The 72,089-nt window shown below is 42.9% G+C and overlaps 1 protein-coding gene across 1 annotated transcript; it reads left to right on the forward strand.

The window, feature by feature from the left end:
• The first annotated feature begins 15,313 nt into the window (after positions 1–15,313).
• On the forward strand, positions 15,314–38,008 carry LOC126413064 (myrosinase 1-like). The gene is made up of 11 exons (XM_050082961.1): positions 15,314–15,500; positions 20,025–20,158; positions 24,231–24,365; positions 24,459–24,581; positions 25,559–25,742; positions 28,206–28,300; positions 31,428–31,575; positions 34,586–34,734; positions 36,918–37,052; positions 37,484–37,590; positions 37,882–38,008. Exons 1-11 carry the CDS (start codon positions 15,314–15,316, stop codon positions 38,006–38,008), a joined length of 1,524 nt encoding a protein of 507 aa, XP_049938918.1.
• The last annotated feature ends 34,081 nt before the right edge of the window (positions 38,009–72,089 follow it).

The following is a 72,089-nucleotide window of genomic DNA, read 5'->3' on the forward strand; positions in this document are numbered from 1 at the left end:
AAAAGTGTGAAGTTATTCACATGAGTACTAAAAGAAACCCGCTAAATTTCAATTACGCGATAAGTCACACACATCTGAAGGCTATAAATTCAACTAAATGCTTAGGGATTACAATTACAAATATCCTAAATTGGAACGATCACATAGATAATGTTTCGGATAGAGAAACCCAAAGACTGCGATTCATTGGCAGAACACTCAGAAGATGCAACAGGTCTACTAAAGAGATTGCTTACACCACGCTTGTCCACCCTATTCTGGAGAACTTCTGTGCAGTGTGGGATTCGCATCAGATGGGACTGATGGGTGACATCAAAGAAGGGCAGCTCGTTTTGTATTATCGCGAAGTAGGGAAGATAGTGCCACAGACATGATACGTGAATTGGAGTGGCAATCGTTAAAACAAAGGCATTTTTCGTTGCGACGAGAACATCACATGAAATTTCGATTGCGATTGCGGAAACATTCTGTTGGCACCTATCTAAATAGGGAGAAATTATCATCACGATAAAATAAGGGAAATCAGGGCTCGCACAGAAAAATTTAAGTGCTCGTTTTGCCAGCGCGCTCTTCGAGAGTGGAACTGTAGAGAGACAGCTTGAAGGTGGTTCATTAAACCCTCTGCCAGGAACTTTATTGTGAATAGCAGATTAATCACGTAGATGTAGATGTAATCGTAGAATGTGCACACCAATAGACATGCGGCACACGGCTATTCTTCGGTTTTTGTCCGAGACCCCCAACATAAGTGTCACCATAAAGGTTCACCCGCTGCTAATAAAGCTCTTGTACGAGAATGGTGACCTTCGCCTGCAGTCATGCAGAGACTTCCGACACTCAGGGGTATGAAAAATGGCACTGGTCCGGTGTCTGCTAAGGGTCATTACAAAATTCGGAAATTTTTTTCTGGTGGTGTGCAAACATACAGTGCACGCACGGAGAATTGCAGAAACGTTGGACATGCCTGCGAGAATGGTGCATAAAATCCTACGAAACATCCAGCATTGCTATCCGTACCAAATCACCGATGTTCAGGAGTTGCTTCCTGCTGACTTGCTAGCAAGAGAAACGTTCGCTCCGGAATTTCTTGCTCGCTTGGAGTTGGACAATGAATGGCCGTGGAACACTCTGTGGACAGACAAAGCCCATTTCCATCTCCATGGACACGTCAATGTGCAGAATTGCGGAATATGGATAACGGAAAGTACGAACACACATCAACCGGCATCGATTTATTCTGCAAAGCGTACTGTGTTGTGCGAGTTGATCGGATCGTTTATCGTAGTGCCGTATTTTTTCGAGGGGATGAGTCTTGCTTGTTCAAAAATGGCTCTGAGCGCTATGGGACTTAACATCTGAGATCCTCAGTCCCCTAGAAGTAAGAACTACTTAAACCTAACTAACCTAAGGACTTCACACACATCCATGCCCGAGGCAGGATTCGAACCTGCGACCGTAGTGGTCGCGCGGTTCGAGACTGAAGCGCCTAGAACCGCACGGTTACGCCGGTCGTCCTAGCGCGTCCAGTTACCTGTACCGCCACTAGTAAACGCTTTGAAAGTCTTTTGCACACCAGCGTCATTTCAACCTTTCAACAGTGTGGATGTGTGGGTAGGATTATTTTTATGCTCCTCCGCTCATTGCACGACCATTGTATGCAGAAGCATTTCGGAATTACTAGAATTATCAGCCATCATTTCTCTACAGCCTGGCCGTCCACATCACCTGATCTTAATCCGTGTGACATCTGACTGTGGGGTTATCTGAAAGATGTTGTGTTCAGTGCTCCAATTACGAACGCATACGAACTGAACTCACGCTCTCTGAACGTGACCCCCAAGACATTCTGATCTGTTGTGAAACATGCTGTTTCTCGATTTCAGCTTGTGGCAGAAAACGGTGGACATCATATCGACCAAGTCTTGCGCCAGTCTCACGACAGTTGACAATGGATGTAATTTTGCTTTTTATGCGATTTTTCACCTCCGATGTGGTACGACCTTGTTGTGGTGGGTGGGCATACCTAATTGATAGTGCTACAACTGTAGACTGCCGAACTTCTGCAAACACGCGCATTGAACGGTACGCATGGTGCATAGTGCAGCTCAAACCACAACCCACGTATTGCGATTTTTTTTGTTCTCTGACGTTACTCCCCGCTTCATATAAATGCTGTTCAATTTTGAAATCATTCTGAGCAATGGTTCTGTTCCCACAGCGTTTTGAAACTTGAACTGTGATTGTGGACACAATTTATATATAGTATATAAAAAGTTAAGGTTGTTAGCAAAAGTCTCCAAAGTTGTTGACCGATTTATTTCAGTTATACTGTAATAAACATTCAGACGTACATAGTATACTTATTATTTTCAACAGCACGTGCTGGTTTTCCGTTAACGTCAACTACAAGAAATAAAATGCTATGCAATGACGTCAAAATATGCGATTTCTTTGCGGCAGTCAGTTTTAACCACGGTAGCAAGGCATTCAAGCCAACAGCTAAATTGTTTCCCTAATGTAAATACTTTCTCCTTGTATATAATTTTAAACGACAACTGAATACGGAACAGTGTGTCTTTTGTTTTGTTCTTCGCAGTCGGTCTTAAAAGAAAACAGGAAAATTGTGTTTGTGGGCTACCGGCTTCTGATTAGAATACCACTGCGGAATCTGAATCACCCGAAACTTTGTAATTCTACCCGATCGCAGATTAAAACTATGCGAAATATCGTCATTCAAACTACTGTCCTCACTAATCCAATAGCTGGAGACCTGGAATAGACAGATAGAGAGGGAAGGCAATCCGAAAACAAAGGAAGTAGGTTACAGTACGTTTGTTCGCCCACTGCTTGAATACTGCTCAGCAGTGTGGAATCCGTACCAGATGGGGTTGATAGAAAATATAGAGAAGATCCAACGGAGAGCAGCGCGCTTCGTTACAGGATCATTTAGTAATCGCGAAAGCGTTACGGAGATGATAGATAAACTCCAGTGGAAGACTCTGCAGGAGAGATGCTCAGTATCTCGGTATGGGCTTTTGTCAAAGTTTCGAGAACATACCTTCACCGAAGAGTCAAGCAGTATATTGCTCTCTCCTACGTATATCTCGCGAAGAGACCATGAGGATAAAATCAGAGAGATTAGAGCCCACACAGAGGCATACCGACAATCCTTCTTTCCACGAACAATACGAGAATGGAATAGAAGGGAGAACCGATAGAGGTACTCAAGGTACCCTCCGCCACACACCGTCAGGTGGCTTGCAGAGTATGGATGTAGATGTAGATGTAGATGTAGAAGGTGGAGATGGACAGAGAGAGGGGGAGAGGCAAAGACGAGACAGAGGGGCGAGGAGGAGATGGACAGAGAAAAGAGGGAGGAGGAGATAGAGAGGGGAGAAGGAGGTTAGGATGTACACTCCATCCCCATACTTATTTAGCAACTGCGAACCATTGCTGGGTCTTCTAGTTTGGTCTGTTGTCGGTGGTCGGAAAGGTTACATGTTTTTTGGTAGTGTCGGCAGTTGTGTATCATGTTTAAAGATAGAAAGGACAACTTGTGTTAAATTTTGCTATAAGAGGCAAATAAAGTACAGTAAAGTTTTAGTAATGTTAAATGTTGCTACTTGTGGATATGCTAATAGTAAAAGAAGGATTTACTCGAATCTATCTAATTTTGCTTTCATAGTTATTTGTCAAGATACATGCAGGAGTAAGCCATCCTACCTGGTAAGGAGCTTAGGTTGATTAACAATACTCGAATGTCTATCAAACGAACGTATGAGAGTTGTATCCTTCAGGGATAGACTACAACTCCCATGGAGTCTTGCAATGCATCTCAGTCTGGTTTCAGCCTTTACTACGATTATTTTTGTGTAGCTGATCCGCTTTAAATCGCTCCATACGTGTACTGCTAAAATTTAATAGATGTGACTCCAGTGATTGTTCGACGATTCTGTAACTGGACAATAGCTGGTCTTGTCGCCGATTTATGTGCGACACATGCTGTTTGTTTATATTTCATGCTCACAGTTACTTCCTACTCATTTTCAATGTTTCAGTAATAGCGAGGCTTTAAAAAAAGCTCTTTTCAGGCTTCCTACCTCAACGGTAAATACATAACCCTTATAGAATCATTTTGTGGTCCGTCTGCCTCTCTGCCTGGCTGCCTATCTGTCCGATTATTCAAAGCCCTTCTTCTCGGAACGGGTAGTCGCATCAAGTCGATATTTATGTCACAGATTATGATCTGTGGCCCCTTGACAATTTAATAAACGTTAGCTTCTGAGTCAATGCAGTCAAAAGGTACGGTCATTCATGCTTTGATACTCGCATACGCACTTATCATATAATTTATTTAGCAATTACAGTAGCGGTCGCGTATAAGTTATTACATTTTATTTGTTTATAACCAGTTTCGATCTACTAAAGATATCATCATCAGGTTAGATCGTAACCGGTCATCCACAAATAAAAAATTACAACTCATCTGATGACGATCTATGTAGTGGACCGAAACCGGTCATCCACAAATAAAAGATAACAACTAATACGTGACCACGACTGTGTTTGCTAAATAAATTATAAATTTAGATCGCTATTTCCTGGATCAATGTTCCGAAAAGTGTCACTCATCATAACCTGCAGGGTACTCCGCTTTCACCCAGAATCATGGAATTTGTCAAAAAGAAAGGTTTCACACTACAATCAAAGGAAAAAATCCAAAATCGTTAATTTGTAGTTATATCACAGGAAAAAAATTTATCATTTGTCATCAGACAGTGTATCCGTCCGACTGTTAAGACACGTTTTTCTGAGGAACGGATAGACGTGACAAGTTGAAATTCATGTTACATACTAAGCTCTATGTTACTTGACGGTATAATAAACGTTAGCGTCTAAGTCAATGCAATCAAAAGTTGCGGTCATTTGTGTCAAATATTTTGATACTCGCAAACTCACTCTTTAAAACCTTCAGAATACTTCCCCTTGTTGTAAAATCATGAAACTTGTCAAGAAAAAAGCTTTGCAGTACAAATAAAGGAAAAGAAGAAGAAAATTGTTAATTTATAATTACATCAGTCGGAAAAAAATTTCTTTTGTCATTTGTTGAACGCTTTCAAAGTTGAAATTAAAACATACTCGATTGTGTTGAAATCACTGGGACCGATATCTTGCCAGTGTCATTGTCGATAAGCGGCGAAAATGTCTTGGTCTTTGATTCTTGGAGTGGATGAACTGTCTATACACATAATTAAGTTCGTACCGAAGCCTCAGTGCATGAGTCCTATTCGCACCTCGCCAGTTTTTATTTTAATATCGAAATACACACTCAAATAACTGAATAAGAGTTTGAAGACGGAAACTTCCGTAGGCAGATAAGAAATTTATGACCCGTCAACAACGAAGTAATGCCAGACATAGACCAATGTTTCAGAGTCTCATGGGTCAGTCTCTTGTTGAGACTGGTGACTGTTGACAGAAAGCAGAAATACTAAATTCCGCATTTAGAAATGTACTTATGAATAAAGATGCCGCACAGTCCAATGTATGAGAGATATACACAAAGAACTCATGGGCCAATAAGGACCGACCGACCGCCGTGTCATCCTCTGCCAACGGCATCATTGGATGCGGCCTGAAGAGGCATGGGGTCAGCACACCGCTCTCCCACCTATTGTCGCCGTTTTTGACATTGGAGACGCTGCTTATTACTCAAGTAGCACTTCAGCTGGCATCACGAGGCTGAGTGCACCACGTTCCACTCCACAAAATGAGGAAAAAACACTGTCAACACCGGGTAACGAATTTGGGTCCTTCGCATACAGGCACACACGTTGCTCACTGAGCTATGGAGGCAGACATATTGGTAAAAGAACCGCTCGATACTGAAAAACTATTCAAACTGCTTTAAGCAAGCAAGGCACGGAGTCTTGTCGGAATTCAAATTAGATTTTATTTCAGAATGCTGCGGAATTAGCTTCTTTCCTAGTACATCTTTACTGCGTATCTCATGCGGTGCTAGTAGTCATAGAGTGTACATACGCTTAAGAATGACAGCGAACTGTTAAGGAGGTGTATGTGATCATGCGTGGGCTTCTTGTTGTGATGTTACCATAACAGGACAGCAGCCACTTAAATGCATGCTCCGGACGCATGATCGCAAAAACCTACGTGTCCAGACCTTTGGTGAGAAACGTGGAGAGAGAGAGACTGCCAAGGCTAAACTGAGTGATCGACATAAATATTAAATAAGACTATATCTAATAAAAACTAAACCCGTCCAGTTACTGAGAAACCAGTAAGAAGGTTATCACGAAAAATTTAAGATTGGTGTGTGTGGGGCGGGGGCGGGGGGGGGGGGGGGGGGGGGTGTGGTATCAATGTGCCCTCGATCGAAATAGTGGTACTCATTTAATATTAAATTTTTGTGCATACCATAAGCTTCGAAAATTATTATCTCGACAATAACTTAAGCGATTTTCACTAACAAAGGTCTTCAGGTAGCACAATCAGGAGATCAAAATACATTTTTACAAATATTACCTATTTTAAATTACGGGGTTGGAATGTGTATCCAGTGTCTAAAAACATGAATTTTTACCCAAGAAAAAATAAAACAATGACAGTTGTGGCATCATTACTAAGTAAACATAGACAAGGACGTATGATTGCACTTAGTTTTAATTGTTTATATTTATTACCAACAAAACTGTGTAGAGTGATGTATACCTTGACAAAATTGTTATTCTTGAACAGAACTATTAAAGTTAGAGGGATACAAAGAACAGCAATGGAAATCTGAGGAAATTTAATTCAAAGTGATCCATGTGTCTAACGTTAACTTTATAGTTGTCAAGTATGTTACAGAAGTTGGTGGAAGTGTATGCACTTGTCTCAAGTCAAAGTCATGGCTTAAACAGGCAGGATTTTGTTCGCTATGAGTGGAGTGTTCTGTTTTGAGATCTAGGACAGTGATTATATACGAGTGGCACAAAGTCGCCTCTCGAATGTGCCTAGGGAACGATGACCTCAGCAGTTTGGTCCCTTAGGGATTCACACACATTTGAACTTTTGAATAAACGACATTTCGTTAAATCTTGAAAATTCAGTGACTAGCGAACATTATTTTTCACCACAAATTCATACATGCAAATAGTTTGATCTTTGTGACTGGATTTTTACAGTAAATGTGGTAATGCACTGGTTGGCCGTTAGACTCTGGCATAACCAACTCTTAGAAATCCAACCACACGTTTGAAAACCCTATAAACAGCGATTTTAATCTGAGTTCGATTTGTGCAAGTGCACATGGAGTCTTACGAACTATTAGTTAACAGAATTTTTTGGGGAGGGTTGGGTTAAAAAGTCGAAATCAGGATTTTTTAACGAATGACATTTCCGTAGTGCCAGATATAGAAGCTCTTCCGGGGTAGTTCACAGTGAAGTGACCCCGTAGGCAGTGAAGGATTATTTATGACTTCGACGATCTACGAGAAACATTTTGGAGTGGTCGTCAGCTACTCAGTAACAGGGAGACGTGGCATAGCGCCAGTTGGAGCTGCAGCCGCTATCGCTGCCACACTGTACCTCATCACATCACACTAATATCATTCTAGTGTCACATGATGACCATCTGACAGTAGCAGACCACAGCTGTACCTTACAAATATGGAGGCATATCACACTGCATTGGAGTAGCCTGTTACACAAGCAACAGCAGCAGCAGAGTCACAGTCACCACAGTTGAAGTTAGGTGTTGGCAGCAGGCGCATTATTTCGTAATTTCAGCTGTCCTGCTACCCACAGAGATAGAGCAGGAAAGCAAAACATCACCCAATGATTGTGTCAGTCAAGGATACTATGAATCACCCTGTGAGTTTACAGATGCAAGGAAATGCTAATGAATGTCTTTTTCATAATATTTCAAGTCATTTGAAAACAAAGTTAGCGCGATGTTTGAGAAATTTTTAGATGGTGTGGCAGACAATAAAGAAACACGGATTAAAATATGGAGAAGATATTATTTTGAAAGACAAATTCAATTGGATGTCAAATGGGGGGAGGGGGTATTTATCAGATCTAATGTAATAGAACACCAACCACCATCAAGAGTTCATGCAGTCGGGACTGACTTGAACGGGGAAACAGATTCGAATGGGCAAAAGTCTGACGTTATGGATGTTGAGATGAGGATAAGTCTGGCTGATGTAGAGGAAGATATTGTGGCTAGCAATGATGAGTCAAAATCTGTTGTGATAAGTGAAGTGACAAGTTGAGCTGCAATTTAAGGTAGTAGATTTTTTTAGTGTGAGGTTAATCATGAAGACGCAATGGTCCCTTATCAGATGTTTTTGGTGGTACCGACTAATGTGCAGAATATAGCTGCAGATAATGATGTTTTGTTGCAGGAACTGTAAATGTCACATTAAATATTAATGAAGTAAAATTTTTTACGAATAATAGCGAAGTTAGCCAGAAAAACAGTAGAATAAGTAAATTACAATTAGGGAGTGTGTCTGGAAATGAGGGGTGTCCTGTGATGCAGACACCTAGTGGTTAAATTTTCACAGGTGTAAGCAAATGTATTACAGTAAATTTACATGTTGAAGCAAGAATTATTTTGCACAAGATATGAATGATGAATCAGGAGTTATGTTTATGGAAAGATTGGGTCTTGATCAGATCTGGAAAAATGAAAGTGCAAATCAGTTTTGTTCTGATGTAGTGCCTGGCAAAATTTTTAAAAATGGGGACTGGGGGGAACCTAATCAAATTAGATCTCATAATGAAGTTGTGTGGAACCAGTGTATGGGAGAGAAACATTCACAATTAAGGGGTTTTCACAGGCAGAATCGAGAAAAATCTATACATCTAAAATAGTTCAGTAAGTCTGAAATCAATAAAGGTGAGCAGCTAGGACAGAATTTGGTAAACTAAAATTTGTTGCTACTGTAGTGATAATGCGCGATGCTACACAGCGAACCTCGTGCATGAGTTCCTGCGTACTTGGTGATGGGAAATACTGGAACACCTACCGTATTCACCCGAAATGAGTCTGTGCGATTACCACCTCTTCTCCAAAGTGAAGGAACCTCTTCGGTCACCGCAAGAGAGTACATCATCCGTGCCACAGCCCGTTCCTTGCCGACATCGACGGAAATGGACGCGATAATGGTGTACGGCGCCTTCCATCTGTGTAGGGGACGGTGATCGAGATGCGGGGTGATCATACTTAGGGCGTGTAATATGGTGAATGCCTGTTAATAAAGTCTGGTATGCATTATACTCGTAGTAGCGTCGCCACTACTTTTTATCCAACCCATGTAGTTAGTGCTAGCAACCGAAGTTCATTATATAATTTCGTAAAAAGAGTCGTAGTATTCTTTAGCTTAATACTGTAACACTCCTACAATATGGGTTATTGACTGTGGGGTGCTGGCAAGATAAAATCACAGAACTGCTGTTGGTTGCGGAATTCGTTTACTCGCGGTAATAGCAGTTTTTGGCAGGTTGCGGAGTTCGGGACTTGAGGAGGCAGAAGTTCCAGAGCATGCTGGCCGAGAAACAGAGCGATCATCTTCAAACAAGAAAAAGCCTTCCTGCGAGTCGAGAACCCAGCTATCAAACTTCCAGGCTTCGGCCTTCTCGTGACATCCGTTGCAGACTGAAGTGCACCACGTGTGGGACCGGGCAGAACAGCTGCTACTCTCCACAGTCGGAGATATTGAGACTCTCAACGCGGAGGTCGCACTGAGGTGGACCACATGACGCCACATTTTGTTCAGGACTGCCCACTACATCCTCTCGCTGAATCCCTAAAGAAACGCACCTAATTGCCACTGAAGCAGTTGGAAAACCTCGCCACTGATCTCGGAGTTTTTTTTTCCCTTTTGTTCATTTAACCGGTTGTTTATAATTTCTTCTTTTGTAATTGTTCATGTGCTTATGATTTTTCAAGAGCACGATACCTTAAATAAATAAACTACGTCAGTACTTATGAATGCTCTTATATCACAGTGATTTATAAGATGGTCAAAATAAAATGGATCCAAGTGTTTTTTTCCTGATTAACCCTGGAAAGATACATAAACTCAGAATACACGCACTTATGCATAAGAAATCACTAGACTAGGCACCTTCTCAGTCACTATGTTAGACAGCTTTTGCACAGATATAAGCCGCACGGGGTAGCCGCGGGGTCTCAGGCATCTTGTCACGGTCCGGGCGGCTCCCCCCGTCGGAGGCTCGAGGCTTCCCTCGGGCACGGGTCTGTGTGTTGTCCTTAGCGTAAGTTAGTTTAAGTTAGATTAAGTAGTACGTAAGCTTAGGGACCGGTGATCTCAGAAGTTTGGCTCATAAGACCTTACCAGAAATTTCCAAAAATTTCCATAAAGACAAGGTTGGTAGCTGGTGTATAATATCCGGTTTCGTCATAGCACAGTTCTTTGAGCGAACTTTTAAAGATTGATTGGGATGCCCAGAAACTGTTTAGTCCACTAGATAACTGGCTTATGATGTTCGACTTGAAATTTCAAAGGAAATGTATGGACTGGAGAATACCACATAATGATTAACATACTTATTTACACAAGGGACCATACACAGTAGCAAAGATTAAAGTAAAAGTATTGCAATGAAATGCCATTCAAACAAGATCAAATAGGACCGTCAGGACAGCAACTTCGAAATAATTAAGACTGCATACAGACTGGGAAATTACTTGGTAGGAGACAGCAAAGTTGCTCACTATATTCACTCCGTACGGAATAGTCTACATGCTTTACAAAGTTTAATAATAAGAAAAGGTAAAGCCTATACTGGGACTGCATTTAATAGAAGGCTGAATGGAGCTGGGGCCGTCCTGGAGGAATTACAAAGAGGAAAAGTCCCTGCATCTTCCCAGGATTGAACACGGGGCCTTCAGGGGGTGGAGTCTAGTGAGTACGATTACGACCTGTTCTCCAAAATGAAGGAACCTCTTCGTGCCAAGCGCTACAGCACAAGAGAATTCATCACCCACGCCACAGAGCGGTCCCTGCGGGACGTCTGTAATGAAACACCAACTTTCCAATCTTAGACTATTGAGAGACGCATGACGTTCGCACAGAAACGATCTCCACGCGGAAGAAACAGACAAGGAAAGGAAAAAGCGAATCCGTTCTCTTATCCCTCTTATATAGAGAATTCACATGCGCTTCTTTCCAGTCGCTTTGGAATTTACGCTGAATTAGAGACTCGCGATACATGCAAGCTAAGTAAGAGGCTACTGCCGCAGAGTACTCTGTGTGAAATGGAACAGGAATTTTATCAGTACCTGGCGATTTATTTGTTATCAACTCTTTCAGCTGCTTCTCAGCGCCAGGAATGCCTATTCCTTAGTCCTCCATACAGGAGTCTGTGCGACGGTCAAACGATGGTATATCATACGCTGCTCCAGCGTGAGTGAAGTTTTATACGCGAATACTCCTAGAGCATCATTTAAAGCCGGTTCTGGAAACTTTGGAAGTAGGCTTTCTCAAGATGGTTTGTGTCTGTCAGTTCAGTTTATTCACAATCTCTGTGTCACATTCCTACGGGTCATACAGTAGGTTATTACAGATGCCCCCTGACCGACTGCACTGTGCAACCACCCCGGCGATGCGCTGCACCAATACGACAACAAGCCTAATATTAATAAAAACAAAAATATAAGGAACAATAAGATACAGAACCAAAAGCACATGCACCAGTTCATGAGTTATCTGATGCGGAGAACAGTCAGCATCCCGAGAAAAATCTTCGGGTTGTCAACGTTGAAAATATTCACTCCTTCTTTAAAGAGCTTTTCTCTTGTTCATTTACAAAACTAACTTGTTTCGTGTAACACTTATGAAAAATCATTCTAGGCCAGTGTTATTTTGGACTCCCAATACATAATGGTTTGCCTTGGTGTATTCTTTCGGATACGTATACATGAGGCAATAAAATGAAATGATTTCTTACTCGGTAGCAACTAGACACGGAAATAATTTCAATGGTGGCAAGAAAATTTGTTCCAGAGTGGGATTCGAACCCGGATTTCCCGATTCGCGTGAATGGTCACCTTGACCGCCTCGGCGATCCCGACCCGACTACAGTCCGACCCAAATTCCCATCTCGGCGCCCACTATTGACGCTCTGGTCCCCGTCCATTATACTCAGTACTCATCGGCAATCGCTGGAGTCCAGCAAGAGTTTAGGAGAAAATGTGTATACGCACTGAAGGAATCTTGTGGCTATGAAACCTGATATAAGAGGGGGGTTCAGTAAGTAGTGCACTACATCTTTTCATTGGACAATTTTCGTTGAAAAAAAATGCGGAATTTGTTGTGGGTCATCGTGGAATACTCCCGCTTCAGCCTCTATAGCTTCATGAATATCCGATAGGTGACCGCGCTATACATAACCTTCAAAATGGCGTCTGTGAAGGAGGTGTACTCCAAGCAGAGAGCTGTCATTGCGTTTCTTTTGGTGGAAAACAAGAGCAGCGGAGATATCCATAGGCGCTTATAGAATGATTACAGAGACGTGGCAGTGAGCAAAAGCACGTTGAGTCGGTGGACGAGACCTCTGTTCAAAAATGGTTCAAATGGATCTAAGCACTTTGCGACTTAACATCTGAGATCATCAGTCCCCTAGAACTTAGAACTACTTCAACCTAACTAACCTAAGGACATCACAAACATCCATGCCCGAGGCAGGATTCGAACCTGCGACCTCAGCAGCAGCGCGGTTCCGGACTGAAGCGCCTAGAGCCGCTCGCCCACAGCGGCCGGCTGAGGCGTCTGTCACCATCGCAACTAGGGCGCCATAATCTGACCTCCCGCGTGCCGGTCGGCCTTAAGCAACTGTGCTACCATCAGGAAACTGAAGCGCGTTCGTCGCCACATAAATGCAAACTAAATTATCCTTCTCAATGACAACGCAATTCCTCATAAAAGTCTGTGCGTCTGAGAGGAATTCACAGAATTTCACTGGACTGTTCATCCTCATCCAACATGCAGCCCTTATCTCGCAGCTTCAGACTTCCAAGTCTTTGGCAGAATGAATTATGCACGCCGCAGGAAGCAGTACGTGGATGATTGCGAGGTTATTGATGCAGCGAGACGTTGGCTGAGACCTCGCCCAGTAGATGGTACCATGCGGGCGTATAGCCCCTCCCAGTAAGGAGACGTGAGGTCGTCGCATTGAGCGGAGATTGTGTTGAAAAATAGGGTTTTGTAGCCAAAACAGTGACAAATAATATGGTGTTCTGGAATTCTGAATAAACCCAACCTGCTTTCAGAAAACAAAAAGGTGTTGCATTAATTACTGAACGCCCTCTGTACATTCATATATGTGTGGTGCCTGTTATTTGGGACATGATTCTGCAGCCGTACATATACATGATGATGATATTTTGTTCGTAAAGCGCTCAATTGCGCGGTCATCAGCCCCCGTAGAAAGTCCCAATTTTTACTCGGTCCAATGTATCCACAGTCACTAATGATGATTTATTATGAAATGATGAGGACAACACAAACACCCAGTCCCCGGACAGAGAATATCCTTAACCTGGCCGGAAATCGAATCCGAGACCCCTTGATCCAGAGGCAGCAACACTAGGCACTAGACCAGAGCTGCAGATATATACATGACGAACGAAGGTGAATGTCGTGTGACTAGGGCCTCCCGTCGGGTAGACCGTTCGTCGGGTGCAAGTCTTTCGATTTCAGGCCACTTCGGCGACTTGCGCGTCGATGGGGATGAAATGATGATGATTAGGACAACACAACACCCAGTCCCTGAGCGGAGAAAATGTCTGACCCAGTCGAGAATCGAAACCGGGCCCTTAGGATTGATATTCTCTCGCGCCGACCACTCAGCTACCGGGAGGCGAACACATACACATGATGAAATGAAATGGGATGAAATAATTTCTGACTCGGCTGCAATTAAGCACTGAAATAAGTTCACCGGCGAAAAGTGAAAATTCCTGGCATGTCCGAAAGAACAGGCACCACACATATATAAATGCATATACGGCTAGACGAACGTAAGATCTCTCTCTCTTTCCTGAACTCTTGGGGGACTGCAGCCAATGCCGTCGAGCTCTGAGTACGACGGACAAGGTCGATACATCAGTAGTGTGCGGCAAGATGGGAATTTGGGTGGGACCGGAGTTGTGTACGGATAGCTGAGACAGTCAAGCCGACTACTCGCGAGAAACGGGACACCCAGATTCGAGTCCCGGTCTGGAGACACTTTTCACTTGTCGCCATTGAAATTATTTCAAAGCCTAATTGCAATCGAATCAGAAATTACATTATTTCATTTCATGGCGGCGCGGGGTAGCCGCGCGGTCTCAGGGCGCCTTGTCACGGTTCGCGAGGCTCCCTCCGTTGGAGGTTCGAGTCCTCCCTCGGGATTGGGTGTATGTGTTGTCCTTAGCGTAAGTTAGTTTAATTAGTGTGTAAGCCTAGGGACCGCTGATCTCAGCAGTTTTGTCCCATAGCAACTTACCACAAAAAATTTTCATTTCATTTGATAATCAGATTTCTTGTCGTTGGGTCACAGAATTTAACAATAATGTACGTATAGGAGGAGCATGTGGCTAATATGTAGAATAAACAAAACGTCAGCTATGTGAAACTGCAAAGCGGAAATACTGTCTGAACTTACTACCCAGCAGAAAAGAGTGATTTGTGTACACTGTTCTTCACCGTCGTTGGCCGCAGCTGAACTATGCTGATAGAATCAGTCTGAGGTGGAAAATATCCACCCAGGAGATGTGGAGAACGCACGGAAACTGATGAAGATACCGACTGACAGACTGACGGGGACAGAGTCGCGTAGCATCTGCGGAGGAGCGGCTGAGAGAAAGGAGGAGTGTCTTTCCGACGTCTTTTATCGCTTCGTATGAGCTCAGCCACGGCCTACTCTCTGGGAGATTACAGCGTTTTACCAAGAGATAAGGAAACGTAAGGCAGGTCCAGTGACTGCAAAATACCTCGCGGCAGATAAACTGCCGATTGAAGTAAAGACCGGGGGAAATTATACGCTGGGCAAATAGTACACCATAATTCTCGTCGCCACAACAAAAACAGAGTTTGCTTACTTTTGCTTTAAAGTTCGAGCTCATCAAACAGGCATCTCGTGCCACAATGACGGACTACAAACAACATGACACGAAGGTCACACCCACGCCCATCTGAAAATTTGTCTAAGCCTTTAATCGACAATGTGTGTGCTCCAGCCTCACTGAAAACACATCTTGCGGTTAGATTAGGCAGATACGCAGAGTATAAAACCGTACATGCACAGGCAGATTGCAGTGGTGAAGATGAGGCCCACTGTGTGCTTGCTCTTTCTTTTGGCAGCCGGTGTCCTGGGTCGCCCGGGAAGACCTGGAGCACGAGGGCCTCCCAACAAATTCCCCAAGGACTTCATCTTCGCAGCTGCTACCGCGTCCTACCAGGTGGAGGGCGCCTGGAATGAAGGCGGTAAGAACTCTTTGTCTTCGCGCCTGAAACATTCGGTATTACCTACGCTTAAGCACCAGCATGTTCTTGTGTGTTAAAAGACAGAAATGCCATGGAAGACCTTTCTCATGTGCAATTTGTCAAGGTGATAGTTTTTCTCAGTAAGACATTTTAAGTGCATGAATATTGCGAAGTTCATGGAGACATTGATCTGAATCAACACCTGCAGACATTTGGTGGCAATAGTAGCTACTCCAGATATAAAATTTCTTACTAAAAAAGATAGACAAATAAAAAGCACGATCGATTTCGCGCACGTACAACGACAGAGGTTATTCATGCGAATTACATGTCATATGAAATGGCTGTTTATGAGGCAGAAACTGGTGTAATTGTTTAATATTTACCGGGGCCAACTTCTTTGATAGCCGCACGGACTCCCATTGGATGGGACATTGTAATGTTGCGAACGTAAGTTCTTCAATCGAGAACGCGAACTTATATTCAGAGAGTTGTTTGAGTCTAGTTGGGCCAGTACGTTCATGAGTCATTCGGAATAAGAGTAGTGGAATTACATGGAGCTCAAATAGATATACGAAACACGAGAATGATGTGGGCGATGAATAAAACAGAGAAAACCTAATGACTACAAAGACTATTAATTAATATTATTCGTGAAAGGGAAAACTACAGCATACGGAGTGGATGACATTGTCTTATCTTCAATAACTGTGAAGTCTGTTCAACCCGCTATGGTTTTTACTAATGTGTGACTTGATGAATGCTTGTACTGTGTCGCAAGTATCTGCATTTGATGTGCTTCAAAAAGTCCACTCAGCTGAGACTGCGCAGTAGTGACTGAAAAACAAATGGATATTTTAATCAAATAAATTATTGTAAGTGTGCAGGTGATTTTATTATCAGTAAATTGGTGACAGTTGTGGATCGTATCGCAACTAAAATATCTTGTGATGCTTTTGAACGAGGCGGAACAAGGGAAACGGTATGACAAGTATATAGGACAATGTTTGTTTCGTTGGTCGAGTATAACCTTGGGTGTAAGGTACACATGATGCAAAAATAAAACGGAATAACTGCCTTAAATGAAGGAAGCAGGGAAGTCAACGGGCAAATCATTACAAACTACAAGCTGTTTCAAAAGATGCATCTTATTTCACAACACTGCATCTTTCATGTGAATGAAGGCTGAAACTTGGGGTCAATTTTAACTTTCGCATCGAAAGTAAAAGTTGACTTTGGCGCCAGCTGTAAGGTGCCAGTTCATGTCGCGTCGTTACCGGCAGGGGTCACTGTGGTGCAGCTATCTAGTTCGCTCGTTCGTTTGTTGCACAATTTGTGTTGAGTCGCGATGCCGATAACATGGCAACAAAAGTAGTTTTGCTTCCTAGGTCGCATGATCTCAAGATTTGCGACTTTTTTGTGGAGAGTAGTGAAAGACGCCGCTTATGTGCCACCCTTTCAGCAGCTTTGGGCGTATTACGACGCCACACAGCAATAGCAGTGAACGCAGTAACTTCAGACATGGGAATAGTTTGACTATTGCCTTAATTTTTGACGGATTAACCGACAGTGGTAAATAAAGCAGTCTAGACGGAACTCCGGTCAGAACTCATGTCGTATGCTGAACGTGAGGTAAAGGAACAAACAGCCCTTTTTCTGTCTTTGGTGTGAAACTCGTCTTGCTCTGGAACAGAAATTGCTATCTAAAGCCAGTGCTGGACATTCTGGACCTGTTGGAGAACGAATAGTCCGGACGGAACAGTTTTTCTTTTCTTTCTTTTGCTTGTGCCTTTTTCCCACAATGACGCAGGGTCAGCAAGGTTAAACGGATTTGGCAAGGTTAATTTAAGGGGTGGCCGGATGCCCTTCCTGCCGCCACACCGTACCCCCTGGGACGGAATTAGTGTACCCCCATTGTCTGTGTCTAGCGTAATCCATGGAATAGTGCGAATGTGTTCAGATGCCTGCAAGCCGTGCAACTGAGGCGGGACGTGGGGACCAGCCCAGTATTCACCTAGCGGGATGTGGAAAACCGCCTAAAAACCACATCCAGACTGGCCGGCACACCGGCCTCCGTCGTTAAGCCGCTGGGCGGATTCGATCCAGAGCCGGCGCGCCTACCCGAGTCCAGAAAGCAGCGCATTAGCGCTCTCGGCTAACTTTGCGGGTTCAGTCCGATCGTACCGATATTGGAAGCAGAGTTTCTCGCATGAGACATTTACTCATTCACACAAGAAAACTGCTTCATTTAAAGAGGGTGAAGGAAGATATGCTGACAACTGACCATGAAAGACTGGAAACTTCTTTTGATGAATATATTTTCTGCTGGTATATGATGGATGCATGGCATCATGTTCATCACAAACGATAGAAAACCTTTTGGAGTAACTTCGTAGGCCACTAATGCTGCAAGCTCCGGGAGACCTTCCCATGTTTTAATGACGTGCAATTAGTTCACTGGTCCAGGCAACTAGATCAAAGAGTCAGAATGGCTCCATCGAACTGCAGGACATTAAAGTTCCGCAGAATTCCTTGTCAGATTAACGATGATAGTAACATTACCAAACTTGTCATCCAAGATGCTGATTGTCGAGTCTGTCTAAATCTCCGGCTAATTGCTGTGAGGAACCTTCGAGAGTAATGAAGTGGCAGGACTGCTACATAAACTTACACCATATGTGAAAACCTTTCGTAGGACCTGAAACAACATCACAGTCGATATTCACTTAACGTGCCAAACGACGAGTTTTGGCGGGGTGCTGTCCTCACATCCAAACACTTCGGGAATGCCTACCACAGCGAATCACAGAAAAGCAAATAAGTCGCCAGGTTTTGATGGAATCCCAATTCGAGGTTACAAAGAGTACTCTGCAACATTGGCCCCATACTTAGTCTGGATGTACTGAGAATCTCTCGCCCAGCTCAAAATTCCAAGTTATTAGAAAAAAGCGCAGGTGACTAGTGTAAATAAGAAGGGTAAAAGATTGGACCTGCAAAATTACAGAGCAATATCTTTTACATCGGTCTGTTGCAGAATCCTTGAACATATTCTCTGTTCGAACACAATAAATTTCCTTGATAGGGAAAAGCTTCTGTCAACAAAACAGCACGATTTTAGAAAGCATCATTCGCGCGAAACTCAGCTTGCCCTTTTCTCAAATGAGATCTTGTGAAACATGGCTGATGGGCAACATGCGGATACCATATTCCTACATTTCCGGAAATCATTTCTCACGGTGGCAGACTGCCAAGGTTAACGAAGGTACAAGCATACGAAACAGGTTGCGAGGTATGTGAACGGCTTGAAGACTTCTTTAGTGGCAGAACCCAGTATGTTGTCCTCGACGTCGAGCGTTCATCAGAGACAAGGATATCGTTATGAGCGCCCCAGGGTAGTGTAATAGGACCGCTGTTATTTTCTGTATACACAAATGATCTGGCGGACAGGGTAAGCAGCAGCCTGTCGCTGCTTTCTGGTGATACTGTGGTGCAAGGGAAGGTGTCGTCTTTGACTGACTGTAGGAGGATACAAGATAACTTAGATAAAATTTCTAGTTGGTTTGATAAATGACAGATGTCTCTAAAGGGAGAAAAACGTAATTTAATGCCAATGAAACCCAAAAACAAATCAGTAATGTTAGACTACTGTATTAGTAGGGTGTTGCTCGACACAGTCACATCGATTAAATGTGCAGGCATAATGTTGCAGAGCAGTATGAAATGGAATGAGCATGGTAAGGAATGTAGTAGGCAAGCGAATGGTCGACTTCGGTTTATTGGTAGAATTTTCACAAAGTGTGATTCATCTGTAAAGGAGACCACATATAGGACATTCGTGCGATCCATTGTTGAGTACTGTTCGAGTGTTTGAAATCCACACCAGGTCAGATTAAAGGAAGACGTGGAAACAATTCAGAGTCTGGCTGCTAGATTTATTACCGGTAGGTTCTATCAACACGTAAGTATTATGGAGATACTTCGGGACTCAAATGTGATTCACTGCAGGGAAAGCGATGTTCTTTCTGAGGAGTACTATTGAGAAAATTTAGAGTACCGGCATTTGGAGCTGACTGCAGAACGATTCTGTTGCCACCAACGTGCATTTCGCGTAAGTACCACGAAGATAGGATCAGAGAGCTTACGGCTCATACAGAGGCATATAGATAGTCGTTTTTCCCTCACACTATTGGCGAATGGAACACTAAAGGAAATGACTAGTTGTGGTACAGGGTACACTCCGCCACGCACTATACGGTAGCTTGCGGACTATGCATGAGCTGTAGCATATATTTCATCCACCACTACTCCTCCAACCGAATTCTTTTAATAAAACCAAATAGCGTTCTCATTCTAAACTTTTTATGATATGTATTTTCTAACCGCTAGTATCCTGAGATACATGAGCGAAGAATCTGTGCAGAGTGATATTCAATGTAAGTTGGTGGCTGGAGAACAAAATAATTACCCTCATTTAATAATTCTTCTTTGTACAATGTTTTAACTGTTGATCAATATGTGTTGCAGGCAAAGGTGAGAGCATTTTCGATCGCATGTTCCACACAATTCCAAACATCACCACCGATGGCAGCAATGGCGACGTGGCGTGTGACTCCTACCACAAGTACGAGATAGACATACAACTCGCCAAGGATATGAACGTGAGTGTTTTTCGTAATTGTATTACTCTTACAACATAGTGGTGATCCTCTACAGAACTGTGATCTATTTTAATGTGTAGTGAAATGTTTGATTCATTATTTAACGATACACAAAATAAGAGCGCCGTAGCTTCAAAATTCGTAGGAGTCTGAAAACTGACGATGCTTGTAATGCGCTGCTTGAGATACCAACACTGATATCAGTCTTGTAGATAAATTGAAAATCAAGAACATTATTCACTCGGTAGCCTTCAGTAATAGTAGTCTGATTAATTACATTGCTTGGCAATTGTTAAGGAATAACTGGCACTTGCTAAGGAATAACTGGCAATTGCTATGGAGCAATCGGCAAATGCTGCGGAACACCCAGCCAATAATAGCAAAAGGAAATATGGAGGTCGGGATGAGTTAACTCCAGAGAAACCTGTTCATGAATATCCTGGATGCATTGGATAGTTCATGCATCAAGGTGTTTCACGAAGGTCGTCGTCGAACCTATTAGCGTGACATTCGGGCTTGTGGTACAACAACACGTCTTCGAGATATCATTTGAGTAGACGAGCAGATGGAAGGCTCTAAGCTGATCGGGGTGTCACTACTATGGCCACAGTGATGGGAGCCTACAAATGTGTCATCTAGCAATTAAAAAAGGCCGCTGAAGATGAAGATGCCATGCGAAAGCATGCCCATGGTTGAAGGCGGACCACCACACCGAAAAAGGATCGATACGTAGCCCTAGAGGGGAAAAGAAAGAGACATCTCACTCTTAAGTAGATCGCTGCAGACCCTGCAGCCACTACCGCTGCCCGTGCCTCTACCCTGAACCATTTCGCTACGATTAAATCAGGCTACCTTCTATGATCGGAAGCCTGTTAAATGCATCTCACTACAGTCGTGCCACGGTCGGTCAAGAAAGCGTTCGCTGGTATAAGGAGCATGTTGGATAGGGGCAGCAACAGAGGTCCGGAGTCATGTTATTCGATGAATCCTGTTTCTCTGTGGCAAGTGATTCTGGCCACAGGTTAATGCGGAGAAAGAGGGGAACACGTTACACACCACAGAATGTTCATGAACGTCACTGGTATTGCCTAGGAGTTTTGGTGAGTGCAGTCGTTATGCACAATGACCGAACACCGCTGCATATCTTTGCGCGAAGCAACAGCACAGCGGTAATGCAGGGAGACTATTCTAGATCATATCCGTATGGTTACGGGAGTAGTAGGTCCAGACTTGCTCTTTACGGACGACAGTGCCCACTCACACCAGAATGTTGAGGTGTCGGACCCACTGGAAAGTCAAGATATTGAACTTAACGGATTTCTCTGTATACTCTCCTGGCCCAGACCCTATACCCCATGGCTGGTATGCTCTTGGCAGACAGACTGCTCAACGAACACCGTCTCTCCTAAACGTGAAATACCTCAAAATCGCCTTGAGAGAGGGATGGAGCAGTATCTCCCAAGGACGCCTCAACACGTTTGTAGCCATTATGTGTAACAGGTGTAAAAAGTGCATTAATGGCCAAGGATGACATACTACTCACTGAGTGTCCGATATCAGTCTTTATGTCGGTAGTCTGACCAGTGTCAAGCATAAACATTGTTTATATCTGTTACCCTGCTTTCTCTCCCTCCGTTACTGTGTTTCATGTCATCCATTATTGCCTATGGTTAACTAGTCTAGCTGCTCCTTAGAAATTATCAACTAGTGTATTTATCATACCTAAAGGATAAACACTAAATAATTCATTGCATATGACTATTGTGTGTCGTAATCGACGCCAGTATGATGTAATCATCAACCAAAGAAGTGAAAAGGATGTTAAATCAATGTCGAACATCAGGACACTTTCTGTATTGTATAAGGAATAATATGCGGAATACGATTCGTCATCAAATTCTCCGAATTTATTATCCTCAACTACAATTGATTGGCTATGTATAATTTGATGAACGAAGCATTTCCTCTGGTACCATTCTTAAGCTACAAGTCTACCATTCTATATCATAGCCTTTTGTCAGTAAATACGCTGAGGCTTACAGAAGTGTTACATAACTAAGAGGTGAGTGATCAGAGAGCCACGGCCTTGCGTCAGTTCAGCAGTACCGATCGGCTAGCTCAGCTGGCGGAGAGTAGCTCTCACTAGGAACAAAAGAAAAGAAATAACTTTCGCAGAAGTTTAGAAAAATATCGCTTGTTTCGTAATATCGTCATGTTCTGCGAGACACAAATTTAGAATTCAGTTAATTAACTTGTTGTTTGAGGGAATAATTCAGAAAAAGCATTTTTGTAGGATAGCTGTAACTGAATGTAGCCCTCTCTTGAAAGGTATGAAATACTCAAAAATTATGAAGGTATTTCTACTAAATGTTCGAAATTGCGAATCAAAACGTAATATACTTAATCGTTTAAAAATTGCTATTGCGTTTAGAAGTGCTTATTCTATATTAATATCATGTTCTCTGTTAACAACTTTTCATAATTATAAATCGTCGTTTCACACTCAGAGCAACGGAGGAAACAATGAGTGTGTTAGCTGTTCTTGCGCGTGTGTTTGTGGGTGCTATAATCATAAGAGGTCGTCTGATTCTATGTTGAGAAAGTTTAATTTAATTATTTATGTACTTAGTTAAGCTGATCGGTATACGGTCTAAAGGCCATCGCTCACAGCCATTCAGGCTTTCCTCCTGAGGTTCTCTTTCTAAACACTGAAGCCAGTAGTAGTCGTGTTCTATACATCTGAAAAATAATAGTAATGAAATACAAATAATAGTAATAATCGTAATGGTGATAATAATGAATATCATAACGTACCTAACTGATCGACGGAGGGTGGCGGAGAGTGCTAATGCGCTGCTTCCTGGACTCGGGTAGGTGCGCCGGCCCCAGATTTAATCTGCCCGGCGAATTAGCGGGGGCTGGTATGCCGAAAAGCCTGGATGTGGTTCTTAGGCGGTTTTCCACATCCTGCTGGGTGAATACCGGGTTGTTTCCCACGTTTCGCATCAGTTACACGACTCGCAGGCATCTGAAAACGTTCGTACTATTCCATGACTTCCACTGGATGCAGAGAGCTGGGGTACACTAATCTCGTCCTGAGGGGTACGAGGTGGCGGCAGGAAGGGCATCTGGCCACCCTCTGCACCTAACACAGCCAAATCAATAGTAACAAGGCCAACTCCACTTTGACGCAGGACAAAAACACCAAGAAAGACAACAAGAAATAACTAATTATAAGGATCATATTAAAAGAGGCGAAAACACATTTTTAATATCGCAGCAGTTTGGCATCTAATACCAAATGATTACTACCAAAGGCCGTGACAACAATAGGGGGAGAATAAGCTTAGTTAATTGATGGCAGCGTCATAGTAATAGCGATAAAGGATGGGGAAAATTGAAGAAACAGGAATGGTGAAAACAAAACCCGACAAGAAATAACATGAATTTATAGGAAAAAGTAGGGACGGGGTGGAATCGTCAATGCGGGACAAGGAATGTGGGGTAAAATTACATTCGTGGACAAAAAGAAGACTATTTAGTTACATCGACAGCGAATCTACATTAGTGCTAACAAGCTGAATAAAGTTAACATATCATCAGTTCGAGGAATGGTTTGAACAACACAGTGCTTCATTAGGCATGGTCGTATGCCGATGCCTTCCTGCGACCTTCGAACTGACTTACACGGCCAGGTAACATATAAAAACTTAAATTTCGTTTTGATTGCTGCACGATTTTCGATTATACGTAGGCTAGTGGCCAGTTCCACATGCCTCTCCATACCGCATCCTGTGACGCGATTGGCAGAGGATGACACGGTGATCGGTCGGACACTATTGGCCCGTCCAAGGGCAGAACAGGGAACTTACCCTTTACCTTGCTAGTGAGTTTGTTCTAGAAATTAAATGGAAATGACTTACAGACTATTTTAGCGCTATAAAAGGATACATCAGAAGTTTGGAGTCCACAAAGTAAACCTAATGCTGAGTTCGTGAAAAATGAGTAGGGACAAAGTCAAACGTAATTTGAAATTCTAAGCGAGTCTGTCAGCATTGTGTTTGTGCCGCAGGTGGACGCATACCGCTTCTCCGTATCGTGGCCCCGGGTTCTCCCCACCGGAGACGTCAACAACATCAACCAGGAGGGAATCGATTACTACAACAAGGTGATCGACGGCTTGATCGCCAAAGGCATCACTCCAGTGGTAAGAGCAACCTCAGTGATCTGGTTTCTGTACCTTGACATTAGATCACTAATCAAAAGTGACGTCACACGGTGGTGTATATGTTTGTTGCAGGTGACGATGTTCCACTGGGACCTGCCACAGACACTGCAGGACATCGGGGGTTGGCCCAACCCTAGGCTGGCAGACTACTTTGTTGAGTACGCCAGAGTGCTCTACGACAACTACGGTGACAGGGTAAGCGACAAAAGAGTGTTCTGTGGTTACAAAGCCGACGTACAACTATGCATTTATCTTCTTATTCAATATTACGCTGGAATTAACTACTGAAATATAAGGAAAAAGGCATTTCCATCAACAGTTAGTCGTTCGAGACTAAAAATATGTAGCTTAATAGAAACGACACTGTCTTGACTTAGAAAAACCAGAAGCAGAAAAAAGGTACGAGGGTTCTATTGCGATGAAATAGATGTATTGAAACTTGCAACCGTGATGGTAAGTGGGAACACAGTCTTATGACTGTCTATAAATGTGCCTCTGACTGCAAAAATGATCTTCAATTTCGTTTATTGAGCCATGATCGATTTCGGTGCCACTATCACCACCTACAGTTGCTGCTGTTCACATTAACAAGCATTTTAATGTAGTAGCGCAATGGGCCACTGTTTTTCCTTCTGACTGTCCACAGAAAAAGTCATATATTCCGAGAACTGTCGCTGTCGCTTGTTCATTTAACGCTTCTTGCGTTTGCCTTATGCCATTCGGAATCTATATCACAGTGACGAAGTAGCTTCATCAAACCTACGCTAACTCTAAAAACAACGCTGCGTGTTCTATACACACAAGGTGCACGCAACAGAAGTGCATGCGCACAATGACGCTATTGTATGGAGTGTCATGTGGTACAATGCTACTTGTTACTGTGTACTGGCACACCACCTTCTGTCTCACGTGCACACCACTGTATGGTCTGTGGATTTCTGGTTTCGTCCTCTAAACGTAGGTGATCTTAGTTCCATCTGCATGTGTCCCCATCTCACTGTCTGCACTTAGTAGCGCGTCAGTTGCTCAACCAGTTGTTGGTTGCAGATATCAAACATTTATCGCTCTACCACATAATTAGACTGAGGTGATATCCAATGGATTAAAGTAAACGAACATAGGATGACAGCTATAGTCCTGTTTAATGAACTAACCACGTGTTGTGTGAGCAGGTGAAGTGGTGGCAGACGTTCAACGAGCCGGCCAGTGTCGTCTTAGGCTACTCTGGAGGCTTCCTTATCGCCCCGGGCATCAACTCGTCAGGCGTGGGAGACTACATGGCGGCCTACACCCTGCTCAAAGCACACGCTGGGGCCTACCGCCTCTACGACGAGAAGTACCGACAGACTCAGAAAGGTAAATATCGTTCGTCATTATGGCTCCGCTCACGAAGAGTGAAGCAAATGTGAGCCACGTGGTATTCAAATTTGAGTAACCATCTTTGGCGACCCGGTAAATGAAATTCTAAAATCTTATAAGAAGATCTGTTTACTGTAAACGTAAGTCTCATATCACGCAAGTCATGTAGTGAGCGATCTCTACAAGTGAGGCCTACTAGGTTTGATTAGTACAGCTCGTCCAATTTACATTATACGAACCAAAGATCACAATTTGCCCTTAACAGTCACTTCACACCCTGTACGTCACTGCATCTACAACTAGGTATGCACTAAGCACCTCTTTGTATGCTGGGGAGTACTTCACATCAATATTAGCCTGTTCTTATTCTGTATATTTGCAGACTGAAGCGACGAATGAAAATTTGTACGAAGTTCGAGATTCGAACCCGGGCCTCCTGCTTACTAGAAAGGTGCGCTAACCACTACGCAACCGGGCCCAGTGGCTTTACACAACTACGTGGACTACCCTAGCACGCCTCCTCAATGCAAATTCCCATTCACGCCTCAGTCCACTCGCTATTCTCCGTAAACTCGAACAGCATTTAGAGGAATTTGGATTGAGGAGCGGGGCGTGATAGGGTAGTTCACGTAGTTGTGCAAAACCACTGTGCCCGGTTGCGTAGTGATTAGCGCACCTGTCTAGTGAGCAGGAGACCGGGGTTCGAATCTCGGCCTTGGTACAAATTTCCATACATCGCTCCAGCATGCATACGTGCGATATAGATATTTGAGACCTGAAAAGGTTTCTGGAACCATACAGTCTCTTTTGATCATTCCTATTCTATTCCATTTACATATGGTGTGGGTGAAAATTGATTGTCTGTGTGCCACTATAAACACTTATCGTTCTCTCACGATCGCTATGCAAGATAAAACAGCATTGTTGCACAATAAACCTCGATAACTAATGTTACATAATGTAGTACTGTTAAAGAGGAATAGTAAGCTTATCTCCTAGCAATCAAAAAAGTCTCTCCCTAAAACTCTGTATCAGCTCCTAAATTTGTTGAATTCCTTTATTTTTTTTCACGGAAGCTCAACAATGCCTTACTGAGCTTGATCTTCTGCAGAACACAAGCTGATAATCGCTGATGCAGAGGTCTATCTAAATATTTATCAGTTTAGTGCTAAAACCAATCGAGTTTAGATGTTAAGACGACCGCTGAAGGCAACTAACGTTCGCGTTGCAGTCCCACAAAGAGCAGTGTAGGTTTGTTAAAAATATAATTTTTATTAGGTATTAGTTCCAATTTTGTACGTTGTGCCGCACTCAGTGCCTGTAGAATAAAGACGCACTTTCTAACACTAATCGCCGTTGCAGTACAAATTCATGGTGCAACGAATCGTTGTGAGTCGTTACGCCCATATTCTGTTTATACACTCGTTCTGAGGTTAGCGAAATGTGGCGTCCCGGTAACCAGCCACGAGAGACGTTTGGATTAACGTCTGCAATGTAGCAGTAGTACAAAATTAGTAAATCGCGAATTGGTGAAAGGGAAGGAAGTGGTTGGAAGGGGATGGTGGTCATTGCTTTGTCCATAATTAAAATTAATATTCCTGAGCATATTTGCTCTAATAAAATATTACATCGGACAGTAACAAACAGAAATCTAATTTACAATAACTTTTATATTATCACATTGGCATTATCCCGTTGGATTTCCCAAACACAACGACTCATATGTAGTTCTCTTAAAAACTTAAGGATCTTGCTATCACATGACATGTTATATCAATACATTGCAGAAAACCCTGATTCGAGTGCAGCATTGTTCAGCTAGATATCAGATCAATGAGATACACACTAGATACACGTCAGCACTGAGTGTGCAAGTTCTGCACGAAATGTCGAGTTTTACCAATACGCAAGACACTGCGCAGAGATTGCGCATGACATTTGCAGATAGAGATGATGACACATCTTATTTGGTTCGCCCCACGGAATTCACAAATATTTGGTCCATACAACTTGTATAACTACGAATCAGTATTACACTGTCTGATGATGTTGACGACTAATGGTTTATGTCTCTAAACACCGTGGGCATCAACGCCCTGCTACAGGCCTCAACATTTCATAAAATTGTTTCATTTCGTCTATGAGATTAGTCCTCAGCGACCTTTAATGTGAATACGCTCTTGGCTTTTGAGAGAAGTTTGTGAATAACTTTCAAACCATCTTTGACTTCCTCTGGGTGAAAATTGGGGACATGATATTCATTTCAGTTATCTTTGCTGTCCTATCTCTGCGTATTGAATACACATACATTTCCTATCTTTCAAAACTGTTAAACATGCTACCAATGCTTTCTACTTACATTAATTTGCTGAAACGTCGTCCACTTGTTAGTGCCTCGTGTGTTGTTTCTCTTAGCTATCGTACAGAGTGTATAACTGGCATGTATCTCTCTTATCACAGGAAAGGTCGGCATCACAATTAGTAACATGTGGTATGAACCCGCCACCGACTCTGCAGCAGACATTGAGGCAGCAGAACGCAAGATGCAGTTCTACGTAAGTACCAGGAACTCTTATAACCTTTCCTGTATTACAATAAGGATGTTAGTGCCCTTCAGATGGAGGGCGAAGGCTCTGATTAACACGGTGTGCCATAACATTACTTAAACAACCTGCCATCCAACGTTAATTCCTGGCTAAATCTGAAGAACTGTTTCTTCAGCGTTTCATTCATTATGAAACAATGTTCTTAGAACCGCTCTTGTGTTTTGCTTTTCTAATAGTGATCAGACGATGTTATGTCATCAGGTCCAAAATATACTGTTCAAGACGAAATGCAACCCACTGAATGACTTTATTAACATTGTTTATATTCCTTATAGTCACGAATCAACATACTAAGGAAAGCTACGCTCTATGACAAACAAGCTACGTACCATGAAGGAATTATCCAAATGGAACAAATGGAACGGAAATCGGTAGATGGGTTGTACACGTACAGACAAACAAATGATTGCAATTTCAGAAAAATTGAATGTTTTCTTCAAGAGAAAGTGCTTCACAAATTGAATTCGTCACTAGCGCGTAGGTTTACTTCTGGTCCTTATGCAAGCAGTTATTCTGCTTGGGATTAATTGGCAGAGTTTCTGCTTGTCCTCCTGAGGGATATCGTGCCAAATTATGTCCAATTGTTGCGTTAGATCGTCAAAATCCTGAGGTGGTTGCAGGGTCCTGCCCATAATGCTCCAAATGTTTTCAACCGGGGAACATCCGGCGACCTTGGCGGCCAAGGCAGGGTTTGGCAAGCACGAAGACAGGCAGTAGAAACTCTCGCCGTGTATTATAAGCCCAGGATGTCGTGCCATGAAGGGCACCCAAACAGGGTATAGAAGTACCTAGACCTAACTAATCTAAGGACATCACATACATCCACGCTGGAGGCACGATTCGAACCTGCGACTGTAGCAGTCGCGCGGTTCCAGACTGTAGCGCCTAGAGCCGCTCGGCCACCCCTGCCGGCAACTGCCATTCACTTCACAGTGGTTTACAGAGTATAGATGCAGATGTAGATTTATGCGCATCTGTTGGCTTCACCTACAAACAAATAAATCGCCACTTTCAAGCTTTACTTATGTGTATAGCTACCCTACAGGCCAGCGTTCACCATCCTTACGGAAGTCACATGCCACATAGTACAAAGATCAGGGGCGAAGGAAAAGTCTGTACAGTAATGGACAACGCAACAGGACCATGCCTGGAAAAGTACTGTGGTGTTCAAAGGAATTTTCATATTGATGACTGCTTTACTGTAGTCAACACTCACTCACAGCCTATTTCATTAACAGAGTTTGTCTGCAGCTGTATCACAGAAAATCCCAGAAGGGTCCAGAAGAACAGAAACTGTCGCAGATGATTCCAATTGATAAGTACTGCAAGCGAGCAGCTTGCTAGAAGGGTCGAATATAAGTCACATGAGCTCAGCTTCACATACCTTAATTTGTAGCATGTCACTACTGGACATGCCCATGTCGTCAATCGTCTCCTAGGTTCCGCATTGACAGTGTGACCAACACTTAATTACTTTCAGTACTCTTTCCAAGACTAAAAGGAATTCCATTCTTTTTGCCAAAATCATTTTTCGCATTCCAAATATATGCAACTACACTCCTGGAAATTTAAATAAGAACACCGTGAATTCATTGTCCCAGGAAGGGGAAACTTTATTGACACATTCCTGGGGTCAGATACATCACATGATCACACTGACAGAACACAGGCACATAGACACAGGCAACAGAGCATGCACAATGTCGGCACTAGTACAGTGTATATCCTCCTTTCGCAGCAATGCAGGCTGCTATTCTCCCATGGAGACGATCGTGGAGATGCTGGATGTAGTCCTGTGGAACGGCTTGCCATGCCATTTCCACCTGGCGCCTCAGTTGGACCAGCGTTCGTCCTGGACGTGCAGACCGCGTGAGACGACGCTTCATCCAGTCCCAAACATGCTCAATGGGGGACAGATCCGGAGATCTTGCTGGCCAGGGTAGTTGACTTACACCTTCTAGAGCACGTTGGGTGGCACGGGATACATGCGGACGTGCATTGTCCTTTTGGAACAGCAAGTTCCCTTGCCGGTCTAGGAATGGTAGAACGATGGGTTCGATGACGGTTTGGATGTACCGTGCACTATTCAGTGTCCCCTCGACGATCACCAGTGGTGTACGGCCAGTGTAGGAGATCGATCCCCACACCATGATGCCGGGTGTTGGACCTGTGTGCCTCGGTCGTATGCAGTCCTGATTGTGGCGCTCACCTGCACGGCGCCAAACACGCATACGACCATCATTGGCACCAAGGCAGAAGCGACTCTCATCGCTGAAGACGACACGTCTCCATTCGTCCCTCCATTCACGCCTGTCGCGACACCACTGGAGGCGGGCTGCACGATGTTGGGGCGTGAGCGGAAGACGGCCTAACGGTGTGCGGGACCATAGCCCAGCTTCATGGAGACGGTTGCGAATGGTCCTCGCCGATACCCCAGGAGCAACAGTGTCCCTAATTTGCTGGGAAGTGGCGGTGCGGTCCCCTACGGCACTGCGTAGGATCCTACGGTCTTGGCGTGCATCCGTGCGTCGCTGCGGTCCGGTCCCTGGTCGACAGGCACGTGCACCTTCCGCCGACCACTGGCGACAAAATCGATGTACTGTGGAGACCTCACGCCCCACGTGTTGAGGAATTCGGCGGTACGTCCACCCGGCCTCCCGCATGCCCACTATACGCCCTCGCTCAAAGTCCGTCAACTGCACATACGGTTCACGTCCACGCTGTCGCGGCATGCTACCAGTGTTAAAGACTGCGATGGAGCTCCGTATGCCACGGCAAACTGGCTGACACTGACGGCGGCGGTGCACAAATGCTGCGCAGCTAGCGCCATTCGACGGCCAACACCGCGGTTCCTGGTGTGTCCGCTGTGCCGTGCGTGTGATCATTGCTTGTACAGCCCTCTCGCAGTGTCCGGAGCAAGTATGGAGGGTCTGACACACCGGTGTCAATGTGTTCTTTTTTCCATTTCCAGGAGAGTATTTAACTTATGATCATCTGAGACAGTATGCATATAAGAATTACTACTTAAGATTCTGCATTTTGGCTACTGATTTCACCTAAGGAATTTATGTTCCAGTCTGGCCTGTACAGTCACCCGATTTTCACGGCCAAAGGAGACTGGCCTGAGGTGGTGAAGCAGAGGATTGCGGCAAACAGTAAGGCTGCGGGCTACCCCAGGTCTCGACTAGTGGAGCTCACACCGGAGGAGGTGGAATACATCAGGGGTGAGTAAACGACACCAGCCACAGCTAGTGCGCTTTGCTGGGCTTGTTCGTGCTTGAATTCTGTCCATTATAAAAGGTTCTTCGAAAGTACTTTCAGGGTTTCAGATGACCACAGCATGAAAACATCAAGAAATACGAAAAAACTTCTCGTATCAGCGGATATAGCTTGTCTCCAAGTTTCAACTGGTAATATGCGCCGTGCCATAGTTGGAGAGCGCAATACTATCGGCAGGTATTTCAGAATATGGCATGTAATAGATTGATGGGTGCATTTCTTGTCGCTGAATTCGCTAAATGAAAGTCAGTTGTGACGTTCAGCGTCAGTTTCATGCTAGATATCGTTTAAAATCTCCAACGGACAGAAGAATCCATGAAGGTAAGACACATTCCGGTAGACTAGCTGCTTATGTAGTGTGAAGGAAACAAACTGTCCAGGACTATCAGCAGAGACAGTGAGCAACTGTGGGAATCGTTCGTCAGGAGCCTTAAGAAATAGTCGACACATGCGAGCAGAGAACTGCAGATACCACAGTCAAATGTCACCTCATCCTATACAATCGTCTGCTTGTGAAACCATACTGGATTCACTTGCGTGCGCTGACTGCTCGGCAGAATGAGCTTCGTCCTATATTTTGGAATGCCTTGCAGCAACACAGAAATCGGTTTTCAGTGACAAAGCCACATTCCATGTATCTGGTAAGGTGAATTGTCATAACATTCATGCTTTTGGCACAGAAAATACATAAAAAGATTATAGAACATATTCATGATTCACTTACAGTTAACTTCTTGTACGCCATATCCTCTTCAAAAGCTTTATGAACCATTTTTCATTGCGGAGAAAATTGTGACTGGTTTCATGTACTTGGTCACACTGCAGTAATGGCTTATTCCACCATTACAGCAAGACAGCGGAGATTTCATTTTGCAACATGATGGTTACCTCAGTGTCGAATTGCTTCAGCGTTGGATTGGTCATACTTCCTATCATAATGCTCTTCTTCTCCAGTTGTCCCCACAGTCATCTGTCTTTGATTTATAATTGTGGGTTATGTAAAAGACAGTCTGTTCCTGCATCTGCCATCACTAAATCTGAATAAGTGACAACGAAAGATAATTAGTGCCGTCGCTGATATCGACCGTGACTTCTTGAGATCCATATGTCAAGATTTTGGCTAAAGTATTGACATTTGCCACGCAGCAAGTAGTGCTTATACTCAGCACCTGTAATAAGTTAAAAACTTGGAGACATGCGCTCGTCACTGATATGTGTCTCTTTTCTGCATGTCTTGCAGTTTTCGTGCAGTCCTCTTCTGAAAACGCAGAGATACTTATCAATACTCGTGTTGGAATGCCACACACAAATCACATTTCTACAGCTAGGAGTCATAGGGGACCGAGCTCCTTACACTCAAGTAATTCCTCACTCTTTTTCCTCAAACAGGAAAGACTCTTACAATGGAACAGTACATTTCTTAATAAGAAACGTTAGGGAGCAATCATACCCAAACCGAAAGTTCTATCTTGATATTGCTGCCATGCACTTAGGAAATACTGTAAAGTTTTTCTGTATTTTACTTAGAGTACTCCACTGTTTCAGTTGCTTTGCGGGGCCAGACTTTTCTCAGGTATAAATGTTATGAATAAGGAATTAACATCATTTTATTCTTGGCAAAATATCGAAGTGGAAACAAGGCCAAAATGCAGGGAAATGTATTCTTTTGGACGACATGAAGCGATAATAGTATCTTGAGCTTCGCTGTTAATGAGACTCTGTTGGATTCAATTATGTTATACAAATGTCAGGAGATGAAAACATGGAGAGGCATGAAGTGGCTGATCATGTAGGTACAGTTTGTATAACTTGAGCTTCATACTTTGATTCACTGATAATGCTGATAAGTCTTTGACCTGTCACTTCCAGAATTGATTAAGTGTATACAAAGAAAGGTGGAGTCTCAGCTTTATTTGATGTGCACATGAGTATGCGAGAAACTATTTAAAATCTCTACTAACATAGCCTCACGGGAAATAGGTAATGTATCGCACATATCTTCAATGAGAATTCCAAGAACTAGTAACTGGGGTATGATCAAGAAACAGGCTCCGGCATTGGATGTTCCGTTCTCGTAGATACAATACAGATAAAAATTAGTCATATAACTGGACATTGAATAGTGTACAAACAATCAAGCAACTAATGCTCTATCCGTAAATGGAACGAAGGATCTTCTGCATATTGCAGCTAAAGGACTAACGTTCCTATGCCGTGTACAGCTATTATCACAGTATAAAAACACATAACATGTTCTCTAAGAGTACCAAACAAGTACTGCCTGTTATCTTCATGAACTGATAGTGAATTTATCTTGTTTGTAATAGTTATCAGTCGCTTTTAAGATTTTGATCCACAAAAAATGAATGGGTGAATTTGTCAGGTATAAAAATTAGAAATAAACCACATCATTTCAAACTCATGTATATGTCAGTATTGCAGGATTACACCATTCTACCTCACTGGTTACCATTGGGTGTTATAGAGTATTCTTTTGTTTACATTACTGCGAAATTTCTGCCCTTGAACCGTCAACAAATGTTTGCAAATCTATAGCCCATAAAAAATTGATCTTCAGATAACACAATGATAAGAACGAAAATGTGCAAAGACACAGGACTATAGCGACGTCTCGCGATAATACTTTACAAGCATTTGAAATTAGTTTCGCAATAGATATTGCACAGGAATGAAAACAAGATAAACAGATATTTTAATTAATTTAATAACAGGTAGTGTGGTGATCTTGCCTTTCAGACTATTTTTGGTGACCGTGAACCTTGACGCAACTGAATATTTCGCGTTTTCTATCGATAGGAGAAAAATCTGTCAGCCTGTGCGATTTATGAAGTATTTTCTCGGTCCGTTTGTTGCATGGTTAAACAAACTTCTACATTTGTGAAAATGCTGTATCAGCTATAAGTACGTGTGTGACAGTGTACTGTCTTATTTCAGGCACGTCTGACTTCTACGGACTGAACCACTACACGGCCAACCCAGTATCAGACGGCTCCAGCGGCTACGACCCCTCCATGGAATTTGACGCGGGCGTCGTTATCGGGGAATACACGGACGCACCGCAGGGGGCATCCACCTGGCACAGGGTTCGTAGCCTCGCTGTACAGAGAGTCACTCATTTCTGTCTGTCTTGTGCTTTATATCTCTGCTGTGTGATGCATTTACAGAAACCAAACGAGAAACTTGCAAGATAGTACACACAACGTCCTCGATTATTTGTTGTATACAGTGTGTTTCAAAAAAATTTAAACGAACTTTGGAGGTAAGATCCTTACGACGAAAAAAGAAAAGACATTCATATAATCATATGTGCGAAAATCCTTTGTTTTCGAGTTATTGATGGAAGTTAACATTCAACGACTTTCCAGGTGCAATCTAACAACGGCACTTAGCTATGCAGCCGTTTGACTCATTGCAACCTAGATGGTGTTTTCTTGCCAGGGAGACTTATTTACATTCGTCATTCGTCTGTCTTCAACGTGTCCATTGTGTGTATTTACTAGAAGTACCGAGTTATCTAAAACTGCTTCTTTCAAACATGACAGGATGTTTATTTCGTGAGCGGCCACACATGATTTTTACATACAACCACACAAATGTTACTAGACACAAAGCCGCACATCTGCGTTAGACGGCTTTTCCAGAGCGAAGACAACTGAGTCATCCAGCCTCTGGTGCTGTGTATCGGTGCGTTGCCGAGTTCAGATCCTTAGCATCACAGGTTGTTAATCGAAAAAGACCACGTGTTGCTTATACGCTTGACAAGAAAAATCACATTCTACGGGCTATCGAAGAAGAACCTGACATCAGCGCAAGACATGTTGCCCTGGCATATCGTACTTCTCCAAGGTCAGCAGGGAAGATTCTTCACGAACCACTCACGTATCCGTACCATCTTCAACTTCTGCAGGCCCTCACGCCTGTCGATCACGCACCAAGGGAGAACTTTTGCCAGTGGTATGTCGCAAAAACTGCCAATCCATTGTTTGTCTCTTCAGTTTTGTTTATAAACGAGGCAACGTTTAGAGGACGTGAAACAACAAATTTCGGCGACCAAACCATATGGAACGATCTCAGTCCTGATACTACAATACAGGCTAGAATCAACATCAGTTTAATTGGATGTGACTGTCTGGTAGGGTCCTACGTTCTCCAAGTATGTCTTATGAGATCTGTCTAAAGGGACTTTATTCAGGACACTCCAACACCTAATAAAGGATGTGACCCTGCAAACAAGAAGAAACATGTGGTTTATGAGTGACGTAGCTCCAGCACATTTAAGTCTCAGTGTAAGGGATGCACTGGCTGGTATCTACCGTGACAGATGTACAGGTAGAACAGAACCAGTTCCAAGGCTTCAACGTTCCTCCGACCTCAGTCCTTTGGATTATGATCTTTGGGGACATCCTAAGCAATTGGCCTACGCAGCATACCCCCCTCAGATGCATAAAAATCTTCAATGACGTATCAGGGAAGGCTGAAAAACCCTTCGAAACCATCAGGCAGTATTTGTAATGGCGCGACAGTCTATGTTTTGACCAGTGCATGCGTATTTAGAAGCAAGAGGGGACGTTTCGAGCATTTATTGTGAGTTAGTGACTCGATGAGCTTCGATTACCTAAGCAGGAAGTGTTCATATATAACTTGAAAACGGATTTTCGGACAAACGTTGATGTGAATTTTTTTTCTTATATTGGTGAAAGGGACCTGTGTGAAAGTTTGTGGAAGTATTTTTGAAACACCCTGTATATCCCAGTTTCCTATCATCTCTACAGTTCGTATATCCTACAGCTCCCTCTAGTACCATGGAAACTACTCCCTGATATGTTAGCACATTTGGTCTCGTCCTACCCTTTCTTCTACTCAGTATTCTCCACATATTCCAGTACTCGTCAGTATCCCACAACCCATGATTCACTTCCATTCTACGCTATACTCCATATGCAGACATTCAAAAAATTCTTCTCCAATCTGAGACCTATTTTGAATACCACTGGACTCCTTTTAGCGAAGAATTCCCTCTTGCCTGTGATAACTCGCCTCTTACATCCTCCTTGCCTTGTCCGACAAGCGTTATGTGTCTTGCAAGATGGCACAGTGTCTTCCCCCCGTCTACAAGTTTATCGCATGTCACATGTCTGCTACATGCAATATTCTGCAGTAGCTTCACGTTTTAAACAATAAAAGACAAGGCAAAGGGAAACACCTGAACATTTCTACGATGTTATCCTTCATGCCAGAACGTCTAATTGCCACGTTACTCTTGCAGAGCACTCCTTGGGCCTTCCGCAAGCTGTTCAACTGGCTCGCCCAGCAGTACCCTGGCTACCCGATCTTCGTCATGGAGAACGGCTGGTCCGACACTGGAGAACTCGAGGACCAGGGCAGAATAGACTACTACACGGTGTGTACTCTGTCCATCTGTTTTGATGCAAAGGACATTATCAGAAACTTATGCTGTATTTCTTCAGCAGGTTGTCAGTGAGAATTTTTTGGAAAAGTAGAAAATCCATACACAGGTCACATTTTTTGAAAAATAGATGAAATTATTGCTGTTGCGTAGCATATAAGGAGACACTGTGGACACGTCACACTCACAAATATTTCTCAACAACATTTAAAAAACAATTATCGTGTTATTTGTGAACATTGTAATAGAGCTCTCTGCAGTGGGACTTTGAAAATGTTGCACTACACCATCGCACCCATATTTACATGAAACAGATAAACAGTGTTTGTTTCGTTTTTTCTATTAACGTGGTTCCATCATCTTAACCATTACATATATTTCATAGCTTCTATTTATTAAAATATAGGTTCATTTGTTGTTAACAGAGCTACTTGGCTGAGATGCTGAAGGCTATTAATGAAGACGGCGTCGACGTCATAGGCTACACAGCCTGGAGTCTGCTGGATAACTTTGAGTGGGGCACAGGATTCACGTAAGTAATTCTAGACAAACGTGATCAATTGCTCTCAAACATTGTTATTACTACTACGGGCTATGACGTTCTCAGAGTATCTCAATTAGATAGCATAAAAAATTTTACTAATTCCAGGAGTACATATGCAAGATATGTGTCTTGTAAACGTAACTGCTACGTGCACATCTGTTATTACACCCAATCATGTATATGTAACGTGATAACTAAAAAGATACACTAATTGCAGCCATAAAATGCTTTCGCTTCATGTGCAGCTTGTTTAAATATTATACTTTTCTGTTGTTTCAGGACAAGATTTGGACTTCACTATGTGGACTTTAATGATCCGGATCGCAAAAGGACGCCCAAGGCATCCAGCAAGGTCCTTGGACAGATCTTCAAAACGAAAACACTTCCAGCTAAATACCTGAAGTAATGCCTGAGAATGTGTGCACTGTGGAAACAATAAAGAAACTGTGTTAATTACGCACATCATGTATTTTCTTCTCTATTACACCCACTTTCCATATATGACTTACGTAAAGAGTATCTTCGATCTCCACCTGAAGACGTAATTTCCCATAATCTGGAATCGTTTCTCTGGAATAAGGTTGAAAAATGAACTGTTTCTGGCTCAGAAAGTTCTGAGTTAGAGTCCCATCAAACAAATTTTCTGAAGTTTTATCTGTTTTCCGTGAATTTCGAAACACTTAATACTTAAATACTTACTGTTGTAGCGTAATTTCTTGTTTCTAATAGGAAATGGTACACGCCTGGTCCATACAATCCTTACTCAACAACATATTTTCTGGTATAGTGTAGATCAGTTCTAGATCGATACAAATATCTTTCTCCAGATTTGTTACAACAGTAACGAATCATCATTGTTGGAGTTCGGGGTTAAAAATTTCCCCCATTACTTTCAGGTAAATAATGAAAACTATAGGCAGACAGAATATTGTTCATAATCTTTTCTTCGTCTTGATTATCGGGAAGATTTAATTGTACACAAGTCATCTGTCGGATATTCTTATTGCCCATGCAGGCAAACTGTAAAACTTTATTTGAAACGCTCCTGAAAAGCAGAGACGCTCAAATAATACTATGTACAGAAAGCTTGTTAAATCCTACAGTTGATAGCAGTGAAATTATAGGGAAAATTTAAGAGTATATCAAAGGGATAGGCTAATAGAAAATGGAGGTGGTGTATTTGTCGCAGTAGACAAGTCACTCAGAACCACCGAGACACAAATTGAAGCTGCATGAGAGATTTCCTGAGCAACATTCAGTATCACAAAGTGAGCACAAAATATTAATCGGTTCCTTCTATCGACCACCATACTCACCTCCTGAAATAACCAAACACGTCAATTCGCTTGTAATTTTGTTCCCCAATCACGCAGTAATCATCGGAGGGGACTTCAATCACCCAACTAACAATTAAGATAACTATAATTTTATTAATGGTGGGTGAGACAAGGTATTACGGGGATAATTAATATATGCCTTCTCTGAGAACAATTTGGAACAGACATTTCGGAATCCTCTCATGGTGAAAATAGTTTAGATCTAATGGGAACAACTAGACCTCACCTCTTTGTGGAGGCCATATCGAAACTGGTATCAGTGAGTATGAAACGGTTGTGGTACCCATGGTTACCGAAGTACAAAGAACAACTAAATTAAGTAGGAAGACATATACGTTCAGTAAGCTAGATAAATATGCAGTAGTGTCATTTCTCAATGTAGAACTTGAAACTTTTAGTACAGGACAGGATCATGTAGAAGAGCCAAAAAGAATGGTTGACCATGCAGTGGGTAGCTCGTAATAGGAGGGACCCTCCGCGGTATACTCATACAGTCACTGTAAAGAAACTTCTAGAAGACAACATAATAGGTTAAAACAAAGCATAGGGTTACACACAGAAAGGCGCTAAAAGAAACGAGTTTGACTGTCGAGAGAGCAATACGTGTAGTCCTCAATAATTATCGCAGCAGAATACTGCCCAAAGATCTTTCACAAAACCGAAAGAAATTCTGGTCGTATAAAAAGGTTGTTAGTGGCACCAAAGTTATTTTCCAGTCATTCATAGATGATATGAAACTGAAATTGAGAGTAGCAAAGCCAAAGGTGCAATACTTAACTCAGTTTTCAAATGCTGCTTTACAAAGGAAAATCCCAGAGAACCGCTCCAATTTAATCCTCGTACCGCCGAAAGAGATGAGTCAAATAGATATTAGTGTCAGTGGCGTGGAGAAACAGGTCAAATCGTTAAAACTGACCAAAACTCCAGGACCCGATGGAATCCCCATAAGTTTCTATACTGGATTTTTGGCTGTATCGGGCCCTCTTTTAACTATAATCTATCGTAGGTCCCTCGAAAAAACAACCGTGCCCAGTAATTGGAAGAAACCACGGATCAAACCCATTTACATGAAGAGTAGTAGAAGTGATCCACAAAACAGTCGTCCAATACACTTGAGATCGATCTGTTGCAGAATGTTAGAATATAATTCTGAGCTCAGACGTATTGTTCGTCAACCGTGTAACATTTCTCCAGAATAAGGTGGACACAATGTATTTATTCAAAGTGCATTTGCGTCAACCTGCGTTTTGCTTACCTGTCCAGATTCCTACGGCGACAAATCCTTTGGTCACCTTCCACCCATTTGTCATTAGCAACGGGGGCATAACTGTTGTCGACGCACACCACAACAGGGAGGATGCAGCCAGTTATCTTGGATGGAGAGCCATCGACAGTTGACTTCGGCTGTTCCCCAGGGAAGTGGGCCGGGACCCTTGCTGTTAATTTTGTACACTGATGACGTTGCAGACAGTATAAATAGTAACATTTTGCAAATGATGCAGTAGTCTATGATGAAGCACTCTCTGAAGGAAGCTGCCCAAATATTCAGTCAGATATTGATGAAATTTTAAAGTGGTGTAAAAATTTGGCAGCTTGCAGTAAAAGTATGAACTTCAGAAAACGGAACAGCGTAGTGTGTTATGACCATAGTATAAGCGAGCCATGGTTGGAATTAGTCAATTCATACCAAGATGTGGATGTAACACTCTGTAGGGACATGAAATGGAATGATCACATAGGTTCAGTCGTTGGTAAAGCAGGTGGTAGCTTTAGTCTATCGGTGGAATACTGGGGAAAAGCAAGCAGTCTACAAAAGAGGTAGCTTACAGATCGCTCTTGCGACCCATCCTAGGATATTGCTCAAGTTTGTGGAACTCGCACCAAGTCGACTAAGAGTTGATATTGAGAGTATACAGAAAATGGCAGTATGAATGGCCACAGGTTTGTTTGGCCCATGCGAGAGTGTCACAGAGATACTGAAGAAACTGTACTGTCACACGTCTGAAGATAGACATAAACTATCCCGAGTAAGTCTGTTCGTGAAATTTCAAGAACTGGCTTTAAATGAAGACTCTGGGAAAATACTACATCCCCCGACACATTTCTAAGGTAGGGATCATGAGGATAAGATTGGGTTAATTACAGCACGCACGGAGGCATTTAAACAGTCATTCTTCCGCGCTGCATATGTGAATGGAACGGAAAGAAACACTGATAATTAGTACTGTGGGAGGTCCCCCTGCTATGCAGTTCACAGTGCTTAGAAAATTATAGATGTAGATGTAGATTAAACATAACAATAGTTTACATCACTGTGAAGCAATTTGTACAGAGTACAGTGGAGCATATTGTAAATACTGTTTTTAAGTATTTATTAAACGGTCTTCCACTGGTTAGAATCGACCATTCTGTTGTTGTTTATTGTAGTCTACACTCTGACGATCACACACTTTTTTAACCAAGAAAGACGTAAAATTTTTCCTTTAGCTACATGTCTGGACACTTTATAAAATTGATAAAGCAGTTTTGAGAGCTGGAGTGAACAAAGATATTGGTGATATGGCCTTTAAATCTGTTATATAGCTTTACTCTTTAGTTTGAGTTCATCCACGTTATACAGTCTATTCCAACAGACTTATCGTTGTTTACTATCACATTACTGTGTCCTTGGTAGTCTTCTTGCACACAGAAGTCGTGGTTTAATCTTGGGTAATCACAAATTTGATTTTGTAAAAAATCGCAGCAAAATATTGTTGTAATAATAATAACATTTAGTTAACAGTCATCTAGAAGAAGTTGCTGCAATACTCCAGCCAGTTGGTCCATCAGAACATCCATTTTGCCGTCAGTCAGTTCCACTTCATATGTTGTAGGAACAAGATTCTTGTATTTCCCCAAAACGGGATTCTCTGCTCCCTTGCCAGTTATTCCCAGTGTTTCTCTTGCTGCCACGTTATAATATCCGTGTAGGAGAAATATTAGTTCGTCTTGACATTATGTCTCCCAGAGATGAACTTGGAGAATTTACCTCATAGAAAGCTGTTAAATACACCACAAATTCCCTTCTTTAACGTTACAGACTGTCCCTTGTCCAATCGTTCATGGTAGCCCAAGAGGTCACAACCTTAACTACCATAATATTATCACCCAACGTTTATGTAATGCGTGCAAGAACATTTAAATTCTTTTTGCTAAGGAGATAATCATTTTCACTGTAGTTGATTTTACCAATATCTGTAACAAGGCTGTCTATGGTTTCCGCTAATAGCCACAAATCAAAGCTAAGAGTTCTTTGGGTAGTTGAGCGCTAAATGTACACAAATATAGTGCTTAACATTAGCTTCTCGACCCTGAGTGCCAAATTGTCTGATGTTCCTTGAATATTAATTGATTATTAGTCCGAGTTTTTATCCTAAAGAGAAAACGGCTCAACAGGAATTTAATTAGTGAACTCCAGGAAAACCAATCAGAAATTCCACGTAATTTTCTCTCAAAGGAAACATGTGGTCAGAGATTACGGGATGGGGAAAAGCGTGCTAGTACACACGTTGGGGCAGAGTTTGATACATTAAGCTGTTGAAGCGTACTCCTGAGACAGTGTTACAAGGAATACACATAAAAATACCATACCTATGGTTTGTAAGAGCAGACGATAATAACATACCGCTCATCTGTCAGTAAAGAATTGATTCCATTAAGGAAATGCGAAATGGACAGGCAAGTTACTCACACACAAAGATTTGAACGCAAAGTTCACCAATTTCCGTTAATATGTCAATCATCATGGTCAGCTCGTGACTCACAGCGGAAATAATCATAAAAACTAACTGAGTACACAGAAGTTCGTGGTGTCTGACTAAACACCTAATTCGGTTTGATCTGAATTTACATAAAACGATATTGAAATCATTACTTGTGAGAATTCTCCACTGCTCTTGAGGCGGAATTTCATCATTATAGAGTAGTCTAATACGAAATCACCCTAACTCCCATCCAAAAATCACTGGTCACTTGGTCACATAGCAATGATTTCTTGCTACGACTGGCCTCATCCGTGCACCAATAAGTTCTCTGCCAAACTTTAAACCGACTCGTCACAGTGAACAGAGGTCGATAATTTCGTGGTGTGTATTGACCCATCATCAAGTTGCTTTTTACAAAATGAGTAGGCGCCTCTTCCAACCAGACGGGAGAGGAAACGCATGGTCTCTTTGGCCTAAAATTTTCCACTCCATTAGAAAGTCTGCTTCACTACCTTTAATAGTAATCCTAGTAGGAGAACTAAAATGAACGTAGTCCTGTCGAGCGTCGGATTGGTGTAAAATAGTTAGAATGAATTCTTCATTTGTGTGGCCATAGTATCTGTAGTTGCTTTATAATTCTTGAGGGTATGTGTTATTGTTTGTGTTTTGTAGTGTTGCCAACATACCCTTTCCACTAGTTTTCTTTGACCTACAACACTTTTTAAAAATTAGATTAGTGTATGTGTGTAATTCTACTTAATTATGTTTCTGTGTATTTATGTACTGTGTAATGGTAGAGAAGGAATAGCGATGGAGGGATTTTATTCTTTTTTTTAGGGGGGGGAGGGGGGAAATCAAGATGAGTGGACATAAGTATATAGCAGTGTAGTGAGTGTGAGTTAGAGGAGAAGATTTCATGTAATTTCATAAATTATTCTATATAGAGTCTGGTTTCCAATTTTTATCTGGTCATTGAGCAACTGTTTATTTTGTGTTAATGCTTTTTGTATCTGGAAATTTTCTTGGATAGGGAGGAGGTGTCTGTCTTTACTGATTTTTATGATATTCCTATTGTTTTCAATATTGTTTGGTCTATGGTGTTCCTCTTTTAGACGATCCGCAAATGTTGCATGATTTGCACCGTATTTAAATGCTCTCATGAGTTCTTTACATCTTGTGTCGAATGTCCTACTAGTCATTCCAGTGTAACTTTCTCACTATCTCTGTGACTGAGCTGACTGATACCACATTGTTGGTATCTGCCTGGTTTTGATTTCAGTTTTGGGATGTGCTTTTGTATGGAATTGTTTCTTTGGAAGCTATGTTTATGCCTTGCTTTTTGGGTATGTCCACTCATCATGGTTTCCTCATCCCCTACAAAAGAAAATCCAACCATCGCTATTCCTTCTCTACTCATACAAAGTACATAAATACACAGAAACATAATTAAATAGAATTACACACATACAATAACTAATTTTAAAAGATGTGACAGGTCAAAGACAAAGTAGTGGAAAGGTTATATTGGCAACACTACTAAACTTGAAGTACAAAAACAAACAGAATACAGTGGTGTGCATAAAAGTGTGTTGTGAAAAACATAAGAAATGAATAGTGCTGCAGAACATCTAAAAGTTAGACCAAAATTATCGGTGTCTAACACAGAAAAACAACGATGTGCTAGCAGACGACATTTCCCGATGTAAGCGAGAAAGCCGAAAACTCACCGCAAATACAAATCAACCTATTCTTAACGAACTGTTTTTCGATCTAAAAGCAAATCAAAATGTAAAAAAATTAATTACAGATCACTGATGATGCTTTACCTCAATGAAGCGAAACGCGTTTGGTGAAATAATCACGCATTTTTGTATTTGCAACGATAGAACAAAAATTCCCTCAAGAAGTTTAGAATGGGATAGGATAAATGGAATATTAACTTGTATATGCTCCTTCAGCCCAGCTTTCTTTTCAGCTGATTTAGGAATCACGGTTAAGGTAGTAATCATCGAATCCTCGCGCAATGGAAATGTGTTCTCGTGCGAAGGTGGCGGGAGATGTCTTGGAAGAGCATGTCAAGTTATTTTAACAATATAAATGGTCTTTATTTCGTAGGACACGGTTAATTAGTAGATAAAACATGAACAACCACCGGACAAGATCATGGACGATGAAAGATTAGTAAAACGTTTCATAGCAAGTTGTGCTCTCCGTAACATTAATTCTGTAAAGATATGGGATTACATTCATGTGCAGATGAAATGACGAGGTCGTTACATACGAGAGAAGCCAATGGTGGTTCTCTCACGTAACCTGCAGACACGCCAGAAAATCATGTTTCTCTGCTAACTACTGATCACCATTTCAAACATTGGCGGCAGAGTAACTAAGAATACGGTGCAGTAGGAACGGACATCTAGTGATGCTTTTGTTGAACCCACCGTCATTTAAGATGCAAGAATAATTCCAATCATTTCCAAAACTTCACCGAAACACGTGAGCAAAACACGCAAGCGATAGGACGCAACCAAAAATGGCCTAAATACCGACTTCTGGAGGACCGTGGAAGTCTTCATCCACCCGCAAAGGCACACTTAACATTGCCATCAGGCATCGCGCTAATTCCATCGTCTCGGCTGCCCGTCAGCTCTCCAATTTTTTGCGTCCTAGACGAACACAGCGACTCTCCATCTCTCCGAGAATTACTTGCGCAAGTAAGGTCATTACAGTAAGGTCATTACGCGGTCCTCAAGAGGGGAGAAAGCAAAATGCGTCAAATTTGAAAGAGACAATTTATAATCTTTCCCTGTCTGACGCAACTTTTCTATAGTAATCTGAATCCACAATCCTGCTCTCTCGTCTGCCCTCTCCACACTTTCGTGAGTTTTACTTTCAGATCCAAAGCGAGAGGGTAAAACTCGTTCGTTTTGAAATGGCCAGTCATTACAAAGCTTACAGCTCTGCGCCATCCTGTCTCTCTCTGACACTTAGCCTTTCTCTTCTATTCCAGAACGGCACTCGCTTGCAGATGGTGTTGACGGCTGGTGGATTGAAAAAACACTAATATGGCCATCTGGGGCACGCGGTTTTCTATGTCTTCCCCGTCCTGCATTTCTCTCTCAGTTCCAAAACTGGCTCTTTCTATCGAGTGTTGGGGAGGAAGTTACGTTAGAATTGAAACATGCCAATGATTCCGCCCTTAGCAGTTGCACGTTTTGCCATCTCCCTCTTCCAAAGGCATATTTCTAACTCCCAAAATATCTCAGGAGGAGGGAAGAGATTTTCGTCAAAGTTTGTAGCCTTCCTCACACAAGACGAGTCTTCGTCATGCTTTAAGCAACGTAAAGTTTTAGGGTGGAAGAAGCGTCATTCCTGCCCTACTGTATTTTTCTTTACTCTGCCACCATGATGCATTAAATTCTAAGTTCCCAAACAATCATCCAATGCACTAACACATGGAGTGAGGAATAAACGAAATAAGACAAAAATAAAACAATTATATCTCCCATCTTGCTTCCAGAAGACTATTAGTGGCGTTTCCCCAATGTAAAACTAGCGTGGCACACACTATGCAGCACCGCCAGCGTGAAGAACAGGTGAGAGATACTTTTCACCAATCGATATGAAAGTGGCTAAATATCGTCTTTCACGTTCAACGGCTAAAATCTTGAAGAAGGAATCCCAGCGCTTGGCTCTGCAATAACTATCCATGCGACCTCATGCCCGAGGATGCAAACTGCCATGTGTGGCAACCGTGTCACGACACATTGCCGCCACCGGAGCTGGCTTCAAAAATAAGATTCAACTGCCTTTCAAGACTGCTACTGTAAAGATAAACCATGTGCTTCCACCTGGCTGTGCCTAGTTGGATGCATTTGTTGTCATACCCACATTCATTCCAAATGAGTAATCATCCAATTTTGGGACAGGCGGTTATAGGTACATGTTGTGAGGACTACTGTTTGTAATTAAGATGAGAATGAAGACACACAACTCAGATTCCTAGCTTCGTCTTCCTACCTGACATGGAAAATACGAGCAATTGCACTCACAAAAAAGATACTCCACACACATTACGTGCTTGACAAAGCAAAACCACCAAAATTATATGAGAGGCAGATTGATTGGCACTAACACTTATGCATTTATCGTCTTATTTGCCCCATCAAATTCGAGGGGCGAGACGTCAAGCTCTTGTGATCTGCACAAAAATTCTTTCTACTGAACTCTATTTTAAAAAAATATTCCTCAATTAGAACATGCCATTCCCTACCTCTTGACGCACAAATTCAAGCGAGATGTTTACATACCATACACAAATGAGAATTCGAGATACTCACAACTGGAGAATTTCTTAAAGCAACGAACATCGCAAAAATCCAACACACATCCAGTGGGGATAAATTAATACTAGTTATACCAAATATGTCTCAAAACATTTCCACGCAGACATCACACCAAGGCCACTCGAAGTTGTGGACGTGCATGGTCAATCAGCAAACCACTGTCCTATCGTGAATCCCGATTTGTTAATCATCGTTCACAAGTCCTTTGAGCTGGCAGTCTGTAGTGGTACAGTCCCTACCGTTTCCCAGAAATTGTGTTAGGATGGAGGCTACTCAATACTGCTACTATTTACAGACATAACTGTAATCGATCCATTGACTGCAGTTCACCAGTCCCTTAAATATGCGATCTGTAGTGTGCCGGGCCCAACCTTTTTCAACAAAATGTCTTGAGTGGGGGCTACACAATGCTACTACTATTTACAAACACGTCTGTAGTCTCTGGTTTACTCACTGTACTGACTGCCAGCGTACAGTCCGGAACGGCGCTGCTGCTACGGTCGCAGGTTCGAATCCTGACTCGGGCATGGATGTTTGTGATGTCCTTAGGTTAATTAGGTTTAAGTAGTTCTAAGTCTAGCGGACTGATGACCTCAGATGTTAAGTCCCATAGTGCTTAGAGCCATTTTAACTTTTTGCGTTAGGCTCATAAATGGTTATAGAGGTCATCAACACACCACAAACGTGAGCACCGTAAAAGTTACTATTAATGAAAATTATATAGGACAGTCGTGCTCTACCACGTAATATTGACACCATTGAACTCGTTACGCAGATAATAACAACGTTGTACTTGGCATTAAATTATTTAGTTAATTACTCTTACTTCTTAATTACAGCACTTACGCGTCTCAAAATGTCTTAAAGGTTCTGAGGCTAATTATTTTTTATAATGCAGTTGTCGTCTCAGGCCAGACATGTATTGGTTACTATGGAAACAAATAACTGTTATTTACACCCTCTGATTAGCGATACCTCTGCTAATTAAGTTTAAATATAGTCTTTTGCACTGAATCAGAATTCTTTCGTATGTAAATATTCGCGTATTGGTTCATAATTGTCAATATTTTTTTAACCGAACTCCAATTTTACCTTTCAGAACATTACGTAAATAGTAAACTTTGCGTCGTTAAACTTTGATAAAATACTTCTCTGCTATCTTTTTTAAATACTCGTCATTAATTTATTTATTTTATATCATTGACTTGAAAGTGCTTGCTCTACTTGTCATACGTCAGATCACTAAACTTTCAAGCTTTGTTACATATTTTTCTTTTCAAAGTTCAAAATTGGATTTCAGTTTATGTATAATAGTGGATAAAATAATAATACGGGGACCTGATATTAATTTTAACGACTCAGAGTTTATTTAAAATGAATCAGAGCTTTCCATTGACAAACGTTGATGTGAGCGAGGGACTACATATCTAATCCCCACACTGAACGAGACAGAAAAAACAGAGAAAACTACGCGCCACCACCACTTTCAAGCTCAATTTAAAAGCAGATTTTCAAAACTCTCTTATTTCAGGTGTTGGCTTCTCGCGCGTCCACCACAAATTTAATCGAATGCCACTCGTCACTACTAGAATAATGGCAACAGTTGGGTTTTCCATCTTCAAATGACTCAGCTAGTGCAAGGGAACCTCTATAATTGCGGCACTAACAATGAGTACGGACTAAATACAGTGGTAATCACAATTCACTTTCGGTCCGTTTCTTCCTGCACTTGATCCTATGATCCAGAAAAACTCGAGAACGACGCTCGATTATTAAATAATTCACAGCGTACAACAAATCTACACAAATAGCTAACACTCGCCTGCCTTAGAGTTTTCTTACTGCAAAATCTTCAAACTATACGCACCACCCAAATCCACTGGCATGTGCAATCAACTGTCACAGGCAACAAAACCAGACACAATAGTTGACTTTAAAACTTTTATTTGCGGTCGTGTCTACGACACACGAATACCAGTCTTCAAACTGACTCAGCGCACCAGCAGGGCTTCACTAAGCAAGTCGCTGAAAGATCGCTTGACCACAGGTCAAGTACAAAACAAAATTACGAGGAGCCAGATTGGAATAAAATTCATCAAACAGTTACTGATTGTGCCTAGTACCGTTTCTGCATCGTGTAATCTTGCATTTAAAAATTTTAACTCTCTCATTACAAACTGCCGAAACCTTTCCAACAAAATTTACGGAAAATCTCCAACTATATTGATAATTGATACCGAATTCTCATTGCAAAGTATCGATTGTTACACACGCAAATGTGTGTCGACTATATGCAGTAACACAACAGTCGTCTTACCGACTCAAGCTCGTACTCTTCCGTTCCTTGACGGTGACTAACTGTTTCTTTCCACAAAACCATAGCTGAACCATAAATCTAGACAAACGTAAGGCGCCACCATTATTCTTTAACAATCAATACTCACTGAAGAGCCAAAGCAACTCGTACACCTGCAAATATCCTGTAAGGCACCCGCGAGCATGCAGAAGTCCCGCAACACAACGTGGCATGGACTCCATTAATGTCTCAAGTAGCGCTGGAGTGAATTTACATCATGAATCCTGCAGGGCTGTCCATAAATCCGTAAAAGTACCAGTGGGGGAGGAGATCTCTTCTGAACACCACGTTGCAAGGCATCCCAGAGATACTCAATAATGTTCATGTCTGTGGAGCTTGGTGATCAGTGGGAACTCAGAAGAGTGTCTCTGGAGCCACACTGTAGCAATTCTTGTCGTGTGGGATGTCGCATTGTTCTGCTGGAATAGCCCAAGTCCGTCAGAATGCGCTATGCACATGAATGGATGCAGCTGATCAGACAGGATGCTTGCGTGTGTGTGTCACCTGTCAGAGTCTATCTAGACCTATCAGTGGTCCCATATCACTCCAATTGCACACCCCCCACACCAATACAAAGCCTCCACCAGCTTGAACAGTCCTCTGGCGACTTGCAGGGTCCATGGACTCATGAGGTTGTCTCCGTAACTGTAGACGTCCATCCGATCTATACAATTTGAAACGAGACTCGTCCGACCAGGCAACATGTTTCCAGTTACCAATAGTCCAATGTCTGTGTTGACGAGCCCAGGCGAGGCGTAAAGCTTTGTGTCGTGCAGTCATCAAGGGTACACGAGTGGGTCTTAAGCACCGAAAGCCCAAATCGATGGTGTTTCGTTGAATGGTTCGCACGCCGACTCTTGTTGATGGCCCAGCACTGAAACCTGCAGCAATCTGCGGAAGGGTTGAACTTCTGTCACGTTGAACGATTCTGTTCAGTCGCCGTTGCTCCCGTTCTTGCAGGATCTTTCTCTGACTGCAACGATGTCAGAGATTTGATGTTTTACCGGATTCCTGATATTCACGATACACTCATGAAATGGTCGTAGGGGACAATCCCCACTTCACCGCCACCTCGGAGATGCTGTATCCCGTCGCTCGTGGGCCGACTATAACGCCACGTTCAGATTCACTTAAATCTTGATAACCTGCCATTGTAGCAGCAGTAACGATCTAACAACTGCGCCAGACACATGTCTTACATAGGCGTTGCCGACCACAGCCCCGTACTCTGCTTCTTTACGTGTCTCTATATTTGAATACGCATGCCTATACCAGTTTGTTTGGCACTTCAAATGGCTATCGTTTCGTTACATAGCTGCCAGTTCGCCCAGGATGATCTCTGGCTTGCGTTGCTGCTGTCAACCACCGCCGCATACATGGTCTTTGCCGCTTCTGGATGAACAATTGTAAAGCTGGTTACGGAAGTGGTTTTTCTAGAAGATATACACACATACACTTACTTTAGTTACAAGAAAAATAGCATTTATACACACTTTACTTGCTTTACGACATTTTGCTGCTATAATAATAGATTGAAACGACCGCGTTATTTAAGTAACAAAACGCAACTGTTCAAAATTTTTTTGACATCTTACAATTCCACCTTAAAGATCTATTATTGTTTTATTTAGAAAAGTAGTAGCTTTTCTGATTTGCTGATAATTGATTTTGCTTTGAAGTAATATCACAGTTTCTTCAGTAATTAATTTCAATGCCTATGCAAATTATGTAGGTGGTGAGCAGTTTTATTAGGGTAAAAAAAGCTTTTCAAATTTCTTTCCGATTTTACATGTTGATTATCTTTCAGGTGGCCCACAGTACTGCTCTCTGGTAAGACAAAGGCTGAGTCTGGGTCGGCATAGCAACAGATGCATCGTACAACACCCACGCTCAGCCCACATGCACATTGTCCCACAGTAGTACTGCTGACAAGGGACGCTATCGTTGAGTATCGCTGACGGAGGGTCGCCCACTATAGCACCGTCTGCTCACCAATGGGAGTACTGTGGAGCAGTCACGTGGGGCGTGGAGGATGAGTAGGTGAGAGTGGGTCGGTATTCGGGACGCTCTCTTGCCTGCTAGCTCGGTCCGCGACGGGACGTGTCCACTAGTTTCTTCCTGTGGGAGCGCAGTTTAACTGCGGCAGCCTTCTGTTGCAGCGATTGAGTTTGGTGTAGCCCTTAGGCATAGGCATTTGGAAAATAAAACCTCCACTGGTAACTGGAATCAGTCTTTTCTTTCGAAGGTTTTCTCCTAACACCACCGGAGACCCCATTTTCTGCTCATTTCCCGTCCTAATCAACTCTAGCACGAACACATCAAAACTTTAAAGACGGAAGTCGTTTTACTACATAGTATTTTCCCACCTTGCACCCATCTTGCCTCTAAGTAAGTCCGTTTGACAAAAGATGATTAACTTCATTTCAGTAAACGCAAAATTATTTCTGAAAAATTAAAGTTCAAATCCTCCTTCAGATCTGGAAATCGAAATCTTTGTAGAATAACTTGCTTTACAGGAGGATAGTCATACTGTAAGCTAATGACAGTTCTCTGCCGGCCACTGTGGTCGAGCGGTTGTAGGCGCTTCAGTTCGGCACCTCGATGCTGCTACGGTCGCAGGTTCAAATCCTGCCTTGGGAATGGATGTGTGTGATGTCCTTAGGTTAGTTAGGTTTAAGTAGTTCTAAGTATACGGGAGTGATGACCTCAGATCTTAAGTCCCATAGTACTTAGAGCCATTTGAACCAGTGGAACCAGTTCTCTTCGACTTTGGTAAAGAAGTGACTATAACATAAATTCCAATTAGGTTCCACAGGGCAGTTTTTGTTAAAAGCTTTTGAAGCATATTCAGTAAAGTGTTTTTAATGTGCAGAACAAACGGTACTGGCCGTCCCGGCACAGAAACGGTTGGTCGAGCAGCCAGTTTGCAAGCAACAAGCAAGTTAGGTTGTCGTTTCCAGATGTTAACAGTTTGAGTCAGTACAGAACTGCTGCCAAAAATGGCAAGTAATTCAAATCTACCCATACTTCTTATTTTCTTAATTAAAAAGTTTAGTCTATATTACGAAAAAATTTATAGATTCGAATCCACGGGGCGAGATTCGTTAGAATTTAGTGGACAGGTCAAACGGGAAATCGGCGGGTTCGGTTATAAGGTTGACAGAGATATGCGCCTCTAACCCGTGAAAACATTGCAATAACTGTTCCAGCATCTCAGAACGGCCGGTCTCCGACTCTATAATAGTAATAATTTGGCACCGGTCGAGCACAAGCCGAATAGAATCATTCTTCTCAGTGACGCAGATTAAGGGGCCACTATATGAACTGGCTGCAGGTTCAATAATTCCTTCCGCGACCACAAAACGTAACTACTCCTCCACTTTCTCCTTGTTCATTAACGAGATGAATACGGTCACCCAGAAACTTCTTTTGCGGTTTAAGCTAGAAGTGCCGCACGAAATTTTTAATACGAGTAGTTCCAGGTGCTCCAGAGAATACCTCACGATGAGACGTTAAAATTTCTTGGAGATGTCTCATGACCCTCGTCTTTTCCAGGTGTCTAACTTCTGATATGTCATCTGCTTTATGTCTTGTAACATTGTCCATCTTACGAACCCGGAGGTAACGGTTGTTAAGATAATCGTTACAAATATTTTAGCACAACCACTAATACACTCTAAGGGAAAAATCAACGCACCATGAAAGTATTATCCGAATGGTGCGGGGATCGGTAGTTGTGATGTACTTGTACAGAGAAGAAATTACAATTTCAGAAAAGTTACGTGGTTTCTTCGAGGGAAAGAGATCCGCAAATTGAGCAAGTTCGTCCACCTCTGGCCTTTATACAAGCAGTTATTCAGCTTGGGACTGAGTGACACAGTTGTTGGATGACCTCCTTAAGGGATGTCTTGCCGAATTCAGACCAATTGACTGGCCAAGTCGTCAAAATCCGAATCTGCTTGAAGGTCCCTGCCCACAACGTTCCAAACGTTCTGAACTGGGGAGAGGTCCGGCGACCTTGCTGGCGAAGGTATGATTTCGCAACCACGAAGACAAGCAGTGGTCCATTATCTTGCTGAAATATAAGTCCGGTCTGGCTTGCCATGAAGGGCAACAAAACAGGGCAGAGAATATCGTTGGCGCACTGCTGTGCTGAAGGGTGCTGCGGACGACGACCAGATGGGTCTTGCAATGGAAAGAAATGGTTCTCTGGTCCATTATACCTGGGACGTATTCAGACACGCCTTCGCTAGTCATTGGGGCTCAGCTTGAAGCGGGACTCATCACTGGAGATAATTCTAGTCCAGTCAATGAGATTCCAGGCCGAAGCGTTATGGGCAGGGACCTCAAACCATCAGGAGATTGAGGATCTAACGCGCCAGTTGGACAGAATTTGGCATGATGTCCCTCAGAAGGACATCCAAAAACTCTAAAAATCCTTGCCAAGGCCGAATAACTGCTTGGATGAGGCCAGAGGTGAACCAAGGTGCAACTGACTTGCTTAATTTGTGAAGCGTTTTCTCTTGAATCAATCATCCGATAATAAGTCGTTTACCTGTACATGATATCTAACGAGTTACGTCCTATTCGTGGTGGGTCTCATTTTGTTTTACCTAGAGTGCACTTTAAAGTATGATGTCGGAAACAGAATGAGTAAATATAAAATACAGTCTGCATCTTGTGAAGCGAAATACATAAGACAAACTGGTAGAGAATTGTCGACAAGATATGGGGAACCTGTAGACGTTTTTAGAGCGGGTTACTACTGCAGATCGGTGACTGCTAAAGGTAGGAGAAGGAGGAGATTAGTGTTTAACGACTCGTCGAAAACGAACGGAGCACAAGCTAGGATTGGGGAAGGATGGGGAAGGAAATCAGCCGTAACACTTCAGAAGAACCATCTCGGCATTTGCCTTAAACGAATTAGGGAAATCACGAAGAACCTAAATCAGGATGACCGGATGCGGGTTGGAACCGTCTTCCTCCCGAATGCGAGCCCATTGCGCTACCTTGCACCAGGGGGTATATATATATATATATATATATATATATATATATATATATATATATATTAAGGTTGGCGTTTGTACAATAAATGTGAACGATTTTGCACAGATAACCATTAGCATAACGTCGCTCCATGCTCTTTGTAGCGTCTCTGAAATGTTTCTGAGTGGTTAATGGTTCAGTGTAATATCTCAGAGCTGTACCCTTGTTTACGAACTAGCGGTACACGGAGAAGCAGCTGTTGTGACCGTTGTTTACCGCTTTATGGAAGGAACGGTTTGGTGGACAGCCGTAAGGTGCACACCTACGCTCACGGACGGAAAATAATCTTCCATTGACGAAGACGTGAAGGCGCGACGATGACTTGAGAGAGTCCACAGTTGCCCGCCGGAAACTAGCACGGCGAAGGGGTCCCCCTTTTACGGCTGGGTTACTGGCACTACGATGACAGCGATGGTGACGGCGCTGCACCGAGAGTCATTGGCTCCCCATCTGGCGTAGGTAGCTGAGGCTGTGGCCTTTCACTGAGCAATTTCTCGGTAGTGAATGGGAAAACCATCAAGTGTTTCATTATCCTGAACATTAAATGGAAATATGAATCTTGAAAAAAGTGTCAAACACTGAATCAGCGCCAACTGGCAGGCGACAAAGAGTGTCATCATTGGAATGCTTAGCTGTTGGTTGGTACACAATTTCCTACTGGTAATTAGAGAGGAGCAGAGACCAAAGCTGCAAACGTTTTCGCTGTACATGGAGGGGCTGCCTTGGAAGGACTGAACAATGAGGTGAGTGGCTTGTGATGCATCACAAAGCAAAATTTTGTGCCGTATAATTATTGGTGGAATTTGGAGACCCCACATACGATAACATTAGCTTCCTTTTCAATCTGTGACTAGTTTCACTGTGCCTTGTCGATGGCTTTGGATATGAAGGCATTTGACCAGTCCAGTGATCCAACTCTGTGTGAGATAACAGCCCCAATCCTGCAAGGGGATATGTTAATCACAAAAACGGCCGTCTTATCAGGCTCAAAATATGCCAGACAACGATCCCTCAGTAAAGCATTTTCAGTTTCTGAAATGCGACCTGACACTCCCTATACCACACAAACGGAACATTCTCTCTTCGAAGACCGTGCGTAACAAGTGGAGCATTTGGAATCAACCGAATGTAATAACTCAATTTACTCAAAACAACTTGGAGTAGTTACACTTTAACCCGGCATCTGAGAGCACTTGAAACGATTTCTGAGATTGTAAAGATGTTCATCGGGAGTACGACCCGTAACGACTATGTCATCAAAATAGCTCAAACAAGAAGGAATTGTAGCAGTCAACTCGATAGATAACGTTGCAAAAGTGGATGCAATGCGGAAGGGCAACTTCAAAAACTTAAATAACTCCATGCCGGCCGCGGTGGTCTCGTGGTTCTAGGCGCTCTGTCCGGAGCCGCGCGACCGCTACGGTCGCAGGTTCGAATCCTGCCTCGGGCAGGGATGTGTATGATGTCCTTAGGTTAGTTAGGTTTAAGTAGTTCTAAGTTCTAGGGGACTGATGACCACAGATGTTAAGTCCCATATTGCTCAGAGCCATTTGAACAAAAAAACTTGTTGCTATTGTTCATCTCAGGGAAGCTGCAAATGAGGATCACGAAGACCAATCCGGGAAAAGAAGCGACCCGCATCAAGTTTTTTCAAGAGTTCCTCAGGCTGTGCAGGGAACACACGTCGATCACAGTCTGTGGATTTACTGTTCCCTTGAAATCTGTGCATAAGCCTAACCCGCAGGAAGATTTGTTTACTGTCACTAAAGGTGATGACCACTGACTGGCTGCTAAAGTGAAAATCATACCATTGTCCTGCCAAGATAAGAACTCTTGCGCCACCCGATCACTGATAGTGTAAGGGACCGGCCATACTCGGCACAACCATGGTTGACGCACTGTCTTGCATGGTAACGTGAGTCTTAAAATTATTAGATTTGTCTAGGCCATGATGAAAAATATCACTTATTTCGTTACCCAGTTCAGGTATCCTGTCCATAGGGACAAAAGAGTTCACGGAAGAAACATTGCCTTGATTGCCTTGATGCGTAAAACAAACAAATGAAAAGACTGCATGCCAAAAATATTTTCACTGTCACATGAGCGCAATAATCGTGAATGAAACTCACTTGGTGATGTTACGAGAAGTGGCAGGTAGGCTGCAAATAGCTGACACAGGAGTAGTATGTACACCATTACCAGAAAGAGAGGCCTGTGACGTAATTTACTGTTGCCTAACGTTCGTATGTGCTTCTGTCCCACAAAATCACTTATGCACCAGTGTCCAACCGTAAGCATATTTTGCAGTTGGCAATCTGCAAAGTGACAAAAATTTTATTTGCCTGACGCTGTCTAGAAGAATTGTGTGATTTCTTCGTTGCTGCACTTGGTTTGCACTGTGTTGCACTGGAATCACTACTTGACTCTGAAAAAGTTGCATTGACATTCATCGAGGGTCAACTGGAAAACGTAAGAAGTGCGTGTTGGACTTGCTTTTATGCAAACAAACAACTTGAAAGTGATCGTCTTGCCACATTGCAACAGTTAGCGTCGCGACAGGGGCACGCCTGGCGCTTGAGCGCTTGAAACACCAAGGGTAAGATTTATCGCCACTAGTCTGCTGCCTAGCGCACTGAATCCGTTTACGTCGCTGGCCTGGCTCTTAGAGTGCTCCGGTGCACGAGCTAAGGGCACAACCTGTTTACTACTACTCTGTATGGTACAAATAGAAGCGGAGTCAAAAGCCACCGCTGCAGTGTCATACAAATCCTGATGCTCCCCTAATTCCAAAGACTTGTGCAAACTAGGATCACGATACTTAAGAATTTGTTTGTGTGTGCAAGGAATCTGGCACATTTTGAGTAATGGCGTGACCGATCGTGGCATCACTTCGATGATGTCCACACTCGGACTTAAATTTTCCCTGGCTGTTGTGCTATAGGTATGTGGAGAGGGGATCACTGCTGTCAGCTGCATCGGGACATTACGCGGAACCAGCAGCGACGAGTGAAAATGTGTACCCGACCGGGATACGAACCCGGATTCTCCTGTTTACTATGTTGGTCTTCTGGTATAATTATATATATATATATATATATATATATATATATATATATATATATATATATAAAGTTGTAATTAATGTGGTATGACAATAGTAATTATACTAGATCTCGCACTCACGGTAATTTCTTTACCAATTTTGGTGCAGGTTGGAGAGAAAGAGCAGATTTTGTGAACTGCGTTGCTTCGGTTCTGGATTGTGTCCAGGAGGAATAATAGTGTTTGATTACGCAAAAGTGGTTTGAACCTGACATTTAATCCGGATTCCCTTCACGCAATCTGATTTTTCGATACAAATACATGAGGGAACTAACTGAATATTGAAAGGGAAATGGATGAAGGAAAGTGGGCTATGGCAATGGTTATCAAATCTGCGATTGAATATATTAGTAGCCTCCCGAAAACAACCAAGACACCGCTGTAAAGAGCTGCCCTGTAACATAGTTTGCATACAAAGGAAAAACACTGAGGCTACTCAAAGAAAAGAACAAAAAAGGGATTTCAATATAACACATCAGTATATTCTGAAATAATCCATACCACTAAGCGTGAACAAATAACCATGGAATATAAAACTTACATTTTGCACTTCTTACGCACATTCCGTGCTACGACAATGTCCTTTCTTGTATGTCCAATATTTTCTCAAAATTAATTCTCCTTGTGCGAGCGTGATTTCATAGTGTCGCACTGTTTATCGAAGCGTTCGTTCGATGATTTACGTTACTGATACACAAATATCACATAAAACTTGTAGCGATGCTACACTGCACTTTTTAACACGTCAGCATCGAAACAGTAAAAGGTAACCAAGTCTCTATAACTATTCATAGCAAAAGTCAAAACTTTTATAATTCAAATGTTTCGTATCTTATTAGGATCGAGCGCTGCAGCAATTATTTGCATATCTGCACTCAGCGGGTAATAGTGTTTATTTGAAGCAGTTAGTGCTGGACTCGCGTCTTTGTGTAGACGCACATTACAAAAATATTTGTTTTCCTATCATCTGCGCTGTGATGCGTAACATTTTACCAACTACAGCTCGATGGCAATTCTTCTCTTTTATGACGAATATTTTATATACAGAGCATCCGAAACCCAATAATATTTCAGTGTGACAACCACTGCGCCGTCCCATCCGCAACTGCACGGACTATCTCGGCATGCCTCTCGGCAGATCCACATTGCCATCGAGCGGCACCTGTCCGCAGTCCCCGTCTAAATCCTCCATGTTCGCTCTCTCAGATTCCCACAAGAGGTCGGACCTACTTGTGCACCCGCACTGAAGAAGGTTGATCAATTGCCCAAGTAGGCCTGTCGGACATGTCCGAAAGGACAGACACCACACATTCATATAATTTGATAGGCATAGCTGGGCAATGGATTCAACTTCTTCAGTGCAGGTGCACAAATATGTCCAACCATCTCTGGGAATCTCAGAGAGCGAACATGGAAGAAATAGACACGGACTGCGGATAAGTGGAGCTCGATGGAAATGTTGATCAGCCGTGAAGCATGCTGAGGCAGTCCGAACAGTTGCGGTAACGCTGTTGCCCGGATGGTATGGCGCAGTGGTTAATGTAGTTGCCAAGTAAGCGGGAGATCCCGGTCCCGTACGCATTTTCACTTGTCGCCGCTGATACCGCCTAATGTACTAATGCCGCTGACAACTGTGCCTCCCTATTTATCAAATTATTTGTCTAGTGCACCAATTAATTCCTCATGAGGGACACTTTCAGATCGGGTGTTGGGGAAACGGTTTGCAAGCCTGTACACTGACACTCCGATAGTTGCCAAAAAATAACGTTGCCTGTCCCTACCTTCAACGTCTTGTGCCGTGATGTGTGTGTCGAACTGAGCTTGGTTGCCGAACCATTCCTCGTGTGTTGAATGAAAATCACGGAAAGGCGGCACGGAAACAGACGCTGCTACCTGTGGCTGTGCTGTGGGAGGTTTAGGCGATGGCGGCGTGTTACATTGCGCAGCGAACAGTCTTATCATTTCCATCAAGTTCTGCACCTGCTGTGCCTGAAACTGAACAACCTGTGATATTGGCAGTTCTTCGGAGGACTATCCATGATGAACACTCACACAAATTACGATGAAAAGTATGCGTGGTCACTAAAAATGATGTAGAGCACACCAAAAAAGAAAAGAAAAGAAGAAAACGCTGGAAAATGCAGGTCAAAGTCCGGAATACTCATGGGTAGAGACCTGTCACTATTTATGAGTAGTCCAGGAGCGGATGCCGAGGAATATTAGGGTGCTGAGACAGAGAGCAAGATAATTAGGAGCACACGTAATAAGTATGTAACTGTTTACTTTACCCGGCCGCTGTGGCCGACCAGTTCTAGGCAATTCAGTCCGGAACCGCGCTGCCGCTACGGTAGCAGTTTCGAATCCTGCCTCGGGCACGGATGTCTGTGATGTCCTTAGTTTAGTTAGGTTTAAGTAGATCTAAATCCAGGGGACCGATGACCTCAGATGTTATGTCCCATAGTGCTTACAGCCATTTGAACCATTTTGTTTATTTCACTTCACTTTACAGCAGCACGTCCATAGAGAATCCAACCAGTCTTACACATTCACGTTAGTGATGAACAATCAAAATAACAGAGGCAAACTAGTAACGCTGCGGAGGCTCCAATTGAACTCTACGATTAGAATGGCAGGTGTCGGTGCGACATCCTCTTAAATCGGCCTGAAGGCTGCGCTACTTGCATATGCAGCAGAGAGTGTGTCTACGGGGCGGTTACGGATTGGCAGGGCAGTCACACGCTTTACTGCTGACCTCTGGACATAGAATGCATGGTGGAATGTCGATAGTGTACGATATCATACCTCAGCTCTTCAAAATTTATACACAGGGTTCTGAGTGGCTCCACACTATGTGTAACAGTGCCCGATCTTTTATCTCCTAGTCATTTACTCGTTTCACTCGTACTCTGACCATTTTTCCTTCGGTTCGTAGTTTGTACTTCCACGACCTCTAAATTTCGCCTCCCCCTTTTCTCACAATTGGAAGCATCCCATGTCCCGTTATCGCTATTGCGCGAGGATCAATGTCCTCAGGCTATTGTGTTGAAACCTATTTCCATTCCTTTGTGGTCGGTGACGAGTTTCCCAACCTCTTAGTTCGTCAAAACGATGTTCTGGGTGTGCCACATTACTCTGTAGTGCGATAGGCACACTTGCCGCGTACCAACGATCACATCATAGTCCACGCACCGTCTGGCGATTACTGTCTCACGTCAAGATGCTGACATTGCTCAGTTAAACACATTCAAATAACTTCAGCCGATCAAATGGCTCATCGAGGTACTGATTCCTCTTAACAGTCTCCTTAAAGTAGATTACTGTGTTCAAGTCGGATTCCTTACATGCCTCGTTGCTGCAAAGTGACGACACAGTTCGTGCTCATTAAAATCAGTCGAGGCTGCCTCCTCACGCACTTCACTACGGGCTGCCTCTCCTCAGATCCGACATTACCGTGTCGCTAGTTCCTTAAATTCCTCCTCTTCAATCCTTGTTCGCTCTTTCCCAGTGCAACTAGTGCATTATTATCACTATCATTGACATTGGTAGTTCGTTGAGGACCCGTGTCATGCTGAAGAGTATGCAACTCTTTCCAGTCACTCTTGTTAATCTCTGCTCGAGCCTGTTTAAAGTTCAACAGTGGTTCGACATCGGTAGTGTCCCCTACTGCAGCAGGACGTTGACCTTTCCTCCACGAGCAACAATTGCTCCACTGCTATGGTCAGTTGTGCCAATTTGTCTGACATGTCACCTATTATCTCACCTCGTTGCTGCAAAACCTCGCCATGTTGCACCTGTATATTCTGTACCTTTGCTTTTTGTACCTTCATAACTTCACCGACAACCTCACGTACCTGCTCTGGGTGAACCATTGGCATTTTTCCTGTCATTCAACTCTCGTAATATGATGAACTAATATTCCCGATTTTGTTGTTCACCTCTTCGTGGCATAGTCAGGTCATTTCTAAATCAGTACTTATTTAGACCAGCTCTTACCTGTTCCTGCAATTTAGCCATCAGTTATCGTATTTTGCACCTAGATGTCCTCAATTTGCTTAGTTAACTTGCCGTGTTGGGTCTCGATCCTCATCCTCTGATCCTCGAGCTTGGTTCCTAATGCATTGCTTAAGGTAATGCTAAACTGCGATATAAGCTTTTGAAATGCAGCAAGATCTGGTGTTCCTGCTGCAGGCATGATTTATATGCTTACAGTTTCCTCAGTCAAAGATGAGTCTTGCTTGACCATTAGGGGCGTTTCGTGTTCTGCATTTGTCCTGCTGTCTGTGGTGTCTATCCAATCTGGTACGGATCCCACACCGTTGAGCAGTATTCAAGCAGTGGGCGAACAAGCGTACTGTAACCTACTTCCTTTGTTTGCATTTCCTTAGGATTCTTCCAATGAATCTCAGTCTGGCATCTGCTTTACCGACGATCAACTTTATATGATCATTCCATTTTAAATCACTCCTAATGCGTACTCCCAGATAATTTATGGAATTAACTGCTTCCAGTTGCTGACCTGCTATTTTGTAGTTAAATGATAAGGGAACTATCTTTCTATGTATTCTCAGCACATTACACTTGTCTACATTGAGATTCAATTGCCATTCCCTGCACCATGCGTCTATTCGCTGCACATCGTCCTGCACTTCAGTACAATTTTCCATTGTTACAACCTCTCGATACACCACAGCATCATCTGCAAAATCCTCAGTGAACTTCCGATGTCATCCACAAGGTCATTTATGTATATTGTGAATAGCAACGGTCCTATGACACTTCCCTGAGGCACACCTGAAATCACTCTTACTTCGTAAGACTTCTCTCCATTGAGAATGATATGCTGCGTTCTGTTATCTAGGAATTCTTCAATCCAATCACACAATTGGTCTGATAGTCCATATGCTCTTACTTTGTTCATTAAACGACTGTGGGGAACTGTATCGAACGCCTTGCGGAAGTCAAGAAACACGGCATCTACCTGTGAACCCGTGTCTATGGCTCTTTGAGTCTCGTGGACGAATAGCGCGAGCTGGGTCTCAGACGACCATCTTTTTTCGAAACCCATGCTGATTCCTACAGAGTAGATTTCTAGTCTCCAGAAAAGTCATTGAACGTAATACGTGTTCCAAAATTCTACAACTGATCGACGTTAGAGATATAGGTCTATAGTTCTGCACATCTGTTCGACGTCTCTTCTTGAAAACGGGGATGACCTGTGCCCTTTTCCAATCCTTTGGAACGCTACGCTCTTCTAGAGACCTACGGTACACCGCTGCAAGAAGAGGGGCAAGTTCCTTCGCGTACTCTGTGTAAAATCGAACTGGTATCCCATCAGTCCAGCGGCCTTTCCTCTTTTGAGCGATTTTAATTGTTTCTCTATCCCTCTGTCGTCTATTTCGATATCTACCATTTTGTCATCTGTGCGACAATCTAGAGAAGAAACTGCAGTGCAGTCTTCCTCTGTGAAACAGCTTTGGAAAAAGACATTTAGTATTTCGGCCTTTAGTCTGTCATCCTCTGTTTCAGTACCATTTTGGTCACAGAGTGTCTGGACATTTTGTTTTGAGCCACCTACCGCTTTGACATAAGACCAAAATTTCTTAGGATTTTCTGCCAAGTCAGTACAATAAAGTCTGGAGTGGCGACATGTAGAAACTCTGTCACCAGTAACCTTTCTTATACTAGTTATTCATTTCTAGTGACGAAACAAATGCTATGTAGGATCACAGGACACTTATTCCATCTTGTATCTGAGCTTCTATATTTCGATAAAATTGGTTCTGAACTGGGAATCAAACTCAGACCGCCCTTAACGCGTAATTTGATCCCTTCGTGACAATACAGCTCGGCTACCATTTGTTGTTTGTTCAAAACTGCAGATTCCTCAACATCTCCACATATTGCGCGTAAAGGGGTTCGAATCCTGGCCCTGCACTATAGATTTCATTGTGTATTATCAAGATCTAGAATAAGAACACCTATCTGCTGGTGGATAATAATTTCGATTTTCTATGTATTTCCATTCGTTGTCAACACTAACGATATTTGACGTTTTTGACTCCCAGTGAGACACAGAACTATTTGCGAGATCACTGTAAGTTCAAGATGTTATTCCGAGCTGCCGGTGGAGTAAAATTCGGTAGCTGACGTATCTTTGTGTGTAGTCAACAACGATATGTGTAGGGCTCTATTCCCAGTCAGCACTGAACTCTTCGTCATATTATTTCTAGTTCAAACATGTTCACATGTCGCTGCTGGTGCAACAAACCCATATTTAACATTCGTTTTTTTTTAGAATATAACAGCGATAGGTGTTGGGTTGGAGTCTTGGGAAGGAAAAAATTAATCTTTCGTCTCGTAATTTCAGTTAAAACATCTAGTTACTGCCGAGAACATGCGATATGTCATAGTTGATTGTGCTTCGATATCTATGTTATTAGGTTCTGGGTTCGAATCCCTCTCCAACACAAAGGTTTACCTCACTGCATTTCAAGTAAGTTACTTGTTAAGAAGCAATATTTAACATCTCTCGTAGTTCGTTAACAGGGACAATAGGTGCTGGGTAGGAATTCGCGTCCGTTACAAATGTTTGCGTTATGTACTTTAAAGGTAGTATTTGCTAATTGATACTGTCTAAAATCGAGGTATATCACTCTCTGTATGCCTAATCAGGAATGACTGTTAGTTTCCGTCAGTCACAAAATCTTTGCTTGGTCTGCATTAAATTTTTAATGTCATTTTGTGTTAAATAATAAGTACGGTATGTTACTTTGAAGAGGAATACATGAATACGACGAACTGACTACGTGCATTACCTATCTGACGTAATAATGAGAGTGGTAACATTTCAGGTGGGACAGACGCTCACGGATACTTCAACTCAATAAAGGCAAGGCAATACTTACCATTCAAACCCCGGCTTGTAATTTCCAACAGATCTCATTTAACAATTGCATGACAACCGCAAACTGCTGTTACGCAAGAATAATATACATAATTGCCCTAGAATTTGAAACATTACTAAACTGAATAATGTCTACGGGCGTCAACCCTCACCCCAAACAATAAATAGTTTTAAAACCTTCATTACATAAATATTAAAAACCATACAAACAATAAATAGTTCACTGAGAAAAACTCCCACTTGAACAGGAAATCTTTTACGATATGACAACAGAAACAACTCACAATTTCTCTTTCTGAATAAGATATTAAGAACACAGTACAATGAAAGGCATCTTTCAGGTATTACAAAATTTCAGTGATAAGTAATGGCACATCAGAGGTCCACGGAAACTACAACTACAACTCAGATCGAGCCTGAATGAAAACTGAAAGGAACGGTGAAGAAAGAAAGACGGACGCCTCGACGTCACCAGGAACAAGTAACAACAACAAAAAAAAAAACTCCAGTTCGCCGGAGAACTGTAATCTGCCGATAAACACAGTGACCGCGCTTTCGGTTAGAATTCAAATGGTCGCCGCCAAGACGTCGTCCCCCAGTTAAACGACCAGCTACAACGGACGACGAGCACCGCTGATTATACCACTGAAGCAATAACATAAAATCAAGCAGCAACTGGACAGTATACAGAGCAACACAATCCTTAAAACGTTAGAAAATTTTCAAAATAAGAATACAATCACTCTTTGCAGTCAAATTAAATCTCTTGCACTCACTGCCGACAACAACAGTTTGCACTGCCTTTGCAAAGGAACCACCACACCTAAACATTCACCATGAGGACACTGCAGAAAGTGCAGAAAATAGAACACATACTCTGTTTTATTCTGCTGTTGTCATTTCGAAAAGCACAGGCACCCACTTAGATATGCACTCCTTGCCAGTATCTCAAGTGCGTCCAAAACAGGCAAACCACTGTTCAATAAGTTGTGCACCAGTGGTCAACAGGAAACAGATAACATGGGCGTCCAAACACTGGGAGAGCCATTAACGTTTGATTCTGTAGCGTATCCGGTTGCAGGCTGATACACTCCAAAGCCATTTCCACGTGTTCATATCGTGTAGCAGCACAGACGAGATCATCGCCCTCTCACTACACGCAGTACACACTCCCGACCGCACGCACGTCTCCGTCGGCAGCCCCACTGCCCACGTGACAGAAAGAGGCAGAGCATGCGCAAAGAGCTACCGCCGACAACCAGACTGCACACCGGAGCGCCAACCAACCGACCAAAACCAGCCCTCTCCCCCAAAGACGCGCACTTAACTAGCCGAAAAGCAACCAAAGAGGAAAACCGCGGCCACGTTATATTGAGTCTATCGCAGAGATCTTAAATGTATACAGAGAAGAGACTGGCGCCGAAGGCACCACGTACCAATTCCGCTTTGTTCATCATTTTTCTCGGAATTTGGTCTGGACAGATGTCACATGACACTTCTTCAAGTTCTTCCTTAAACATTCACTCTTTTTCCTTTTTATTTATTTACATATTTATTTATTTTTTTTACAGAGGGCAGCCAGCCCTCTGACCGAACAGGCGGAGCTACCACCTCGACCTTGATGTGCTAAATGCGCGGAATGACGGCTATCCAAGCTTCAGCATGAAAACACCAAAATGTTGATAACTTTAACATTATTAACTTTGGACCCCATATTATATTAATTAGAAATGTTTGTTTTGAAACTATCTTTCGATATATAGCATTAAAAATTACGATTTTCCGTCATCGAGTTCGACTTCGATTTAGGCAGCGTCTTATCAAGAAGCCGAAAGACGTGTGTCTTTATTTTCAATTCAGATCGTCCTTGCAAAACTTTATCCAAATCGATGAACCACATGTCAGACCCTCCCTTTGTCGATGCAGATAAAATACTTTTTATTAAAAATGAGGCATCTAAATTCATTAGCTAACTTTTTAAATCACAAAGACATAACTGTTTTATTTTTTAATATGTGAATTTTAGTCATTTCATAATTTAACATCAGCTCTTTTTATTATGTACATATGTTGTATGATTAACGAGCGGATGTCACATAAATTGCTGACCGCTCATTCAACGAGGCGTATGAAATGACAGTAACGAGAAAACACTTTCATTCGACACTTTACTGAGCCGATGGAATGATGAATAGTTCTTCAATGCAAAACAAGCAAAAGATCTTCCCTGGCTTGTTTTCTGAATTAACGTATGACTGATTGCAGACGCATGAGGTGAGATAACTTGTCAACTAAGTTATGAGAGTCCTGCAAAAATTAGTATAAAGTCGGTGACGCACATGAACTCGTAAAACATGCCAGGCAATAATACAGAAGCCTCTGGTAAGACCTGATTCGATGACTTAATCTTCCCTGAAGGAATCGTCAATATTGAGGGATTGACAGGGATGATCATTAGAAGCCAAAGAGTGTGATAAACATGGGGTCTAAAGTGGACACCTTGAGAGTTATCAGCACGACGATATTGTGAAACAAATCTCTTCTACTGCAAACTCTTTGCTTTCGATATTTCTGAGAGGTGGTAGTATGGACCAAAACAAGAAAAAATGCCCAGTAAACATGATCTTTAAGATTCATACTGTAAGAGCTACACAATATGAGCCCTTGTTCATTTTCCACACTGCAAAACACATCTCTTCTACTGAATAAGTGCTCTTAGCTCTTAAGGTATGCATTTTAGAGCCCATATCTACCAGACAATTTTATACTTGTTTTGGTCCATACTACCTCCTCCGAAAACTGGAAAGCAAAGAGCTTCCAGTAAAAGAGATTTATTTCATAGGATCGAAAATGAAGAAGTGCTCATAACTCTTACGGTACGCATTTTAGAGCCCAAGTACACTGGATGTTCCTTCCATATCCCTGCATATTGGCCATTCCTTATGGGACAGCCTTTATAATGCAACACAATGACCACTGTCAACCGCAGACTGAATTTCTTCTAAGGCGTTCTGGACGGGTGACATGGTAAGGAATGTATCGGGTGGTTATAATTAAAGTGCAGCTACTCAAAGAGATCCATTGCGGGCTGTAATTATCGCATGGCAGCGAAAGTTAGTAGACATTGTAATATGTTAATGCAGAACAGATTTACGCTCGGAAAAAAATTAGTTCCCATTTTTGGCCACCAGGTGCAAATCTGGCGCTATGAATGCGAGAAAGACGAATAGAAATGTTTTCATATGTAATAGATTAGGGACGGGACGTAAAAAAGTGAGAAAGGATTATTGTCGATTATAATATTAACCATCACTTACACATTTTATTTGATATGAACACCAGGGATGTCGATGAGTTGCTGTACTACGCCAGATTTGCTCTTGGTGACTAAAATAGTAACTAATCTTTTCCTTTGTAAATCGGTTCCACATTAACGCATTATTATATCTACCAAGCTTCGGTGCCATACATCAGTTACAGCCTACACTGGACCTCCGTAAGTAGCTGCATTTGAATTATAACCACCTGATGCATAAGTAGGGCACAGATGAATGGGGAGAATCGTTCTAGCGAGGATGCAAACCCGAATGGGTCTAACATTCTGTGTGGTGTCTGTTTGTTCGAAGTCCTTGTCTCCCTACCACTTTCGCGCAACGACGCTCTGATCGTGTTTTTTAGGAAATTGACTAGTTTGAACCTGGGACCTGTTGCTGGTAAGGAGACGCCAGACCACACATGACATGTAGAGTTCAGAAGAGTTCAGTGAGACTAGCGATGATATAACCAAATACTTAATGATTTCAGCGTCAGCTCCACTGCACTCCCTGTAAAAGAATCTTAATACTAACTAAATTTAGTGGAAGGGGTTCAAGGCTTTCCTATTAGTTATCTGGTGAAATAACGTCGAAAAAGCAGTTAAGTTTATCATTGGAATTTTTATTCTACTCACAAAACATTGTTTATAAATTGCACTATTGATAAAAGGAAATTTTTTAATACAGGATGATAAAAACCAACTGCGTTCAACAAAAATGTGAACGAATATTCCCTGAATGGGTTTCCAAGTTCTATAATGGATCGAAGGATGACCTATGCCTTATCACATCTATAATCTACGTTTAAATTAAATTTCACAAAAGAGAAAACTATTAAAATCGTCTACAGTAGCCCTCAATTATCTTTAATTACTTATTTAACTTGTCGTAAATTACAGTGGCTGATGTGGCTTCTCAATAATTATATAACAGAAAAATCATCGCGTTTCAGATTTTAACTTCAAGAAGCAAATGTGAATACCATGAGCTTTAATTGACGATCGACACTAGGATTACGCAAAAATAGGATGTAACAGATGAGACTCTCTGCAGTTCTGAGTGAAGCCTTATCGCGTGCATTCATTACCTTGTCGGTGATTAAGCAGCGTCAGGGGGCGGCGGGCGGCGCAGCTCCACACACCTCGCCGTCTCGGAAGCAACTCTCTCTAACTTCCCTGCCGGCCGCGGTGGCCATGCGGTTCTAGGCGCGTCAGTCCGGAACCGCGCGACTGCTACGGTCGCAGGTTCGAATCCTGCTTCGGGCATGGCTGTGTGTGATGTCCTTAGGTTAGTCAGGTTTAAGTAGTTCTAAGTTCTAGGGGACTGATGACCTAAGATGTTAAGTCCCATACAACTCAGAGCCATTTGAACCATTTTGAGTCTAAGTTCCCTTTACTACTATTTACCGAAGTTGGTTTAAGAAAAGCTACCTGGCTGCGTTTTCAACTGACCAATCAGCGTCTCAATGTTAACCTTAAGCTCCGCCTACAAAAATTCTGTCTATCCAATGAGAAACGTTATACCTTTCGTGGTGGGACAATGTTTTTAACGTTTGCAACGTAACAGAGATGCGTATAGTCTCACGCTAAAACTTGCAGCTGGTGTGGCCCTTTTAGTGTTATCGTAAGATCTATACTGTTCTTCTGGAGGGCTCTATCTTTTAGCATGGTGCGGCGGAGGGGAGGGGGTGGTCTTGGAGGTCGGGCGGCGACGTGGGTGTCCGTCCCTTACCGTAGGGCCTTCTAGCTTAATACAGTTGTGCTCTCGGCTTCTGTTCTCGTTTCTCCCCTCGGAACTGCGTCTGTTTCACGGTGGGAAGGTATGACATGCATTTAGGTGTTCTTGTGTCAGTATGTGGTATTCCATTTGCTCACTCGTTGATCGTATTACTTTGGTAGTTAATTTAATGTCGGGATTTATTCGGAGCTATGTGACATACTGCCGGATTTGCTATCATGTCAGGGTTTTCATGGAAGGTGTTGGATTTGCCTGACACCTTACATGCGGCAATGTACTGACATAATGACTTTGACAAAGCGCAGATTTCTATGGCCCTGCACCCGAGAACGAGCGTCTCTGTTACTGTGAAGATGGTCTGCCATTTGTGTGCTATTGTCGCGAGCATCTATGGAAAGTGGTTGAAAGAAGATGAAACAAAAAGTAGGGGACAACGTGTTGGACGTACAAATTGTGGAGGTCGGAGGCTTGACTGTTCTGTAAATTTGAACAGACAATCGGTGCAAGGTCTGACCTAAGTGTTTCAATGCTGGAGCACGTATAAGTGTTTCGACACACTCTATTCAGTTGATATCGTTGACCATGAAGTTCCGCAGCAGATGACCCCTAGATGTTCCAATATCGACCAAACGAAAGCTTCACTTGTGATTGCCTTTGACACAGGTTCATCGAGACTGGACCAAGGATCAATGGAAACGTGTCGGCTAGTCGGGTGAATCGCGTTTCTTATTAATCAAATCCATGGTCGTGTCCAGATATGATAGTGTCCAGATACACCGTCATCCAGGTGAACTGTTGCTCGAAATACGCACCACGTCACGAACGTATACCGATGGGAACAGTATCACAGTATAGCGGACACCGACAGCAGAACAGCGACTGAAATATAGAAAGAGTGTTCTAATCACTATAAGTGAAAACACCACCAAACCCAAAACATCAAAGTAAAAATAATAAGCTAATAGAGGGTGCGGAGAAGTTATGCAAGACAAGGAGTCTCAGTTCGCGACTGGTGATAACCAAAGAGCACTTAATAAGATGAGGATAATTTGTGACTATGGCGAATTAAAACCGCACTACATTTCCGACAATGCACGAAATACATCCCACACGGCTCTACACAGAGCTGATATTTTCTGGCACTCCCTCTCCCAGAGAATGAGATACACGCCGACATTTATCCCTTCTACCAGCCTTAGCTCTACCCCACATATCCCACTTCACATCAGGGCTCCTCTCTCCCTATCCCTTTCCATCCCTATCCCTTTTCTCTTCTTACCACTACTCTACCCACACACCAAGCCCCTCTCCACCCTCTATCTTTCCCACCTCCTGCCTTCCCACTATCCACCCCAATACATACCTTATCTCCATAGTTTTCCCCACTCATAAGCCCTATGGAACAGATTTTGTCCTCCGAAATACTTTTCCCCCGGTGCAGGTCCTGCAGACTTTAAGTGAAAGTGCAGTGCCTCAATGCTTTTTCATATAAGATTTTCACCATTCTGCAACGTGTTTTAAATAAATATTTTCATTTCTTGTATGTTCGTCTTTCATTCTTTAATTTAAAATTTTAAATCAGTTCTCATGTTCTTTAAGTAATCATTGTTATACACTCCTGGAAATGGAAAAAAGAACACATTGACACCGGTGTGTCAGACCCACCATCCTTGCTCCGGACACTGCGAGAGGGCTGTACAAGCAATGATCACACGCACGGCACAGCGGACACACCAGGAACCGCGGTGTTGGCCGTCGAATGGCGCTAGCTGCGCAGCATTTGTGCACCGCCGCCGTCAGTGTCAGCCAGTTTGCCGTGGCATACGGAGCTCCATCGCAGTCTTTAACACTGGTAGCATGCCGCGACAGCGTGGACGTGAACGGTATGTGCAGTTGACGGACTTTGAGCGAGGGCGTATAGTGGGCATGCGGGAGGCCGGGAGGACGTACCGCCGAATTCCTCAACACGTGGGGCGTGAGGTCTCCACAGTACATCGATGTTGTCGCCAGTGGTCGGCGGAAGGTGCACGTGCCCGTCGACCTGGGACCGGACCGCAGCGACGCACGGATGCACGCCAAGACCGTAGGATCCTACGCAGTGCCGTAGGGGATCGCACCGCCACTTCCCAGAAAATTAGGGACACTGTTGCTCCTGGGGTATCGGCGAGGACCATTCGCAACCGTCTCCATGAAGCTGGGCTACGGTCCCGCACACCGTTAGGCCGTCTTCCGCTCACACCCCAACATCGTGAAGCCCGCCTCCAGTGGTGTCGCGACAGGCGTGAATGGAGGGACGAATGGAGACGTGTCGTCTTCAGCGATGAGAGTCGCTTCTGCCTTGGTGCCAATGATGGTCGTATGCGTGTTTGGCGCCGTGTAGGTGAGCGCCACAATCAGGACTGCATACGACCGAGGCACACAGGGCCAACACCCGGCATCATGGTGTTGGGAGCGATCTCCTACGCTGGCCGTACATCACTGGTGATCGTCGAGGGGACACTGAATAGTGCACGGTACATCCAAACCGTCATCGAACCCATCGCTCTACCATTCCTAGACCGGCAAGGGAACTTGCTGTTCCAACAGGACAATACATGTC

The sequence above is a fragment of the Schistocerca serialis genome, chromosome 7, assembly GCF_023864345.2.
Source record: "Schistocerca serialis cubense isolate TAMUIC-IGC-003099 chromosome 7, iqSchSeri2.2, whole genome shotgun sequence".
Lineage (NCBI taxonomy): Eukaryota > Metazoa > Arthropoda > Insecta > Orthoptera > Acrididae > Schistocerca > Schistocerca serialis.

Coding starts and splice junctions, on each gene's coding strand:
- LOC126413064 (XM_050082961.1), top strand. CDS start 15,314: ATGCACAGGCAGATTGCAGTGGTGAAGATGAGGCCCACTGTGTGCTTG. Junction 25,743..28,205: donor GTACCGACAGACTCAGAAAG/GTAAATATCGTT, acceptor CTCTTATCACAG/GAAAGGTCGGCATCACAATT. Junction 28,301..31,427: donor AACGCAAGATGCAGTTCTAC/GTAAGTACCAGG, acceptor TTTATGTTCCAG/TCTGGCCTGTACAGTCACCC.